Source organism: Molothrus aeneus, chromosome 1, assembly GCF_037042795.1.
Source record: "Molothrus aeneus isolate 106 chromosome 1, BPBGC_Maene_1.0, whole genome shotgun sequence".
Taxonomy (NCBI): Eukaryota; Metazoa; Chordata; class Aves; order Passeriformes; family Icteridae; genus Molothrus; species Molothrus aeneus.
Window position 1 is genome coordinate 126,345,435 of NC_089646.1, and position 72,089 is coordinate 126,417,523.

The 72,089-nt window shown below is 38.1% G+C and overlaps 1 protein-coding gene across 1 annotated transcript; it reads right to left on the reverse strand.

Annotated features, from left to right (window-relative positions):
• Positions 1–5,800: 5,800 nt before the first annotated feature.
• On the reverse strand, positions 5,801–41,602 carry EMC2 (ER membrane protein complex subunit 2). Its single transcript, XM_066564395.1, has 11 exons — positions 41,515–41,602; positions 35,394–35,507; positions 34,685–34,749; positions 30,431–30,516; positions 27,598–27,655; positions 16,910–16,995; positions 16,679–16,738; positions 14,137–14,218; positions 12,899–13,009; positions 11,916–12,020; positions 5,801–6,208 (listed from the first exon to the last, which is right to left on the reverse strand). Exons 1-11 carry the CDS (start codon positions 41,600–41,602, stop codon positions 6,122–6,124), a joined length of 942 nt encoding a protein of 313 aa, XP_066420492.1. The 3' UTR covers positions 5,801–6,121.
• Positions 41,603–72,089: the final 30,487 nt, after the last annotated feature.

Here is a 72,089-nt window from a genome sequence, read left to right on the forward strand (position 1 = left end):
TTGATTTGCTCTCAAATAACCACATCTACATCTCCACTGAGAAGATGGTTTGTATGTAGAAAAGCCTTGATTTTCTTTTAAACTACTCTGATAGTTGTAGCTGTTTCTTTCCTATGGCTATCAGGCTCAGAATTACCTGCATATGGGAGCTTCCCAAGAGGAGCAAATTATCTGAAATAGCAAAGGCTCCTTGCTAAGTCTGGGTGGTGCCTACACTTAACTAAATCAAATTTTACTTAAAAGCTTATTAGAGCTTTTGGCTCTATATAGACATCACATTTCTGGGAAGTTTTGATCAAAAAGCTTGGCATGACTACAATTACAATATTGTTACAAGGCACTAAATGGTATTGATATGCTTAAAACAGAAATTCTGTGTTCATTTTATACACAATTTATCCCAATTGCATAAATACCAAGGGTATTTATAGATTTATCAGAGTTTTCATCCTCTCCTTGAATCTTTCAAATATTCAAGCTTAGAATAAAGCCTAATAATGGCCAAGCAGCCCATAGAATAATCATGTAATTAAAAAAAGGAGTAACAACACTGATTTCAGAATTGAACAGACAACAGATATTGACTTTTAATAGATTTATAATAAATTTTTATGGTTTTCATTCTTGATTCTAACTTAAACAGAATAAACTGCAACAGCTGTCCAGGGAAAAGATACAGTTCTACTGGGTAGTTTTTATACTGCTGCCCACCTCGTGATCTATCCACATTTATATCGTTTTCCATGTTTAAATTGAAACAAACATTCTCAGATGGGCACTGACAGCTATGAGTGTCATATCTGTATTTAATGGAATAAAAAAGACAAACCAACTTGTCAGACACACCATGGTGTCAAGCTCAATTACCTAAATAAACAGAGGCAATGGTTAATTTTACTTGCTGCTCACTATTTTTGAAACTGCTTCACTGTTGATTTTTGCAGTCTCTTCCTGGGAGGATTACATCTGCCTGGTTTAAAGTTTCACTTCCAAACATCATGTCCAAAACCTAAAAGCTTGCTACAAAAAAAAAAAAAAGTATAAATTTGGGAAAAGAGCCTTCCTTCTCTGGGGAAAATTAGCCTGCATCCTAAGAGGAATGTTATTTAAGCAAGCCCCATCTATGAGACAAGAAGTGCAAACAGGTTGTGGCCTGCCATGATGGAAGCCCACCAGAAACTTTCCATGTGAGCAGTCACTGTAAATGTGTCTTTCTCCACAGCCTTGAGGTAGATGCCTACATGCCACCCAAATGTCATGAGGAATCATAACATCAAGTTCACATTGAAAGCAGTTAAAATACACAAGGATGATGAGAGAAACATTTTTGCACCACAATTTTTTTTATTTATTTTAAACACAACCTAGCACCTATCATTATTTTGGCAATGCAAAAGTGCAGCAGATGTTGTCACCTTCTACAGGGTAGAGAGCTAGTGGACCTCTGCTCACTCACTCAAGCTGACAAGGCAGCTCGTTCTCCCACCAGCCATCCCTTTGACTTGGATAAAGAAAGAGCCTCCCAGCTAGAACTATTTTTCTGAAGTGAAAAATATGCTGTTTCACACACACACACACACACAAAAAGGCCCAGTGACTGAGACCCAAACTGCAATTGCCATGTCACCGTAACAATCGCCCCACTTCCAGGTCATTCAGCACAGATCACATCCAACCTCAGGCACTCTGTCAAGCACCCACAAAGGGTTTGAGCAGACTCAGTCCAAAGCAAAAGCTTACACACTGGCCTTTAGGGGCACACTCAGTGCACTGAAGCCAATAGTGTGCAAAACCTCCACAGAGCCAGGATCACTCCAGCAACTGATCCATCTGTACACTCACCTCTACACCAGTCCCAAATCAAAACCAGATCTTCTGCAAGATTTTCCAGCTGTGGAGATGCCAAGGGGAGAAAAGTAAAGCAGAGGACAGAACAGTCCTTTGTAGAAGCAAGATCCTGTGGGGAGACTCGGGGACTCATGGCAAATGCAGCCCTAGTGGCAGCTGGGCAGAGCTCAGGTGCTGCGCTGGGTCTGTGAGCACATGGCCCTGGGCTGTGCCAGGCCAGGCTCATTTAGTCCTTTTCACCATGACTGCTCAGCTCTGGGATGCTGAGTGCGGATGAATGGCATGTTCTCAGCAACATGCCACTGGAAACTACGATGGCATTGGGCTGAACAGGCCTGTGTGCTTCTCCAGCCTTTCTTCCTTCCTGATAAGCATTGAAAGGATTGCACTGCTTAGTACAGGGGACTTCCTCATCACAAAGCAAAATAAATTCACCTAGGAAATGCACTGATAAAGCTTTCTCATTTCACATCCAGCAGCTGAAAAACAACTTTACCAGGTGATGCTGGTGGGGTTGATTTCTTTTTGTCTTCGGGGTTTTTTCCTGGGTTTTTTGTGTGGTGGGTTTGTTCTGTTTGTTTGGTTTGGCTTTTTGGTTTTTCTTTTTTGGCTGGTTGGGTTTTTGTTGTTTTGGTGGGGGGTTGGTGTTTTTTTCTCTTTTTTTCTCTTTTTTTGGGGGCAGGGGTTGGGTTTTGTTGATGGGGATTTATTTTCAGTTTACTTTTAAGAGGCAGACCCATTTATTCCTGGTAACTACTCTCTGGGTAGACTCAAGTAGTCTGTTGTACTACTGCAGACAGTAGTACAGCAGACTACTTGCTGTAGTTAAGCCATAGTCCTGACATTCTATTCATACACTGAACAAGTACTAAGCAATATTTTGAGAAATACTAAGCCACATTAATTTTATAGACAAAACCACAGTCAAAAACTGTACTAATGCTCCTCTACTCTGACACCAACCTGAAGGAGGGTGGGTGTACTCCTTTCCTGCACAGAGGTATGTGCACATCACATAGCACTGTTTCACTGGAATCTCTATGGTTTAGATTACAATAGAGTTTTGAGTTTAGAGCTGAATATATGGAAGCTCTTAAATTACAAGAATTATTATTGCAAACCTGACTGCAGCTACAGTTGGTGTTCTTGGAAGATGAGAGTGCAAGTAACAAGAAGCTAACAAATTCATGCCAGTAAGTCAAGTTTAATTTGCTTTCTTTTTCCCCTCCCTTCTAAAGCTGGCTGAAATACAAGTTCCACTGTAAATGCAGTGACTAGCAAACATAGATGCCATTACAAATACAGCACTGCCAAGAGGAAGTGCTCCGTTGACTAATAACAGTTTCCAATAGCAACTGCAAGACATTCTGGGCACTGAACTGAAGAGATTTAGGGATATATTCTAGACAAGATGTGCTTTTTGCAACTACATAATATGAATTGTATAACATTTGGACAAAAGGTTTTGAAGACGTTATCAATAACTTGTTATCACAAAGGCAGAACTGGAGGTTTTGGTGGCTCTTCAATGACTTTTACCTCATCAGGTAACACTGAGCTCTCCCTCTGAAGCCTTTTACCAAAGTATGGTTGAGAAAATAAAGACACAGCCATTGTTACTCAGCCTGGCATTGCAAAGGTCCCAAGCTTTTGCTGTCAACTGAAACAATATGAAAACATGGCCTTTTATTTTGGAAAGAGGCTGAATGCTTGATAATATTTTTGTGTAGCATTTGTCACTGTCAGAGTACAATACAGAACTTAATGAAGTTCATTTGTTAATTAAGTAACCCATTCTCTGAAAACCTATTCTTTAATGCAACACAGCATCCGTAACATTACAAAATCATTTACTAGAACTGGAAAATTACTTTTTCAAAGATCATGTTATATGACAGCTTCTCCTCTCAGCAAGCCCTTTCTTGCTGAGAGTGCAGGGCATTTCAAGCAGTTACTTCCCCTGCAGAGGATTTTTAATCTTTATTTTTAAATTTCAATATGAAAAATACTCTCAATTTCCATTGCTGAAATTCAGTAGTTTTGTCGGAGACTGCCCATGCATGTTCATTGGAGTCATTTATTTAACCTTTGAAGTAAACACAAATTTGCCTGAAATATTTACAAGGTTGACTTGTAAGCTCTACTATGTGGAAATCTTGCCAAAATACAAGCACAAATCAGAGTGCTAAATAGTTATTTCAAAGAGATGCTAAACAGTAATGAAAATGAGAAGGTGCTAAGCAGCCAAATGACATGAAAATTGTCATCAAATAACTGAAAACAAGAAACAGAACGAATTTCCTTACAGAGAAACTGATATACTAAATACCCAAGTCTGACATTGCTATATTAAAAGCTGCCTCTGAACAAAGCTTTCTATATAGCATATTTCAGCAGGAGGTGCCTGCTGCACAAAAAACTGCACTGCTGGTTTTTAATAGCTTGGAGGTAAAATGTTATACACTAAGTAATTTTTAATCTTCAGTACAACTTCCCACCATTTTAAATTTTAAAATGCAACCAAGTTACACAAGGTGTAGGCACAACAGAAAAAAAATATTAATGAGGGCTTAAAACTCTAGATGGCACACTCATACAACCAAAGACTACAACAGAAATACACAGGACCAAGTATGATATATTTTCACTATGATGTTTTCCACCCAAAGCATATATAATCTAGCCACATATACTGTTCCAAGGCCAGTTTGTGAATTATTATTATAAAAGGATGTGCACTATTTCCCCAAGTTGGAATTGGATGATTTAATATAACACTATGTAGTATCTGCAGTTTTGTATTTCAACAGCAGTGAATTAAGCTATTTTATGATTCCACATACAATTAATTCTCAAGGCATGGCATCCATTCTGTCACACTCCAACCTACTTCATGGATAAGAGTCAGATCCTACATGCTTCTTGAAGTCTCATGCAAAAAACATCTCAGTTATACACATTTACAAGCTTTGAAGGAATTTTTTGTTGCTGGTTTGTTTTTAAGAAGGAACTCAGCTGTGTTTTATTACATCAAGCCCAGGATCACAGGGTTTAATACACAGACTTTAACTTATCCATCTATATAGATTAGGCAGTATAAAATCTGAAAGTCTAATCATCTCGGATGGTTGTAGCAGCCATGAAAACAACATTGCAACACTGGTACTAGAATTTGCCAAGGGTATGCTGATGCTGTTATGCAATCCTACTGAAGCTGCAGTAAATGAAATGATGGCTGTGCAACTGAATTGCCACAGTGCACATGTGAAAAACATCCAGAACGATCAGAGGTGCAAAATGCTTGAATGAGGGTGTTTGACTCATTGTCTGAGTAAATAAAGAAGTGCCTGAAGACAAACAGAACAGAGTTTTACAGTGTGCTAGATGCTTCATGCTGATGGTGTAACAAACACTATCTCTCAGTAAGTGCAAGGCAGCTGAACAAGCTCTCATGTCACCCCTTCAGCACAGTACCCCCTGCTCCATGTGGAAAAGCCACAGCAGGGGTGCCCATACCAGGGACACAGAACATAGAGACCAGCACAGAGCCCCACATGAAATTCACCATGTGGAACACATGTACAAGAAAGGACACAGAGAAGGAAGAAAAAAAAAAGGGAATATGCATACACCAATCAGAGAATTACGTGGACATGGAAGCATTTGCCCAAAAAGGCACAGAGAAGAATGTCTTTGCCCTTAAGCCAGTACAACAGCACTTCTGAAGCAAAGTCCACGAGTAAGTTTTCTCCATTTCTACAGTACTAGATATGAACTCATTAAGAAAACTCTTAACAAACTTTCTTCTCTAATAATGTGTACTCATAATCACTCCTTGATGTATTTTTTCAGAAAGTGTACCCTGGTAGCATGTTTTTACTCTTAAATGTGCAAATAAGAAAAATATTTAGCATATGTTATTAATCTACATATATAAATTTAAGTCACTGTATTTTCTTAATCATTTAACAATTTATTTCTACAAATTATGGCTTAGAAGCAGGTACTGTACATACAAAAATCTGAGGATACTGATGTGCAGCACGTCATTTCTTCGTGTTGTTTATGTGGATAAGTTATTCATTTCAGTGGGTATTCATCACATTTCTTATAGCAGCAATAAATAGGCATTTTACTTTTCATAAAATGTTATTTTATATAGCACGTAATCAATACAAAATTAACTTTTAACAGCACTAGAGTAACATAACCCACAGGTCATTACAGGTTGAGTGTGGTATTGGAAAATTTCATATTAGATCTCTGTGCCAAGCTAAGACTGAGTGATTTGCAGGGTCTCCAACATATCTTCCACTGCCTTCAAAGAGTATTTAGTTTCCTTCTTACTGCGACCTGCAAACTAAACAGAAAAGAAAGGATTGTTATTTGTCATATATCTGAAATTCTATGTCTAAATCCTGTGAAAATAACAGCTCTACACACCAAATACCAATAATTAACTCTATTTACTAAAAACTTAAAAGCACAAAACTAAACCTCAGAATTTTTACCAGAATACAAGCTATATTACCTTCTTCCATGAAGTAAAGAAAAAATACTTTCTGTTAAAGTAAGACAGAAAAAAATCTACTTATCAAAATTTACTATAAAATAATCCAGACAACATATAATTATATTTTATGGTTCAGAGTAACCATGCTGGATGACATTGTACTTGACTGTAGCCTACAATCAAAACACCAATTTCAGAGAACATTTGAAATTAAGTCTGTCTTGATAAGGAAGAAAGACACAGCTTAACAAATACTACTACTGGCTTTAAGAAGGAAAGGGTAGAAGGACAGGGAATGCTGACCACCCCATGTTGAATTCAAAAGGGTTTTTTTAATGATACTGACAATTGCCATCACTCATTAGCCATATCTAACAAAGGAGATTCACTGACCAGGTTGGTCATTAGTCAAATGAAACTCCTAACCATTTTTAATACACCTGCACTAAAAAGTTTTGCATTTCAGGTTGGGAGAGGTAGTAAAGAAATTACAGAAACAGTAACTAAAACTTGCTTTTAGTAAAACAACCAATCCTCTACTTAAATGTTAACATCTAAACACTCAATAAATTTTCAATTTGAAGTTTTTTATTTCAAATACCACTGGTGTCTTGCATAGCTAGTCCTTGATTTATAATGTGTCCCTTCTCTCTTATAATTAACTTAATTTAGCAAACTCTTCATGACCTGTTAAGAAAGATTAAGTCATCAAACTCAGGTAATATCACACCAGTAACAAGCTGCAGGACCTGTTAACCTGCTTTTGACCCCTAGGCTACAATCTAGCATTGCAATTCCCAATCAGCATTGAGTTTTTTTAAAAAACAGTTTTGGCACAGTAAATAATAAGCTATCTCAAATGAAAGTTAGGGGAAATTTTGTTAATGTAACAACACTTTCCAGCTTAGAGATGTACTGAAAACACTGCATTTTCATGGTTTATATTTCCAGGCCATTAACTGGTGTACCAGGTTTTGATTCTAGTAGTATACACAAACCCATTCTTCAGGGTGGGCAGTTTCCAAAGTGACATGCAATAGTCAACTTCAGAGGAAAATCCAAGATTTCTTAAGATACTCCAAGGTGAAAGCAGCGACTTATGCTTTTATCTGATTGAATAAAATATCCTCTCTTTGTCCACATTAAACAGACACTTGGAAATTCCAAATCCTTTCACAACAATAAGTAAGTTTAAAAAAAAAGTCAAAAGTTTAAAGTGAAAAATTGTTTCAAACTCAAAGCATTCAGAAATTTCAATAAAAAGCACAGAAGCCTAAATATACTAGGGCCAAAAAGCACTTGGCAAGACATGCAGAAAGCATGCAGAGAAAAGCTTCAAAATAAAGAAATATTTTACTTATTCTTGACATGGACACTGGAAGCAAAATTGACATATGACATTGGTTTAAAAAAATGCTACTTGGTAATTTCAAGAGCAGTTGCCTTCATGATACTGACATGTAGTTTAAACTGAACAAATAAAACCAAACTCTATGGCATAACAACCAGAAGCACACTTGGAAATGTAATCACTTCGAATTTGCCCTGACGAACAATTATTTTGTCTATTCAGCCATTACACAGCAATTTGACTGATTGAGCTGGAATCCATTTCTTAAATCATGACTTAATTTTCTGTTTCCCAAATGGTTAGTAACAAAATCACCTCTCTCCAGCCATAAATAACATGTACATTGCTAACACAGAAAAGTTTAGCAATGTACCCAAGAAGCATGTATCTGGAAAATTACTGTGAGTAGGATCACATTAAAGATTTTAGTGAGCATTAATCAAACTTGCCTGCCTCTGCTGAAATGCTTCTACCAGAGGACATGCTAAACCAATTACCTAATTGAAGAGCACCAGGTAGCCTTATTTTGTTTTGGTGTTAAAGTAACTGTGACTCATGTCCTCAGTTAGAACAGACAGAAGTTCTTCTCAGGGTCTGCACATATGGAATGACCCTGTTTCCCAGTTGTAAGGCAAAAGTAAGCTTATAATAATAATAATAAACTTAAAACAAATTCTTTGAATAAAGAGTAGTTCACTAGCTTAATAGAAATAAAAGATTAAAATTAAATTTTATTTGGGTCTTTTTTCCACCCAAGTCAATTAAATTTAAGAAGCCTGGAGCATAATGACTTTTTTTTTTCAGAGGATGTGTTAGCAGCCAGGAATTCCAACTCCATACAGCAGCCCTAGGTACAAAACCTTTCTGTCTTCCTGAAGAAGTTTACATTTCTCCTAGATTAGACACAGATGAGAAGTACTAATCAGCATGGATGGTTACATATTTAACATCAAATTAAGTATATTAACTAGCTGGAGTGTCAAGTATCTGTGCATTTCAGACAATTTTTTAACTATTCTTTATCGCTGTGTTTTCCTGTAAAGACAGTGCTGCACAGTCTAACCAACATTGGGGAAGTAAGTTTTTCTTTCTATACTCAAACACTGCTTTCTTTAAATGGCAACAAACTAAGAGGTTCCTCTGATTTCCTAGAGGAATGCACAGGAAAAGCAAAAATCAAGTCCTAAAGCATACTGCTTGAATGACAGAATAAATTGAAAGAAGGGGACTAGTAAAAATATTTCAAGTAAATTGCATACAAAATAAATTTTTAAATAATTAAATAATTAAAAAGCAACTATAGCCAGTCATTTGAAAAAAATAAAGGCAGTTCTCCAAAATTACTGAGCAAACTTCTGGTAACTCAAGTTCAAATCCAAACTGGAAAGACGGAAAGATCTCATTGCAAGACAGTTGCTCAAAACTAACTTTTTGCATTAATAATTGGAATTTAAAGTCACAAATTCAAATAATTTGTATACATATCCAAATCATGGTTCTAAATTCATCCTGCTCTCTAGAACATGGCCACCAGAAAAATGTCATTTAGCAGTATGAGAATGTCCCACCAATAAAACAAGTCAATGTTAAGGCTTTTACTGCACTTCACAGGTGGATAATGCATGGAAAGTGGGGGGATTTATAGAGATCATATAAATATCCAGCTTAAAACCTGTCTAAGGCAGGAACACTGTAAGAGTTTCCCTTGGCACTAAGTGACCAAGGTTTCATCCTCAGGTCCAAATGGTGACAATTTCCAACTGCTCAGCTCACCAAGGGAGCAACAAATCAGCACTGACTCATACGGTGACTGCCGCCTACTGCATCACCTAACACCGCTGGCTGTAGCTGCTCGATGCTCTGAGTCTCTGGCACAGAGACTGGAGCATCCAAAGGCTTCTGCAGCACTGTAACAACCCAGGGGGGTTGGCCTGGAATGTCCTGCCCAGCTGTGCTCACTGGAGCTTCTTGTGGTGCTTCTGGGAAGGCGAATGGGGCTATTCACCCCATTTATTTGCCAAATCCTGGCTTGAGCTTCAGCATTTTCATTTTCTCGAGAGCTGAATTTCCCCTAAGATTCTCATCACACACAGTGTTCTTCACCTTATATCCCAAACAGCTAACAAGAGCAGAAAAGGAGGCATATATAGTCCTAAACCCCCCGCACTTAAACATGCCCCCAGCACCACACCTCTCCCAAAAAATTCGTGTTTTATTAGAGACATTATGATGTTAACAGAAAGCCATGAGGACAGAAAAGAAGGAAAAAAAACCCAAAAACCAAACAGGTGTGTTTATCTAGATGGGAATCAGTTAACTAGAAACTGTCACAATTCAACATCCATTATATTTAGAACCAGGAGATGCCTATTTCCAGGTCTTCTAGGCCATTCCATGGCCCTCACTAGTTTCAAATTTCCACCCTGATGCACCCTGAAAGGGACTGTTTCCCAGAAGTGCTAACAAGTCTCTACCAGTACTTTGAACTCCAGTCACAATATTTACTTAAAACATATGCAAACCCACTCTAATCTAAGCAGTTGATTTTACTAAGATGTAAAACATGGAATACTGCTTTTCACTAAAAATTCACACAACTTTTAAAACCTGTTTTGTTCTGTCAATTATGAATCCATGGTGTATTCCATTCTTGAACGGTTTTTTCTAAGTGGTTGGTTGTTTTGGTTGATTTGTGTTAGGGTTTGGTGAGTTTTTTTGTTTCTTTGGATTGCTTTGTTGTTGTTGTTTTTGTGGGGTATTTTGTTGTTGTTTTTTGGGGGTTTTGGGGTTTTTTTTGGTTTTAGTCCTGCAATACTTGAATTTTCCATCTGCACTGTGCTTACAGGAATGTCAGGCATACCTCAAGTCAAAAGAAGACTTGGTTATTTATGAAACATCAGACAAGGTAGTTAATTCATACACACCTTACCATCATGAGCAGGTAAATGGTTTATTACTGAAAAGCAGAGCAATTTAAAGAGCAGAAGAGAAATAAACTTTAGGCACATATTAAAACATGCTTCTCTATGTCCCCAGGGATACAATGCTCTTCACTGTGCAGTCAGAAGCTACAGGGCCAAGCAGGAGAAATGGAAAATATCTCTAACTTGGAATATATCAAAATCAGCCACAAGAAGCTGCACACTTGGCAAGGAACTGAAATACAGTTAAATATTAAGAAAACTGCACTGTCTGTAAAAGGAAAATCTAATTTAATTCCCTAATAGGTGCTGCTTTTAAAAAGGCCATTTGGTCGTATTAACTGTGAAACAGTAGCAAGAAGAAAAAAATTAAATATTGTGTTCCAATACCGAAATATTGCAGGGATTAAGAAGAGCTACTACATGTATACAGTCTTTGCATTTAATATCAATACATTTGCTCAACAAAAAAGTTCTGGGAAGAATTGGACTGTATGATGTTGATGTCCAGGATTACTTATATATAAACTTTGATTGGCAGATCGTTAAGAATAGCTGTAAGGGAGTCAAAAACACATAATATATCTGGGATACACAGCAGAGTCTATGAGCTAAAACATGCTTTCACTCACGGTTATAGAAAGAAATAGAGGCTTATAATACAACAGGAAATATAAAAATTTACACATTACAACTTTTTGAAAAGTTGGAAAGACTCCCAATGACTTCAGCAAGCTTTGATTATGGCCTACAAAAATCTACGTTTTCACAACTCAATGAGCATTTCTCTACAAAACTACACAAAACCAACTTCAGTCACAAATATTAAGGCAATTAAATATGATTTTGAAAGGTTAGAGTAAACTCAAGGAAAACAAAAATCCTAGAATTTTCATTTGTTTTCTAGTAAAGCAGAAGTAGATAACAAAGTCACTCTAACAATTAAGACATACCAAGTTTTACCAAAATAGCTGTAGAACCAAGTCTTGAAGGTCAATATTACAGTAATGTACATTCAGTTAATGCTAGTAGGAAATATATGTTTAAAGTTATCAAGTAAATGATAGCAATTAGTAACTGTAAAATTATTAATTAAGGTTTCCGGGAAAACTTTTATTAATTAAGGTTTCCAGAAAATCAAACAGAAGTAGAATGTAAAAAAAATCCAAGCAGATTATGCTGATTTACATGCCATATTTAACCTCTTGAAAAGCAGCTGATAAAAGTGCAGAAAAGAACTATAGAGCAAGTTAAGAGTATCATAAAGCAATGAAGTACTAACCTGGTATGCTCTGTTTATTTGGTTTGCTGCCCAGCTGGCATATTTCATATTATCTTTTTTCATTTTTGCACTTGCTTTTGGATTGGAAGCAATATGACTGGCAGACTAGGAATACAACAAAATAAAAGCAAAACCCAGTGTAATTATAAAATTTATGTGCATGAAATAAGCTGAGAACACTGAGCATCCTTACAGTCCAAGCCCCATGCACAGTGATAATGGAAAAAGACAAAAAAATATTTAAAAGTTACCAGCAAGCAGCATCCAGATAGGAATTTGCTAGACTTTTTAAACTATTGTTTGCTCTATTTAAAGCTACATTAGACTTCAGTTCAGTTCTGTACTGAGTTAAGAACCAAACCTGGACATGATCAGCTAATCCAATTTGCTTCTCCTAAAGTGAAAGTTATGAATTAGTTTTCCACATCCAATTTTTTACCAGAGACAATATAAAATACATTACTTGTATGTCCAAGCTGCCATTAAAAACATGACATTTTCCCTGTAGCATCAGAAAACACATTTGAAAAGCAGATAGGACTCTAGATAAAATATGCTCACCCTCACCTGAAAGAATAAAAAGTATTACTTAGGAACCAAACAAAGTTTTTTACTTATATAAATAAATCCACTGTGCAAGGAATCACTGCTACTGTGCTGGTGTTTTTCAGCAATTCATCATCTTCTAGAGAGGATGTACAACTTTAAATCCTTTTTCAAGTTACCTTCCCATGCCAATAACAATAATTCTTTTGAAAATACAGGCAAGACTTAAAGGTGAAGAGCACTTCAGTAAGGAGTAATTACTAGCACAAAATTATCCATACTCTAATGGTATGAAAAATACCCCGTATTTTAAAACAGTGCTAATAATCTGAGCTATTAAGTTAAAAATCAGGGGGAAAACAGCAAATGGCAAAGGATAATATGCATGCATAAACATATTCAGAATGATAACATGGAAAATACATAATTATGCTTACCATGTAAAGTCCAAATAGAGCTCTCATATTTCTGTTGTTAAGCTTCAGTGCTTGTGCAAAATACTTTCTTGACAGCTCAAGGTTTTCAAGCCCCCCCTGAGTGTATTTAACCTGTAAAAATGGTAAATGCCTGAAACTTGCATGCCATTCATACCTCAGGCAATCACTTTGGAGCAATGATATTACAAAAATTCACTCCAAGTTTGTTTCACATGACATTTCAAATCAGGTGAGTCCTATCAAAGGCCAAATACTGGCCTGGGAAAAATCCAAGCTCTTCACAATGTATACAGTTAAAAATATTTAACTATATGAGAAAAAAACGCAGCATTAATTTCATTAATGCATTGCTACAAGATTTTTCACCTATAAATACCTGAAAGCTTGGGACTGTCTCTTATGAAAAGTAGCACAAACTTTAAATCCTAATTCTGACTACTAGAAATCCATACTGACACTATTCTCCCACAGCATGCATGGAAACAGTTCACAAAACAACACAATGCCTTTCATTATGTATTCAAAATAGCACACAAAGTTTAGAGGATTACTCCATTGTTTTTCTATTCATTTTTCCAGATATTAGATCAACAAAAAGAGGGATAAATACTAGAAGATATGCTTCGAAGTCTTTCTATGAGAAAGCTACTTAGGCTTTCAAGTTTTAATGTCAATCGAATTTTACTCATGTTAACTAAACAAATTAAACCTATTCTAAGCAGTTAACAGTATAGTTTAGGGGAAAAAATAATCTGGAAAGAAAAGGCAAATTCAAATGGTTAAAACCTTGAGCTAAAACTTCTAACTTTACCTCTAGCTTTTACCTCTCTTCCACTAGAGCTCCTTCAGGCAGAATTTAGTATGTGGATTCCAAGATCTGAGTCCACAGCAACAGGCAATGTATCATAACCTCCTAGGCAGCATTGTTGTAGAAAAGTTTAGCTTCTCAAGCACTTTTTTGAAAAGTGCATAAAAACTTCAATAAGAAGAGTTCATTTAAAATTAGCTTTTATCTTGAATAATTCTTCCCCTGTTATATTTAGCTTAGTCACACTGTGACTGAGTCACTGAGTATGAAAACACAGTTTTCAGAACATGTTCAGTTCTACGAGACATTAGCATTCTCTGTGAAATCTTAAAATCTCCTAGGGAAAAATTAAAGAAACCATTTTCACCACTTCTCTAACATAAAACCAGAAATTGTAATCAGAAGTAATTGATTTTTCTGAAATACCTACTTCAGCATATTGTTGACAATATAAGTGGTTGTGTGGATTAGTCATCATAAGCTCCTCTAAGCAGAAGGCTGCCTTTGCATAGCTGTGGAATACAAAAAACAGTGATAAAATGAGACACGAGTACACAGCTCTCTGCTTCAGTTTTTTTACAGCACAATACAAGTCTTACTTTTCCCCCCATAAAATCACATGATTCACAATTAATTAAAATGCTTCATTTAAAAATAAAGTTTAGAACCAAGTTGGTTTTTTTTATATCATAGACAGGGGGAAAATACAAAATACAAAATACAATGGTCTAGGTATAACTGGAACAGCTCATGAAAAACATTTAATATATAAATCTCTTATTAATAAGTGCTGTTTCTTATCAGCATTAGTGATGAGTAGAAACAGGTATTAGGTATTTTAAGACACTGAACTGAAACTACAAAATAATTCATTTTTTTCCTAAGAAAACTCAACTACCGGAGGATTCATAAATGCAGCTACTGATCACAGCATTTACACTGTCAATTAACTTTACCTGCCAACAGTAAACCATAGAATTGAGACAAAAAAAAACACACTAAGAACAGTTCTAAAATTCAAACACTCCAAATCTATGTATGAAAATAGCATTGAACCTCTCCAGATGGGCAAATCCTTATAATTTGAGAAGGCTAGTCCTTGAGTTTCTTAGTGAAAATTTTCAGAAATAATTAGGAAGTCAAACTCAAAATGCAGGTTTATTGTGAAGAATCTTAATTTTGTAATCTTTCAAATAGAACTGTCTGCAGAATTTGCATCATTTAGTGGTATGTGATAGCACTATTGCTCAGTTTATGCCATAGGATTCCAAAATTCAGAGATACAAGGTTTATAATGACAGTGTGGGTAGATATTTAATATTGCAGTAAAAGCAATTTAGCAATTATGAGACCATATTAAGCCATATTATCTGTAAAATCTTGTATCCTAAAAGAAATATGTTGTGGTTTTCTCCAGTGCATGTTATGATTGTCATGTACCTGTATAATTTATTAATCTGGAGATACAAGGGCAGCCACCTCATTCTCCAAAAGCAGGAGCCAGAGTCCTCACTGCAGAACAGGGTAGAACTGAGGACTGTGTAAACCTTGTACATCTACGTGTATTTATGAACAAAAATGAGAGCATGGTGATTTCACAAGCTCTGTGACTTGTGACCCTGATAAAACATATAAAATGAGGAACTGCCTTCTTTTTTAAAACTTAACTTTTAGTTGCTTTTAGCCAAGAGCCTGATTTTTCCCTATTAACAAAATAATAATAATGATGCTTATGGAAGTATAGTGAGGACAATGAATTCTTTCCATGAACTGAAGTTGTACATATTGCTTTTTATTGGAATTACAGACCAAAACAAATACAAGCAAAAGCAATTTCTTCCTTGGGTTTTATTGCACAATTTCATAATAAAGATTATAGCAAAAAAACCCAACCCAATAATGGAATACGTATGTTTGAACCACTCTATCATTCACTTTCGTACTGACAGATTTGACAAGCTTAAATATCTTTCCAGCCAATTTTTTTTTTAATAGCTATTTTCTTGGAAAAGTGGCTGGTAGATTTCCCCAAACAAATGGAAGTGTGGGTATCAAAATTCTAGTTTATTCCTGAAGTCATCATTTAAAAGAGTTTAATAACTATTTTCTTTGAGAATGGGGTGCAAGGAGAGGTGATTGAGGAACAATTTTTCCCTCAGGGTGAGAATGGCTATTTCTTCCTTGACAATTTGATTCTTTTACTACCCTCTTAAAAGGAAAGAAGGAAACAATTGTGATATAATTCAGGCTGGCCTGAAGAACCAAAGAAAAAGGAGAAAAAAAAAAGATATGCCTTTTGGTGGAGGTTTGAATTAATGCTGTGATATTAGAAAACTTGCACTAAGGCTTTGGAGCTAATCCTCTCACACTGGGATTTCCTCCTGTCACTACAGCAATAAAAAAAGCTAACAAAAACATTAAATATCCAATAAGCAAGTTACTACAACATTCAGCATTCTTGATCGCACTGGGTTTTGTACCCAGGCGACCAGATGCCTCCAACTCTGGATCCATGTTTTGCTTTGTTGGCTTTTTTTAAGAGGTTACTAAAAGTTCTGGGAGAGGTAGGCTAAAAGAAAATTGGAATATCGGTTGCTGGGATCAATTGATTTTAGAAGTAGGGAATTTAACATCTAACAAGTAAAATACATAACATGAACAAAAAATGATGGGATGTATCTGCTTTTCACTGCTGCACTCAAACCACTTCTTTTAAATATCAGATTTTTAAGAACTACTGAAACATAACAGGTAATTAAGTAAACTCCTTTTGTTTGACAAACAAATGCCTTTTAAAAGTACTTGGTAGCCAAATAAGCTTGGTAATTATTTCCAGTTGAGGCCTAGTATATTGGAAATGAGACAACATACTTTGTAACATTAGTCCTTAAAGAAAAATCACTGTGGTTTTTGACTTACACAGACTGGGTTTCAAATTAACATTTTTTATGCAGACTTAGCAAACAACTTACTCATGTTCATTGATGTAAAGTTCTGCAAGTTCATGCCAAGCTTCTTGGTCACCAACAAATCTGTATAGAGGATACAAGAGAGGGAAAAAGGAAAAAAAGAAAGAATGTGCAAGGGATTCTGTAAATGACTAGCACTGAAGCAAAAGCGTAAATTAAATGCAAATTCCACTTTAATTAAAAAGATTTATCAGAATAGCAAAACACAATCGTATTCTTGTAAGAGACACTCACTGTTCCAGATACTCATTCAGCTCTCGGATGGCCTCGAGATTTTTCCCCTGGGCTTTTCGAATGGCAATCTTACGCTTTCTTGCTGCCTATGGGTTGACATTAATAAAGGATTAGCCCTCATAATTCCCTGGGTTTTTGTAAGGAAAGCAATTTGACTGTGCAAATTATTATCTCAATACCAGTGGAATTCCACTGCAGAGACACTGCTAGGTTGAGGTTTATAAACATACCCTATCACATCCCACTGAGAGACTGAAAACCTCTTCTTACAATCACATTATGTATGCTTTTCTTTGGAGGCACAAACTGTACGCATTATTTCATTCAAATAAATGACTGTCCAGATTCTGATAATTACAAAACAGCAGGGGATGCTAATCTTCAGCCATTCCAACTACCCCCACCTTGTCATTCACAAGATCTATGACTGTAGAGAAGAAACGGTGACTGAGTCCTAGAGAATGCCACAGATGCATCTTGGTTGTCCCTGTGTAAGTGTGGCTTTCAGCCACTACAAAATATTCTTGTTGAAGTGCTGAATGGCACCTTTAACTAATGCTAAATACACACCAGTTCCCTAAACAAGTCTCTCATCATTCTTGGAGCACAAAGTAGGCTCTGAAATTTAAAGGGAATACAAAACCTCTATTTCAACGCCAAAAACTGAGCAGTACTTTCATATGTGGATAGAAAATGTAATTCAACTTAAATAACATAAAAATGAGTTAAAAGAATTTTAATATATTTAAATTTTGAAGTCCATAAAAGTTGTCAGAGACCAGAAGGAGGAAAGATATAGAGGATTGTAATAGCTGATTATTCTGTACTTTAATCCAATATTCCAGCTTCTGAATGATGCTGGTTACAGTTTTCAGGACTCACAAGAATCTTATTGAGTCCAGCTCTTAAGAGAATGGTCCTTACAGAGATTGAACCTGTGACCTTGATGCTACCAGGACCATGCTCAAACCAACTGAATATCAACATACACCTGAGGTGTGATTCAAAACAAAGGAGTCTTCCCAGCTGGGAGCAAACAGTACACCTCAGCCAGTCTGAAAGTCATCAGATCAGAAATCTGACCAAATGGAAGGAAAACACAATTCCAGCAGAACATAACTCAAAAAAAGGAATGCCATCAGCCTCCTTCCTTGCCTCTAATTCCCGTGCTCTTGGGTGACCACAACTACTGTGGTCAGACATGAGACAACACAGTCTGGTGTCCGTGATGTCAACATGCACACACACCCTCTTGTTTGTCATTTCTCCATGAGATAATATTAATGACAAAAAATATAAAGCACACTTCTCTAATAATTGAATCCCACTGTTTATCCCCTTCATAGCTCTCATTCTATTTCATATCTTCTAAAGAGTTTATATAGTTGGGTATCATCTCTCAGAAGCCTTGATAGGACAACTCTTCAACAAAACATTGAACAATTTTAATATTTGAATTTCAGATAGCTCTGAACTAACCTTCTTCATGATGTACCCTAAGTTCACAGTCACATATACCCTACATGAGTTCTTGTATATTTACAGCATTTTAAACATAACTACTCTCCTAAATAATTTTTTATCCTTTAATCCATTATGAGCAAATCAATTACTTCCAAGAGTGGTAAATTAGTTCAAGCACCAAAACAGAAAAGCTAAAAATCCTTTTGACATTTAATTAATTTCCTTTTAATTCATTCCCTTTATCTCCTTCACAAATAAGTATTCAATGGAAATTCAGAGAAAACAACTCAAGTGAGGAAAAAAATATCTCACCCTTCTGACTAAATGTAAGACACAGACAGAGAGAAGACTAATCAGAGGCCAAATTAGAACACAACAAGTGTGGTTTCCACTGCTCCTTTGTCAAACTGCAACCTGTGAAGTTACATACATCATTCTACTTTTACTGGGAGACATCTGGCTAAAAGCCAAAACAGGAAATTTTACCTGCTGACACATTTATTACTGTAACAATAACACACTCTCTATTTCATTTTTGCTTTTCTAAAAATAAAGATAACAGCGTAATTAAACTTATTTTCTTTAAATTCAAAAAGAATAATCCCACATGTTTATCACGCTGCTATAACAAGCAAAACAAAATAACACCACAAAATAACAACCAAAAAAACCTCAACCAAACCATTGTTTGCTGTCACATTTTATGGAGTTCTCAAAGCAATTGTAAAGCAGGTCACCCCCTTCTATGGTGAGAACACCAGGGCAGTGTTAACCCACTACCCAAAGCTGACATTATACACAGCCCACTGAGCCTGAAACATGAAAAGAGGAAAAGTGGGGATAACAATGTACACAGCCAAAGGAATGCATCAAGTAATTACAGCCTAGGAAGACAGAAGGGTTTTAGCAGGTAACAGACTATTGACTTTATAAATGTAGCTTTTTAAATGTAGCTCTTGGATTAACAACACAGTTATTTTCAAAATTTAAAGAAATCAAGGGCCTGATTAAAGTAAACCCTTGAGAACTAAAATAATCTATTAAATACATAAAATCAATCAATGCATATGAAAACTTAATTTGCAATGGCAAACAGGAACAGTCTACATAAGTCACTCTCTGTTTCTAATGCAACTTCTTCAACTGCATCCAAGTCAGTCCTCCAAGAGAGTCTGGAAACAGATTTTTTTCCATAGCTGCTTTACTTCTTAACCACTGCACTCACAAGTAACATAAATCACAGGAGCCTCAAGACATTAATTTATGAAAAGCTATAACTATTTCTAGTCACAAATACAAGCTGATGTTTACCTATAGCAATCATGCAAGCTAATGCAATCAAATCACAAGAACAAAAGCATTAGACACAATTAACATATTCTGGCGGTAGCACTTAGGAATTAAATGAGTTACATTCACCTGACAGAATCTCCCTGCTGCACCAAATTCTAAGAAATTTATTCAAAATTACACTCTTACAACTTTTTTGTCGACCTTCGTCATCACCAAAAATATAGCAACATCTGGGCTTGAAATCTGCACTCTCTTCACCCTCAAAATGCTGGGAGATAAGTTTATTTACACAGAACTCCAAGTTTACAAAAGAGAGGCTCAGCCACTCAAAACAGTGCTAACATCCTGAGGAAGAACAAAATATTGTCTAGTAGCACAGAATTTCTGAAAGTCTTTTTAAAAGCACTGGAAAGAATTCAGTGAGGATGCAGAGGTTTTTTTAATGCAGATTCCAACTTTTTCCATTACATGACTAAAGTCATAAAGCCAAGAGATATGCAAAGAGGTTTTCAGGGATTCACAGGATTGATATGACAGGTGAAAAAATGAAGACATGAAAACAAACTACTGTTGCTTTTAATGGTATTCACAAACGACTTTTTTGTCTGAGCTCCTATTCCTAGTTTCTTTCAAACATGAAGTCTATCAGTTTTTAAATAAAAATAAAATTCAATAATTCCAGAAGTCAGTACATTTAGAAAAATATATACAAAAAGGCCTGCATTACCAACAAAACATGGACCACAGTTTGTGTGCTGTAAACTTCTAATTCTTGTTCTCATTTATATTGCTCCTGAGCTCACTGTGTGAGTCAGCTTAAGTGCTGCTCTGTGAGCTGGAGCTCACACAGTTTCCTGAGAATCCTGAGGACAACTGCATAACTAATGGCAATTTACACTCATAGCATCAATTTTTATTAATTCCCATAAAAATTAAACAAAATGCTTTACTGCACAGAACCACTGCCAACACTAATAACCACTTCAGCATACAATAACAGTTATTTGTTAAGTAAAGCCAGACTCACACCATTTCTTCAGAAGCTTTACCTAGCATTTATACCATATTTCCTATTTATTACCTGCCTTACAACCAGCTGATAAAAGAAAACCAGGCAATTTCATATTCCACTATGTTAAAGGCCCTCTTTACCAAAAGCCTCACATCTCAAAACACAAACTTATTTTTAGGGGACTTCTTGGAAATACTAAAAAACTGCAAAATGGAGAGTACAAATTTGTTCAATTATTAATTTCAAGTCCACCAAGAATATTCTTGAGAAATTATTTTTTAAATACAGGGACCTGAAATTATTTTGAAGTCTAAGAAGCCTACTAAAATAGTCACAAACAATTACATTGATAAAAATTTAAATAATAGCATTCAAGGGGTCCATATCAGTTTTTCACATCACAACAGTAAGACCTCCTAGAACAAACCTCAACTAAATTAACTCAATCTTCTTTCTCCTTCCACCCTAAGTAAAAAGGAAAAGGCAAAACCTCCAGTGCTGTAACAAGATCTGCAGAATTTGACCACGCAGATACTATGACACAGACTTCCCCCTCAATTTTCCAGAGTTTAAAGCAATATACTAGAATGGTTATTGGCTAATTCTGTAAATCCATAATTCTTTATGGAAAGATACATGCATCTTAAAGAAATACTTAAAGAATCAATATCATATGGAGTAAGCTGCTTCAGTATGTACAAATTTATTTAAGGAGTGAACCTTTCTAAGGTATTTCTTTTAAAGACTAGTAATCCCCAATCTGGCATAAGAACTAATCCTCCATTTGTCATGATTCTTTTTAATTAGCATTAAGTAGACTCGAAGTGAGGACTTGAACACTTATGAACTTCTGCATTTCATTAGTAAAACATACCAAGAGAGACTCTATCATTGTTCTAAATTTCATGGCTCTAAAGAAAGTATTAGTAGGAGAATTGTCAGCGATTGAGACCCCTAGGAAAGAATTTCTTATCTGTATAACTACTACATGATTTAACACACGATACTTTTCACCTTAAAAAGAATTTTTTCTTTTCTTTTATAATTTTAGAAAAATGTGTATTTGGTCTAAGAATTTGATCCACTGAAACATTTTGCTTCAAATTGTAATATGCAAATCAAAACAGATGTGTAAACAGCTTCAACTGAGATACAGGGAAAAATTACAAAGATGTCAAAAAAGCACATTATCAAAACCAGCACATAATCAAAAACAACCACAATAACAAATTTATTCCTACCAGAATCCAGACTTTTTTCAAAGTTAGTCATGCAAGACAGTTAAATCTTGCAAGCCTTTGCAGGCACAGAGCTACTGGGTTGAAGCTGCCCTTTTAGGGCAGCTTTTGCCCTTTTGCCCTCAAAGCAAAACATAACTTTTTGTATCCAATAAACAACCTATAAAGTCTAACACCAGCATAGAGCAAATTGGTAGGAGCTGTACAGGCTGAAAAGCTAAAACCTGGAATTGGCAAACATGAAAATTGTTACATACCAACAAAAAGTAAGAACAGTTCACACAGAGAAAAGTAAGGCTTCCCTTATCCAGTGGAGTACTTCAAGGAGTCCTTAAGTATAGATGAATAAAGATCCATGTAAAAGTCATCTTTGACTTAAAATATAATTTCAACAAGATGTCTCACCTCAAAGCTGAAAGCTCTGAAGGAAACTAGAGTTACCACAGCCTAACAAGGGAAGGTCTTCACATGGATAAATAAAAAAAAGATATAAAAGATATAAAAGAGAGAAAAGAGTTCTCTGCACTGAGAATCCCAGAATCACCTGTATTAAAAATTACTGCTCAGCACTCTTGATAACAGATCTAACAAGGGAATTAATAGTGATGTAAAGTTAAATGTTGATAAGGATTTATTTAAGTGTAAAGAACAAAAGACAACTGCAAAGAATAGCATTCACAATAATTAATCATAATGAATACTTTTACCAGCACAATAAAACGACCCGTGAAATTTAATCTACATAAATGGCTGCATATCGGGTCAAACAATACTAATTTAATGTACACAAAAAACCTGAGTTTGACTGGTTAGGAGGGAAATACTGGACTTTCAATAAACAGTTATATAAAACATCAATTCAGTGTTCAGAAACCATCTTAAAAAAATCAAAAAACCCTGCCCCAAAACCCCAAACTGAAAATTCTGTGATATTGGAGTGATCAGAAAAGAATACAGAAGAGACACATCCGTGGCATCACTTTGTTATTTGTAAGTCCATAATGCTCCTGCATTTTTAATACTGACTGCCATTCAGTCGTCTCATTTCTCACCCAAATATAGGAAAAACCACAGAAATGACACAGAGAACAGTAGCAGAGTTTTGAGGCACAGAATGGCAACAAGAACAGCTGCACATTAGGACTTCTTAGCTTAGAGGGAAGAAAAGTGCAAAAAATCCCTAAAGTCATGAGTATTAATAAAGTGAAAACAACTGCTGACAGTAACAGGCAAATTCAGAGGCATTAAATAAAATTGTTAGATTGAAGGTGTGGGAATGGAATAAAAACCACAAATGGGAGATTTACACAATCCATTAAAAAATTACATTTAATTTCTCAATTATGTTGTAGATGTAGGCATGGCAAATTTAAGCAAGTTTAAAAATACATCCAAGCAGAATTTTCATGAGAAGCTATTAAAAACAGAGTTAACACTTCTGGCACAGGAAAACTGCAACATGAAGATGAATAGAAACTGGCAGAACAGACCCCAGCATACTGTCATTGCCCTGCTCTTACACACTTCTGGTATCTGCAACAAGTCAAAGCCAGACCCAGGACAAGTAAAATGGACTTTTGCCACAACTGCAGTACAGCTGCTCTTCTGTTCTCAAATACTTAATTTCAAGAGACAAAATCTCCATCAACATTTAAAAGTGCTATACAAAACATGGGACAAATGGTGGAATGCATTCTGCTCTCTCACTTCACCGATCATGACTGAACATGGGGCAAAAAAAGATTTACCCTGCAATGGTAAATGATGCTCTGTCAAAAGCAAAAACTCCATTTTTTTAGGACCACATAGTGCATTCCCAACTTCCCCATGAGCCCTCAGTGAGAACTAACTGAAGTAGCAGCAGCCATTCTTCACAACTCTCACCAACTCCATCCTGTGTTAGTCAGTGCCAAGCTATCTTTCAACTCCATTTAAAACCATCACTGTACACACCTATGTTCAGGTCTAGTTCTGTCTTTCCTGGCAATGTGGCCAATATATTTAAGGAAACACACGTCACCTTGGAAAATTCAGCACGTTAGTAGATGTTTCATTTGGTGAGCAGTTTTCCCTTTTGCAACTCAGAGCAAAGAGATAAATGTAGATAAATGTACAAAGCTGCAAGATCTTCCCAGGAGGTCCCTGTTAAAAATTAATTCACAGCTACTGCAGCAGTTTTAAGGAATATCACAGTTCAGGTGATAAACAGGTACCCAGTGCTCAAATTCAGTGCTCATTATTCTCATCTTATTTAGTGGAGGCAAGGAGGTAAAGAAAGGTTACCTATACAGTCTAGATGGCAGTAATGCACAGTCACAGAAAGAGGTGCACTCAGATATTCATGGTATATAACTGCTTTCTATTTACATGACACTAAGTACTAAGATACTGCTCTGAATCCTTCCAGTATTCTGGATTTCCAGAGGTATTCAACCACCTCCTCGGCCTCTCTGCCTCTTCTGAAATATGTCCAGCTCATCTACAAAAAGAATCTCAAAATAATAAGAGAAAGGGTAACTGCATATGACCATAAGCATACACTTGTTCCTGCCCCCTCCTATAAACAATAGAGTTGATGAGAACACTGCCTCACTACAAAAATTTTAAATTCCTCATTCACACAATTATATTACTAAACCCATGATGGTAATGAGACTATCCACTATGTTCTATGCTAAGGAAGCAGACAGAGCGCCTTGCATGAAAAGCTTGGTTGAAAAAGTGGCAAGAAAACCAGCTGAAGAATTATCCTAATAAAGACTCCAGATTCTGTGGATTAGAATTAAGGCAGAACTTTGTGCCTTATCTCATTTTCCCCTGGTGTTGACCAAGTGCTCTGTAATCTTCTTGATGGTTGAGCTGAATAATCAAGAGAAACTGCAGGTGCACTAGGACGACAGGAGCAGGTTAGACACCAATCTAAGTCTTGAATACATGAAATCAATTTCCTTTCTCATCAACAAGGTTCTCTGCTCTGCTGAACAGACTACCTCAAAAAGAGCCCAACTGATTAAAAATATTTAGCTGTCTAACTAAAATGTTTTCCTCCAAAGCAGAGCAAGATAAGGATTTCTCAATTAAATACATAAAGAGCAAAAACAAACAAAAAACCCCTTTCTACCAACATTACTAAAAAAACCAATAACTCTCTTTTATTTTGTTCTGAGAAATAGAATAAGCATTTTATCTGAAGATCTACAAACAAATCAGTCAATGTTCTGCATCACTATAAACATTTTCAATTGGACACTACATGAAATTTTAATTAATAAAAGAGCCCTATGATAGAAAATAATATGCAGCCTTAATAAGAGGAATCTGTCAGCTTGACCTCTAACATGCCATCATTTCAACCAAAACAGACAAGAATGGAAAAGATTCTAATTCTCACCCTATTGAAATGTATGCAAGCTATGCATTTCACAAGAGTCACATTTCATTCATTAAAGTCTTTAGAAAAAAGACTATGACTCAACATCTACATGCTTTGAAAAATGAAACAAAATCTCTGAGGTGACATCAACACTGTTCCACTGTCAAATGAGTCATCTTTTTCAGAAAGTAAGTGCAGGGTGAGAGAAAACTTAGAGATGATCCGATTTTAAAAAATAAAGACTATTTTGAATTCTATCCTAAGAAATTAAGTAATTCCTGTTAATGTAATTTCAGCAACAAAACTTCACATGAAAGTGTAAATGTCCATTACATAATTTGAGTTCAAACTTTACTTTTTATAATGGAAAATTCTGCTATGTGTCTAAAAGAAGTAATTTTTTGGAAAAATCTTTTTCCATGCTACCTTTTGATCAGTCAATGCAAGGTATGATTTTTACATGATTTGTGTGAACAAATGTCTATGTTTCACTTAAAGCACTTGCCAAAACATTTAATGCATATAAGCAACTCCATGTGTCAGCAGACCAGAAGAAATTTCTATAAAGTTAGGTGAATGCCAAGACAAACTCAGCAACAGTTGCTTTTCTAAAATCTTGAAATATTTATTTTCCTACAGCAGCCACATGTGTGCATGGAAATAATTAACAGGTAAATGACACAAAGAAATCTACACATGACAACTTATGAAAACTTTTTACTTAACTTTCACTCTTGACATGCAAGCGTCTCCCAACCAATTCTAGTTATATAGCAAGGAACTTTCCTTTGCATTTAACATTCTCCAATTCTATTATTAGAATTAAGAACTTCAACCACACAACTGTTCTAGTATTTACAACATCTGCTTCTAAATATTACAAGTTTATGGATCTTTATGATTTGGTTATGGAGAAAATTCAAATAAAGGAACAATCATGCATTTTACTTATTTAAATATAATTTTGTTTTGTAATGCCATCCAACAAAGCCCTCAGATGACATTAACTATGTTGAGATGAACAAAAAGTAAAACTGCCAAAAATGTATACTTCAAAGATCTGTGGTCCATAAAAGTCACTGTAATATGATGCTCCATTTTCCACTGGTGTCAGCAAAAGATCATAAAACATGTACCAAGGTGACCCATTCTGTGATTTCAGTGCAAATGGGTTCCATATTGGTCCAACATGACTCCGAAGATTTCGTGTCAAACTCTCTGGGCCATGCAGCGATAAAATCCACCATTTACAATGGACACCTATGCATCTTGTGCTCAAAACTTATTAAGCTCTACTATTTCAGGGAGAGTGAAAAAGAACAGTGAAGAACTGAAATAGTTCCTTTTACCCTTGCATAAAATCTGTGAGTTCTAGCACTGCTAACAGACAGACTTCAACCTATCACTGTTGTCCAAGTGCTTAAAATGTTTCTGTGGATTTTCCCCTCCTGAATAGCAGACCACATAAAATAAGCTGACCAAGGAAAGGTAGAGGTTCAACCAACACCTAGGAAGATTAACATGAGATTGCCAAAACATCTGAAATAGCCCAAGTATTACATTTACCCAGAAGTTTACCCAACAGACAGCTCCTCAAAACCAAGTAACACACCCTCAATGATTAATAATATGTTTTTTATTTTCCAATAAATATCTATGTTATAAAAAATCTGAAACTCCATAGTTTCTTCATATTTCAAGTTTTATCCTTGAGAGAAAAAACATCAATGAAAATATATTGCTAAGAGTTTCTCTAGACTTCTATTTTGGCAGCGAAAAGCTCACAGTGGCTTTTACAAACAGTATTCAAAAAATGCTTAGAAGAACAGTACAGCCTGTCTCACATTTTGTTTTACACAATTGGCATGCTTTATGCATTTTGATTCAAGAGCTAGTAAAATGTCCCAGACATTAATCAAAATACCTGCTATTCAAGCACTACCTGAGTGTATTAATAGTTAATCCCTAAGTAAGACTACGCACAGAAGCATAGAAGACGTGACAGACTATATATTAGTCTTTTAAATACTCTATATTTTGGGAAATGAAAGAGTTGAAAGGCCCAGCTCTAAACACCACTAAGACTTCTGGAAAGATCACCAGTTATAATCTGTCTCCTAAAATCAGTGTTTAAGAAGGTATTAGGTCACATCTTCCCATCATGAAATGGTAACATTGGTTATTTTAACAGCAAACTAAAGGAAACAAATACAGCAATACAGATACATTTTCCCACGCTGAAACAGAAAATATAGTCACAATTTCAAACAACACATCAGTGCAGTTTAGAATTATCTTTTAAACTTACTGTATTAGTTGAATCTTCCTGTAAAATTCTGTCATATAACTGGATAGCATCATCATACCTGTACAAAGAAATCATTCACATTTATTTATGCTAATACAGAACTTCTGGCGTTTTGACTCTCCCTGCAATAGCTAATAACCCTCCTGCATTTTTTGTACTGAAGTATAATACACATATACTAAGCAAACTATATTTATAGAAAATTATTTTGAGAGTGCTTAGTATGAACAGCAGTATTTTTTGTCACCAATTAAGAAAAACACATGGAAATTGCTTCATGAAATACTGTTTCAGCAGCAACTTGGGATATTTTACACCCAGCATCTCACTCTCCTCCTGCCTGTTCTCTTGATGTCTACTGAATAGGTTCAACCATCACATCCCTACTCCTCCTTTCCCATCTCCCAAGAAACAGAAACTCCAAAACTTGAAAAGCCATCCAAAATAATGACATTCCACTTCATTGTTGTAACTTAAAACTTCATGTAAAGTTCCTTCTGTTGTGACTTTAAAAAGTATAAGTAGCTGCATACAGGAAACTGGAAAAATTCCTATAGGAGTCTACCACAGATTATAACATAAATCTTAACAGAAAATATTTTCCACCATTTCCCACTTTTATTATTTGCTATCTGAAGCAAATTAATTCTGCTATCTGAAGTGTGCTTGAAACAGGTTACTTCGGTGCTATGAGCACGTCAAACCTTCAAACCTTCTGGGAAACAGCTCTGTGTGTTCAGTCAGCTGTGTACACAGTCCCAATAAATGAAATAATTCAATTCAAACCACATTTCACTACATAGCTGTTGTGCTATTGCCACAGAACTAGGGCATACATTGTGTCTTCATGTGTAGTTTGACAAGCAGTTTGTCAGAGATACTACTGACTGACTTCTGATACATTTCTTAGACATCACCTTAGACACTCACTTACTCATACCTGCCCTGTTCCCTAAGCACTGCTGATGCTACCAGAGCTCAGCTGTCCACTCCAGCTACCCTAAGGTATAGGAACTACTGTGAAAGGAAGCACAAAAGCAGAAACAAGCAGAAGGTGACTGCTACAGACTTGAGCAGACGTGCTGTAAAATGCTGTATTTGCATTCTCTGTTAGTTGCTGTTTTGTCAAATGCATTTAGAAGACTGAATCTGATGGCCATAATCCCAGCTTTACATGGTGAAGTTCCAGAATGTTATTCTTTTTATTAGCAAGTGTCTACAGGATGTCTCAGTCTATGGGGATGGTCTTCGCTGTTTCCTTTTCCTGTCGGGAAAAGCAGGATCCTCCCTAGATCCTAGAAGTCACTTAGAACTTACTAAATTCACTTCAGTTGAAGTGAAACATGATGCCTGCAGCCTAAATCGTTCTTTTTTAGTCGGGGCAGACAGACACACTCCTCTGGGGCAAGGCATAGAGCACCTGCAAATGGGTTCCTGTTCAAAACAACCCCAAGCCGAAACCTCTTTCTGCTCTGACTTCTAGAGAAAACCCATGGACATGAAACTTCGGGTTTTGTTACTTTCTCTGTTCCTTGATACTCTGATCTCAATAGTGCTTCACTGGTGAAACCACACATGATGTTTGTGCAGCACTTATCTCCCACAAAGATCAGGTCCCATGCAGTAACATCTTTAATGCAGACACATAAGCCTGAACAGAATTATGATCCATTGTACTTCTGAATAGGTATCAGGAAGGGGGAAAAACTGCTGTAATTCTCTGTCTTCCTACCCTATATAAAATGAAGACAAGAGAGCTAAGTTTAATGGAAATTCTTCAAAAATATGCACCTTATATAAAGTGAGTGTGAAACAGAGCATCTGGCTTCCCTGAGACAGCTCCTGTGAATGGAGTCCATTTATTCACTCTCGTTGATCCAAGCAATGGACATTTATCAGTGTTTCATATCAAATACCATTTTCAAAGCTAATTTTGCAGGAATGTAATGGATGAAGAACATATGCTAAGTAAATATCTTTAAAAAAAGCATTTAGGCAGTGCTTCTAATTCCTTTTTATCAAGATGGCCCAAAGGCTCCAAACTCACCAACTCTGTGCAAAACGTGGCATGGAACAGATTTCTTATCATTCAAATGCACTGGAAGTCATTCTTAGCACCCAAGACAAGTGCTATGGAACAGAATGTTGACAACAAAGATGTATCCAAGGAGAAATGTGTACAATAAAGTTAATCCTCAAGTCCTGAGTCATTCATTTGGAAAGCTGCAAAGTTTTGATCTGTTCATTATTTTAGTAATTTCTGTCGAACTTAGTATGTTATAACCCTTCTAAATGATATTTCAAAAACGTCAGTCTGAATTTTATGTTCAGCCATTCTACTCTGTTTGTTGTTTGATTTGTTTCTGTAAAAAACTCTATAGATTTAAGACTTTTTAAGTTCATTTACCCACATTTAGGAAACAAGGGTAAAGAGCTACACCCTGCAGTAATCAGGAGTAGAGAAGAAACAGCTGAAGCAAAAAAACAGTGGGCCTGATTTTCATATGCTGCTCTAGCTCTCTCGAGATGAAATCTAGGCTTCACAGAATTCGCAAAAAAACTGTCCAGTGTTCTACTGTATAATGGTTTATGCTGTGAAGTAAGAGATCCTTCTAATCTATGATCTCTGATGGGAAGACTGCAAAAATAAAATGCTGCACAGTACCTGCAAAAATGCAATAAAAATCTTGATATGATTATGGACACTGTTATTTCCTATAAAGAAACTGCCCAGCATTATTTTCCCATTCTGCAATGGCTGAATGGTTTTTTTTAACATTTTTTTAACATTTTGTTCAGAGAGAAAGTACATTTTTTAAAATTCAGGTTTTACCTTTCCATGGCTTCAAATCTCATTCCAGTTAATCGTTTAACTCTGTGGCTTCCAGGAAACTGCCGCCTCAGTTCCTGAAGACAAAACTACACAAAGAACCAGAAATACTACTGTGAATATAATTATCTTCACAGAAGCTAGAAGAAGAAAAAAAAAACAGAAAAAAAGGCCTTCGCTCATAATTCAACTACCTGCCATGCCAGTTCTGAGTAAAAGTAGATACCAATTTTTGAAACAAGCAATAAAATGCATTGACAAACAGAAGGCTGAAAACTGAAATTCTGTATGTTAGATGACTGATTTTAAGAAGTATTTTCCATACAGGGCATTAGATGCTCAGGCCCCCTTTGAAATAGTTATTTGCCCAGAAAATTACACTCACCTACTAAAACAGCTCTGACACTATTAAAACTTGAATTCTATTTAGTTGCCCCACAGTAACACAAGACAGTAACAAAAACAAAGACAGTGAGAGCTTAAGTGATACTTCTTTAATAAATGGATATTTCACAATAGAACAAACTATACTAACACAATGCTCTGTGTTTATTTTTAAAATAAAACTTTGAAATCCAAAGAAAATGTTTGCCACTGGCTTGGGTACAGACTGCTGGCAGACAAGGCATAATTTTTAACTCCTGAAATCAATGAGACACCTGGCCTGGATAAAAAGAATTCATCCCAGGCAGATTTTTCTGGATTAGCAGAGGACATTTGGTAGAGGGACTGAGTCACAACTTCCCTACAGCAAGCTAACTCATAACCATATCATGGATGTGGCTAAATAGCATTGTGAAGTTCCTAGCTGACTCATGACAGTGGGAGGCAGGACAGTCCACAGGCTTTCAAAACAGACCAGAAGTGTTCATCACGTTAAAAGCTTCACACTGAATCCTCTTCCAGGCATTTATTTATGCAACATAACTTAGAAACTTGTTTTTCAGACATAAGGTTCTAGCAGAGGCCTATCTACATAATCTGCTCCATCTCATCAAATCCACTGGTCAAAGGACAAAGTACAAATCAGTAGCAATCAGTAGGATCCCTCTTTGTTTTTGTAGATAAACAGGTTGCTAAAACACATACAAGAGGAATATTCTCATCTCTCCCAGATGCTAACAAATAGGAGAGAGAAAAGCAACAAGTGACAAAAGTTATGATGCTTAGCCTCAAGCAAGAACAGACTACTTTCATCACAATCAACTTAATTTGCAAAGGACCAAGATTCTTACAATGCAATTTCACATAGAAAGGCTCGGGTTTAGCACAGAAATTGCTTACTGGCACTTTGAGTGATGTCTAGGTGAACTGCTGTTGCTCTAGTCATAATGTGTAGTCATCTATGTGTACTTAGCAGCATGTTACATGGTGACAGAACTATTCTCTCACCATTCTTAGGAGACAGAAAAATTTAAATAAAACTCCAGCTTTTAAAACCCTGACAACCCTGTAGACTTTAAAAAGAACTTTTGCATACAATAAATCCATCCTGTGGTCTAGTGATCAGTGAACCCTGAAGGATAGTGATTTTTATAAACACATGTACTATTTTTCTCAAAAAAAAGTACAAATAAAAAAAAAATATGACATTTACCATACTAAAGTCCACAATCTGTAGAGGGACTTTTACATCTAAAAAAATCCTCACTGATAATATGAAAGTAGTGCTCAAGTGCAGAAGTAATGCAAGATGAGAATTGTTCACGTTAGATCTCACTACACAACCATTACTCAACCGAATGCAGCAGTCCAGGGGCCAAAATAAACTGTAGATTAAACTATCAGACACAATAAAATGACAGGAAAAGTTGTAGGAAAGTCATGAACAACTCACTGTAACACGGATAAAACCAAAAGCACATGAATAAACTACACCAGCTATATCTTCAAAACGTTCTGGACTCAGCAGCACTGAATGTCCTCTTTTTAAACTGGGACTTGTAATGACCATAATAATTTATTTTATTGAGGACTGGTTTTGCACCATGTCAGTAATCTACTTGTGATATTCTCTCAGAATTCTCTCAGTTACAATGGCAAACACAATTTGCATGTGAAATTTCAACTTGCACTTCATTTGCTTTCTGACTTTTTAAACATCAGACAAAGGCAGAGAAATACAAACCTGGACTTCAGCAGGTAAAACACTGGTAATGCAAGTGCTGCCAACAATAGGTGATTGCACTAAACCACCTGTGTGAACCAACTTGCTGGCCACAGCAGCAGCATGCATTACACATGGGTTTTTGGTGGAGGACAGAAAGGACAAAGTAATAATTAAGGAAAGAAGAACAAAAGACAAAAGTCAGAGAAATTACTCTGAAAACTACCTCAGCTTCTCATTTGGAGTAGACAATACCTATCCCCCCCAGCTGTCAAACTCTCACTGCTAAAAAAACAGAAGAGCCAAAGCTGTTTGTCTACTTTGGAGCTACAGCTCTAGTAAAATGCCACAGATGATGTTAACTTGTTCGAATTAACTACTTATTTATTGTAAATCAATAAACTTAAAAAAAATCCTCTAAGTTTCCACCTATGCTTTTAATCTCATTTCCAAACTGCATACAAAATGCTGCATTCTCTCATCTCAAGCAATATTCCTTAAAGGGCAGACACTGAAATTTAAACTCCCTGCAAGGGTTAGTAAAAACAAAGAACGTTTCACAACCGATTTTTCAACACTGCCTCCGTCAACAATTTTGTGAAAGTCTTCTTTAAAAGACCCTGAAAATAAAGACCAAATCTGTTTTACATATAAATCAGGACACAGAAATGTATTTATTTAAACAGTAAGTCTATTTGTTTTTGTTTGAACAAACAGCTATACTACAACAGTATTTTCTTCTGAGGGACAAAAGAGAGGGAAGTTCAGTGGGTTCACAAGTTCAAAGTCTTTTACTACATTTTCCAGCATATTCCATTTTAATATATATATATATGGTCAGATAACCCTCTCTAGTTCTGCCTATCTTCACCCCCCTTGAATTAAGTTTTACCCAAATGACATCACACAAACCTCCAAGATTTTAAGAGGTATTTTGTCATCTGATGGAGAACAAGGCACTGGAGGAGTAGTTGCAGTGAAAGACCTGGAGCACTGAAAATGGCTTTTTACTTAGAATAAGTTCAAGCTTGATGGCTTTTAGGGCTCAAGGTAAGCCTCTGTTTTCTTCTGACTGTTTTGTGAAAGAGCAGTGAAAAGATTATTAACATTTTCCTGTAACACAAACTTTTGCCTCTTCCTGATTTTGCCTTTCAAGGATCAGCTAAGCTGACTGGGTTGTTTTGTTTGTTTCAATGGCTTTTTTGTTTTTAATTTAACAAACAGGTTATAGTTCAAACAAAATAAGTTAATTCTATCTCAATTCTTATTTATATAATTCAAATAAATTTGCATACAAATTGACTCAAATATCCATTATCAATATTTTTACCAACAACTACCAAACAACTTGGATTGCAATGGACTTTTGGAGGCCACCTGCTCCCAATCCCCACTCAAAACAGAGCCAGTTTACAAGGGAGTGCAGAGCCATATCCTAATCTATTTTTAAGCATTTTCAAAGGAGATTCCACAGCTTCAATGTGCCATTTGTCATAAAGAATTCACTAAATTTTTCATAATATGTAAGTGGAATTGCCTTTGTTACAGCTTATATCTCACACCTGTCTTTTGTTGCACACCTATGAAAATATGTGCCCACTTTCTTTATACCTTCCTTCCCATCAGTATTCAGAAATCTCTTCTTGGCTTTCCTAAAATTTAATAAGGCTGGGATCTCCCAGCCTTTCCTTACACACTATGCAGCGCAGCTCCTTATTAATCTTGAAGACCTGCTCCAATATGTGACTTTCTTTCAGGGTAGCCAACATGACATATAATATATGTAAGATGGGTCATTTTACCTCAAAACATTCAGAAAACCAATATATTTTGAGAGGTTTTCAATAAACAAACACTCTCTGTACAATATGGCAACTTCAATATTATTCTTGACCTTTAGCCCATACCAGAATAGCTGTAAATATTTTCATGGCTATTGGAAGAGATGTGATCTGTCTAAACAAAAGTTATGCTTCAGAGGAGGTAGGGGGTGGCAGTTTCTTCATAGCTGTGCATTTCTTGATAGATATTCTTTCTACCAGTACAAGCTATGGAGTTCAGAGTATGCTGTAACTTCCAGAAAACTATCTGGAAGAGACACCCAGGATGAATACATACAGTGTGAAAGAAAAGTCAGCTTGAAAACTTACCAATGCCAAATCATCTCGACTGCAGTCCAGGGCAGCAATCATCACCTGCTCATAAATTATCCAAACTGGACACAAAGAGACAATAAATGCAGATAATTGGTTTGGGGTTTGTTTAAGGTAATAGGAAGCACCTATCATGTAAACAGGATTAATTAATTCTGTCTGTACATTTTTCCTCTTCTACTCCCACAAATCATGGCTGAAACACGAACAAATTAAGAAACTGCTGGAATTAATCAACAACTTATTTAAGCAATTTAGCGCTTTTAGTGCCAAAGTACTTTCTGACATCTTGAAAGGCAAAACAGCTCTAATTCTCTATTTTTCAACATCATAACTGCCATGTTCTAGACAGATCCCTGTGAGGACTTGCTTCAATTTCTGTCACAGTGTTGAAGAACAGAAAATCACGCGAATAGTATCTTAGTAATAGTTTCAAATTAAGTTTTCACATTGCAGCCTAAATACTAATATTGCAAGCTAACAGTTCTATCACGTAATTTTTAGGGCTGTTTTCACTGCAGCCCACATTTGGGAAAGAAATAAGCTCTTGGAATTCTGGAAGCCTATTAGACTAAGAAAGCAATATATACTTCATCAACATCAGCACATACTGGAAGACCATATAAAGGCTTTAACTAAAATACAGACTGAAAAAAGAAAGTCAAATCAGACAAGGAAACTTTTAAAATAGTAATTGTTTACTTACTGTCATCTCCAAGTTTAGATGCGTATTCATTAATTAACTCTTCTCCAACATCCACTATCTGTTCACTGTTTCGGTAGTTTTCTTCCCTCCATTTCCTCATTTTATCACGCATATCTGTGGGCAAAGGGGCAAAAATAACTTGAGATTTTCAGATAGTAATGGCATTTGAATGTGCATATGATCGATAAGACACACATCTGAAGAATGGGATTAAAGAGCAACAGAGCTATGAAAGTGACTTCTACTAAAATTAAAAAATTACTAGAGAACAGATCTCTGAAACCTTATTACCCAAACTGTGCTCATGCTCTAACATTATCAATTCAAATTCTAAGTTAGCAGTCTCTCAGAAGGGACAGTAACACATGAAGTAAAAAAAATGTATACCCAGTTATCCAATAAATAAAAAAGTTTATCCGTTTTTAGGTAAGATAGGCTACAAGAGACTTCTGATTAGTTTCACACATCTACAGACAACACTAAAATTGCATTTCTGCTACAGGTGGATAAATTTTCACTTGAAATTCTAGAAAAAAACATTAGAACTTTCCCTCTGAAAGGAATCTACACATTCCTAGAGAAAGGAGCGTCAATAAAAGTACACATGGATGTGAAGGGTTTCTACACCAGGGAAGTGTCCAAAGTAATGAAAAATATCACTGCCTTACCTAGGCAAGGTAGAAATGACAGTTTATTTTATTATTAAGATTTTTGTTCCAAGAGTACATTTAAGATCTCCAAGAGAGCAGACAGATTCATTAAGTCAGGTAGAGAACACTACCTTGCCTGAGCTTTATTTATCCTCTAGACCAGGAAATTGCTAAGAATGTGATTTTATATGCACATACATTTATATAAGTATAGCTGTTCTATACACAAGAAGAAATTTTGAGAAAACTTAAGGAAAATAGTTTTCATTACTAGATAGTGGTTTTACTAATAAGAGGGTACCAGGATAACTGTTGCTAGTATTTTTCTAAAACTTTACAACATCTGGAAAAGCAAATACAGCAATAGATCTAAACACTGTCAGTTTTTCTTGCACTTCAAAACACAGAGTTAATGTAAATGACAGTTAAAAATTAAGCACTAAAAGTTGTTCCATCTACCTGAAGTGATCTCAGATCGCTCATAAGACTGTTATTGTGCTACATTTTATGTTTTGAAATTCAACCAAAACCACCACAGGGTTACATTTCATATGCATGGGCAAAGTTGAATGGTTCTAGACATATGATGGTCCCTGGAAATTCAACGTTAGACGGCAAGAATGTGAGTGAACACAAACATTCAAGAAAGCTGACAAGCTAAACGCCTAAAAATAAATAAGCTGTCTGATTTCCACCCACTCATTTACTTGGAAATTATCAATGCCTTCATTCCAGTGTGATTCCAAATGGAATAGTGTCAGAATTATGTATTAACAGAAGGTACACCTACCATTCATCACACAAGTCCAACATTTACAGCAATGGAAAAAAAACTTCTAGGACAAAGAATAGAACATCAGCTGATGAATGAAACATTTATTGATTTTAAAAATACTGAATTTTATGTAAAAGGTAGAAGAAAGAAAACGCTAAGAAGTGCAGTAAAATTATACAAGTCTTTTTACAATGTTGTCAAACAATGAATTTTTTACTAAGAAATCTATCAAAAGAGCCAGACAATAATAACTTGAGTCTCGGAAACATAATACAAGGCTCAGGAGACACAATTACAGATTTTAGAAGAAAAAAACAAGTAAGGTAAAGAAACGTCCATGTTTTAATTACAACTTCTCCTCTCACCAATAGGCTGGTGCTGAGCAATTGATAGATTTGTTTTAGATTTGGGGTTTTCTAAATTGGCACCCATGGCACATGTAAATCAAAATGTTACAAGGTCTAGGGAAGGGATGCACTCGGGACAATGTTGTCTTTTGCCCAAAACCACGCAAGCCAAGGGACATAACCTGTGTTTCACTTTTGTGTCCAGTAAGGTGTCAGCTCATATGGCCTGAGCAACCAGATATGAAATAATCCTCCTATAAGTACCTACACTTTCACTGATGAATGGGATCATAGTTTTCAAGTCCTTGATATCTAAAAGCACCGGATGAAATGAAGGAAATCATCACTTTGGGGCAGACAGAAACTGCCAGCTCCAGAATGTCACCTTGGTACATTGCTGCTACCACAGCAGTCACTCAGGGAGCCCAGAGCCATTATATTTCTAGAGCTCATTTGTGTATTGACATCTCTGTTACACACACCAAATCTTCACCCACAGCCCACCTCTGTGCACTCTCATCTGGCAGGTGCAGGCAGAGGCACAGGCATCACGCTGGGTGCTGCAGATGCTGCCTCTAATCCTGGCAACTCTGCTTTCAAAAGGGCTTCAACTAAAAAAAAAACAAAAACAGCATCTCACCTTTGCCTGCTGTAATCCCAAAAATCCATATATAAAACCCAGAGTAAACTGATCTGATCTTTTGATTACAACTGAAAATTAGGAATAGCTAAAAGAAAGCAAAGACAGCACAGAACACAACAAAACCACATCAGAAATAGTTAATTGCACATAGATTATTACAGAGATGAAATGCTAGGCTGTTCCCTATTTCCTAGAGACTTGCCATACAAACTCAGTATGAATTCATTTTCCAAGTCACAGAAAGAAAGTTTGCCACCTAACATTAAAAATAGAAGTGCTCAGTTTTTAAATTCATTTGGAATTTTCTCTTTTTGCATATAACGTGTTCCCAGATACACATATTTGCAAGAAATACACACACTGGTAAACTTCATCTTATAAAGCATTTTATGATATTTTCAAAAATGACGAAGAGTTCCTTGAAAAAAGTCTCAAATTAACATGGTAATGAAAACTTTTAAAGTGCCACTATTGAAGGAATGCAATTTTTAATACAGAAAACATCAGTACTAATTTAATGCTACAGAGAACTTAGGCAAGGGGCATTCAGAGCTAATAAAAATCTAAAAAAAATACTTCTTCACTTTTTCAATTTATATCAAAAGAAAGCTAGTTTAAAGAATATGCCATTCCTTTCTCTTTCTCATTTTGATAACCACTTAAGAGAGTTATTGACTGAAACAAGAATTGCTGCGACAGCACTCAAAGATCCCCAAAAAGCTCAGAAGTGACAGCTGAAAGGCACTGCTTCCCTTTAGCAGCGTGTGATGTGTTTAACAACACATTTATGCTGCTGTGCAAGGTTAAGAAAAGAAAATCTGGCTCATTCTGTCCAATTCTGACAATATGTCAGATGCATTTTCTGTGAAAGTCAATTGTTATTTTAATAGTTCTTGAACTGCTGCCTGTTTGCAGATTGTGCTAATTTTACACTTGTGTGCTCCAAAACCTGCTGCTAAAATGAAGTTACACAGGTGTTTGCTTTTTTAAATATTTCCATTCATGGGACAAATTAATCTTTAATGTATCACTGAAAATATGGTAAATATTTATTCTACAAAGTTCTACATAGCTTAAGAAAGTCCTAGTAAGAGGCTGCACATCACCAGGTACCAAGTGATGTGCAAACCTACTACATCACACTCCATGGCTACACCCAGTTTTTGGTTTCCTGCCACTCCACATAGTTTCTAATTCTTTTATTTATGAAGGAAGCAGGAAATATGCCATTTTCTCTAGAATAGTTAAAACCAGTATTAAAAAAAGAAAGGAGCAACATACCATCTTTCTCTCAAGTAAGTCAGCTTTACTGTAAAATATATGTTACACAACAACATATAAGCTTCTCTTGCAATACCACAGCACTCTGTGGTATTGGATCATCTAAGTCCATTGATCAAGACCATAAAGTTAAAGAAGATGTTTTCCTGCTACACAGATTTCCAAACACACTTTAAAAGCTTGAGATACAGCAACAAAATAAAGAAATAAAAAATAAAAACCACAGCTCCCACACTGGAAAACACAGTTATTTTCAGTTATCTTTCCTAACCACCTGTGCCATGCAGGTACCTAAAAAAATTTAACTCCTACCTCTGTCTCAAAAAACCTGAGTGAAAAGCAAAGCAAGGTACAAACTATTTCATTTGTTACATGTTTTTCTTTCCTAACCTTGAATCGCAGATTCATCTTTAAGCAATATATAAGTATAAAATGTCTTGTTTAGAAAAGCCTGGGTATATAAAGGACCTATGACCCATACACCTAGTTTCACATAAATTAGGCATTTTAAAGAGATTGAAAATGAGCTACATAGAATTCCTAGAACTGTGTTCAATTCTTTGCTAGGAACTAGGTCACAACACTGCTGGATCACCTCACCTATGAAAAGCTACCTTGCACCAGGATCTGTTTAAGCTCACACAGAGAAAAGAGAAAAGCTATCTTTTTTAACAAGAGTCCTTGCATGGTCTGTTGCAGGCCTCCTTCTTCACTTTACTTTTCATATCTTGCAGTAGAGAAAAAAAAAAAAAACTGAATTTTTCAAATGCATGCGTCCAAAGTGGAGACAGTCCCCTGTACCAACACACACCAGCCTTTCATCTGGATGAATACTTAAAGAGACTGAGAAGTTGATATGATAAAACTCATAAGCTGGTCTGCTGAAATTTCTCATTCAACCCCATCCATATACAAAACTCTACACCTAGCACAATGCCACAACTGTCAATCAGAATTCTTGGAAACAAAATGTGAAGGTTATTTCTAAGAGTAGGAAGCTCAGCTCAGTATGAATTAGCCAAGGCCAGCAGCACGCTTGAATACCCTACACCTGGCCTCCATGTTAGAGTATAAGCATACACTCTGCAATACTCTGGGCCAAAACAATCTAGGGCTAAATGTACAGAGAAATGTCCACAGGTGTGTTACCCACCCTATGAAAAACCTCATTGCTCTTTTCTGTCATCAATACCCAAGAACCACTGGAAAAAACAAACACAAAAAACCCCCACAAAAAACCCCCAAACAACTAAGTCCCTGCATTTTGTAACAACATCTGCTCAAGAATAATAAAAACTGGAAAATTTTTCAACACAAGGTGGTTTAGGGCAACTTCTGTGAAAATCTAACAGTAATACCAGTAATGATCTATGTGATCTCCACCCAAGCTGAGCTTCACAAGTACTATACCTTCATTCAAGAGACATAAAAGAATGGTTAATCAAGGTTTTCCAATTTTCATCCTGTTAGCTACAAAATCAAATTAAGCATTAATTCATGATTGGGGAATTATTCTACTATTCAATTATTTCTTCACAGATTGGCAGTACATAAATGAAAACCCAAGATCACACAACTTCTCTTTGCATTATCTTCTCTACGCTATAATGTTTGCAGTGCATAGTACATAGCAAAAGGTTCCCCCTTTATGGCCAAAACTGTTACTATAAACCATTCATTTATTCTTGATAGGAGACTGAGGATTCTTGATAGGGCTTGAGTGTTGTCTTGAGCTCACATGTTAATACCGGTTATGGAAAAATAACCACTGAGAATGTCAAATAAAGCTCAGACAGTACTGCTATATGAAAAATAAATCACCATTTTGATCGAACAGACATGAAAGCTGTAAACACCCAGAGAGTGGGATTCTCAAAAACTTGTGTCACTTCAGACCTTCTGGAAGTTGCCCCATAAATGCTTATGAACGAGCTTTACGAGAGTATCAGGAAATTTTTAGTTCACCAAAAGATGAACTATGACGCGAACTGCTGACCCTGCCAAGAGACCGTTTTTGCTGGCAAGCGCTGTACCGAGGGGGAGAAGGCCGGCAAGCGGCGACGCAGCGGCCCCACCGCGCCCGGGAGACGCGGGGCCGGTCCCCGCGGAGCGGAGGCGAGGGGAGGCTGGCCCGCCGCGCACGGGGCAGCGCGGGACACTCCAGGCCAGGTGCGCGGCACCGTCCGGGACCTGCGAGCACCGAAGGGCCGAGCATAGGTCGCCGCTTTTGCCCACAGCCCGAGGAGCCGGGCGGCCGCCAGAACCGCCGCCCCTCGCTGCTGTTCCCCAGGCCTGGGTACGACCGCCCGGCGCAGGCCCGAGCCCGCCGCGCTCCGGGAGCGCCGTCCTCTCCCCACGGCCGGGGGCCGGTCGGGCCGGGCACAGCCCCTGCCCCGGGCGGGGACCGCCGGCTGCGCGGCGTTACCTTCCCAAGTCACGTCGTACATCTCCGACACCTTCGCCATCTTGGCGGCCGCGCCGTGACGCAGCGCGGTGACGGCCTCGGCCGTCATTGGCGGGAGGGCGGGAGCGGGGCCGGCCCGGCGGAGCAGAGCCCGGCAATGGTGCGCGGCCTCCTGACGCCCAGAGCGCCCGCGCAGCACGGCCGGGGCCGCACGGGGCTCCTTCCATCCCCTCCGTCACCGTCGCGGCGACCAGAGAGAGCCTCGTCCCACTGGAGCGGACCCCTCAAAGGGCCGGAGCTTCGGCCAGCGCCCGTCTCGCCGGGCCTTTCTTTGGGCTCTGTTAGTCCGTGCTCCTGTCGGGAGCGCGGTGACAGGGCCACGCGTGACCCCCAGTCCGCGGCGCGCCGTTCCTGTCCCGCCCGCGGGCACCGGGGTTAAAACCTCAGAGGCCAAACTGCAGGTGGCACTAAGGGCTGCAGGTTAATTTCCTGTGTTACAGTCCTTATAAACTGTCCGGGACCAGTTCGCTCGGGATGAGGTTGTACACTTTAAACGCCGGGCGCAGAGGTGCCCGGTGTGGTTTGGGTTCATCATGAGAACTGCCAGTGTTTGTCCTGCCCCCGGTGTCCTGGTGACGGGCATGACCCGTCAAGGGTGACCCATCGGTTTCCCTGTGCGTGGTTTGACACCGGCCCATCGCCAGGCACCCACGGGAGTCGCTCTTTCACCCTCCCCGGCCACAGCTGGGCAGCGGAGAGGGAAAAAAAATTAACACCAGTTTCATGAGTGAGATAAGGACAGAGAGAAACACTTCAAGGGGAACACAGGCTCAATTTAAGGTTGCAAAGTGAAATTTATTACTAGCAGAATCAGAGGAGGATAACGAGACGTAAAATAAACCCTTAAAATAACTTTTTCCCCTCAGCCCCTCCCTCGTTCCCGCCGACAGTCCAGGGAGACAGGGCGTGGGGGTTTGGTCAATTCATCACCGAGATTTTCATCACCGAGATTTTCATCTGCTGCCCCAGGAAAGGAGTCCTCCTGTGAGGCCATGGGCTCCCTCCCACGGGGCACAGTTCTCCGTGAACTTCTCCGGCGTGGGTCCACTCCCACCACAGCTGCTGCAAATGTCTGTTCCATAGGCAGACAATCCTCCCAAAGCTGCTGTGGTGTGGGTCACTTCCATGGGTTGCAGTCCTCCAAGGACAGGCTGCTCCAGCCTGGGAGCAAGGGCTCTCTCCCTCCACCGGGTCTCCCATGGGATCACAGCCTCCTGCAGGCAGCCACCCGGTCCGGCATGGGCACCTCCCCCACGGGCTGCGGGTGGATCTCTGCATCCCCCGTGGATCCTCACGGGCTGTATGTGGATCTCTGCATCCCCCGTGGATCCCCATGGGCTGCGGGTGGATCTCTGCATCCCCCGTGGATCCTCACGGGCTGTGGGTGGATCTCGGCATTCTCCGTGGATTCCCACGGGCTGCGGGTGGATCTCTGCATCCCCCGTGGATCCTCACGGGCTGTATGTGGATCTCTGCATCCCCCGTGGATCCCCATGGGCTGCGGGTGGATCTCTGCATCCCCCATGGATCCCCAGGGGCTGTGGGTGGATCTCTGCATCCCCCATGGATCCCCACAGGCTGCGGGTGGGTCTCTGCATCCCCCGTGGATCCCCACAGACTGCGGGGGCACAGCTGCTCACCATGGTCTGCACCACAGCCTGCAGAGGAGTCTCGGCTCCAGTGCCTGTAGCACCTCCTGCCCCTCCTTCTCCACTGACCTTGGTGTCACCATGTTGTTTTCCTTCACATGTTCTCACCTCCTCTTCTTCTCTGACTAGGAGAAAAAGCTGACTTTGTTGTGATTTCCTTCTTAAATATGTCATCACAGAGCTGTTACCAGCCTCTCTCATTGGTCCAGCAGCTTCCCACAGGAGCCACCTCTGTGGCCCCCCTGCTACCAAAAACCAGGCTGTGCAAAACCAGTACACTAGTGTGCCCCAGACACCCCATGGTCAGTAAACCACCACAGGGATAATTTCTCACCATGGGTCATAGAACTCTGCTATCTACAGACAGGAGTGGGGCCAGCTGTGCCCACCTCTGTGTCCTCTCCACTATTTACCTTCTGGCATCACAGCTTCTGCTGTGGTGATAAAGTGGCCCTTAGTAAATAAGGCTCCTGATTTCAATACTGTATCATTGGTAAGAAATAGATGTATCTCTGCTGAAGATACTGTGGGGGAAAAAAAAGGTAATGGATTTTTAACTTCATGTATACTAAAGAAACTGGGTTTTAGCAAATATCACCAGAAACTTAATTGTCTGACATTTAATTCTGACAAGGCCTTTCATGGGAAATCTCTCAGTTAAAATCAAAATCAATCCCCTAGCTCCATCAACAAATGAACCTTAGTATCAAGAATGCTTTCTGCATTTGTTCCTCTTCTGACTAGAATAAACTAGTAATTCTTAATACTATCTACAGTGTAATTGCCTATCACAACTTGGACAGCTAAAAGGCCTCATCTAGAATTCAAATGGTGGTCTAGAAACAGGGGGGGTGCCTGATTTTTCTTCCCTCTAAAGTGATTTTTGATCCTCTAATTGACTACATTGTTTAGATCTGAAATTAGATGGAAGTTATACAGCACAGCTGTACTTCCATCTAATTTTAAAATGCCAGTGTCTGTATTATCTGAACACTTTACAAAAATATTTATATATTTGTTCTCATAGTATATGAGTAGGGAACTGATATTCTTGTTCCACATGTAAAGGAGTGAATACAGAATGATTATGATCCAGATGCAAAAATAATTTAGCACACACCTGCTCTGCATGTTATGGGTAACACTGAAGTAGCTGAGGTAAAAAGAAAAATTAACTTGGAGAGTTCAGTGCTGCTGGAATGCCTAATGTGGGACAGACAGAACTTTTAGGCATATAAATCCATTATTTTTATCCTTTTAAAAGCTCCATCAGCTATCATCTAACACTGAAGGAGCTGAAATTTCAGAAATGTGTGTTTGAAGCGTTTGGGAGGGGTTTGGACTTTTGGTTCCGTGCTTGTGCTCTGTGCTTGTGCACCTGCCCACGACTTTGTCTTGGCAAGAGGCAGGCAATGGTACGCCACAGGCACTCAGTCCAGTTACTGTTCTCAGTGACCTCTCTCCTAGCTAGATTTAGACAATTCCCCAGTTATGCAGTCCTTCACCTGAACTGTAAGAGGAGACCAGGCCCTGAAGTTATGCACTGTAAGTGTTGCCTGCTGCCTTTCTTGGACGTGGTCTCGAACGACTTGCCTAAAATCACATATGCTGTGTTCTGCCAAGCTCAAAGCTGACCCTTCCACTGCATACCTCTGCTCTTACTGTGGAACAGAAAGCCATCCACACTCACCAAGAGACAGGAATTACTGTTACAATATCACATTGTGCCAGATACTGTTATAGTTGGCAACAGAAATGGTTTTGGTATTAAGCTTTTTCTTCTTGGAAACTAAAACAGAGGTTTTTTCAAAGCTGTTTTCTGATGCCAAGGAGCTTCATCGCTTAATTCAAAGTTTAAAGTGTTTTGTTAATAGAGCTTAAAATGTTCTAAAAAGGGAACAGTGTGTGAAATCTCTTTTCTGGATCTGTAATTTTCTGCTCTTCTGTTATTTTCTGCCACTTCTACAGGAACCAAGTAGGAAGGTAGGGATCCTAATTTCACATAATAAGTTGTAAATGCACAGTTATTTGAGGGCATTATTTTAAAGCACAGAAAACTTGCCACCTACATTTCGTAGGTACCACAGCTAGTTCTTCATTTAACCAACTGAAAATGAAAAAAAAGTAATTTTTGGTTGTTTTTTTTTTTTCTCAGTGCACTATTAAAAAACCTTTCTCTTTATTGTGAAACCAGTCTGTCAGTTCAATAATAATCCAGTTAGAATTGCTGTTCAGACAAGTGATACTTGCTAAGGAAGAAACACAGAATACTTTAATTTGCAGCTCACAAATGGAAGCAAAGCATGGAAGTCTGCATCCTGTGCATGAGATATGGGGCATATAGAGACATTTGGGCTCACCATCTAATAAATAGCATCTAGGACCCATTTTAGTTCAGTAATGTTGGGGGATTCGTTTAGTAATGTAACAATGGTGGCATGCTCCAAGAAAGTAGGACACAGGAGAAAATAACTCCAGGACAGCCATGACACAAGGAAGAATGTACACATGTAGGATCCATGTACATTGTGAATGAATAAAGTGAGAATTTATCCTCTGTGTGAATCAATGATTCATTTGCTTGTTCAGATGTAAGATAGGGACAGTCTTCATTTTATGTGAGGAGCTTTTAAAGATATTACTGTCTTGTTTAGTGATGCTAAAGATCACTCCCAGAAATTAAATAAGTGGATGAAAAATATGGGGAATTAAAAAATGTGAATAATGTAATTAAAGGGCTTCATGCTTTAATGTGGGTGACTTTGAGTCTGATCCTAGTCAGCATTCATTTCTTAATGTTAGAGCTTCAGATATTTTCTTACTTCAAATTTAAAACTTAAAGTGAAAAAAATAGGTAAAAAATTAAATTAATGCATTTGCTTTAAAAGAATTACTATGATGGTTAATATATTCAGAACATGTTAACATACTTTTAGGTTTTATCACAGCATCACCACAGTAAAAAGTGGCAAGTAAAATTTTTTCAGTCATCCTGAAAAATCTGAGGCTTTTTCATATCATTTTGACCAACATAAAATATTATATATTGAAACATACATAGCAAAGTGGCATCATTTAGAATTTTAAATCCAGCATTAGTATTTACAGTCAATTTAAAACTAATTCCCTGTTTTGGATTCCTAAGCTAAAGAACAAGAGGAGAGCATAGCCAGAGGAATTTTTTTAACCTTAGGCTATAAATCTTCCTGGCTATTGACAATCACAAATGGAGAACATGTCAGAATCACATCATTCAGTGTGCCATGAGAAAAGGCAAAGAGGACACAATTTTGGAAAGCTAGGGAAAAGAAATATAAATCAACTTGATGAATTGACAATGTTAGTGATCCTTAAGCAAGTCAAACAACACTTCCTCTATGGCTTGATACTCTAAACCTTACCCTGAAAGCCTTCCAAGACTGATTCTAAAAGGGTAGCGAGCAAACACTGCAGATCCAGATTTCTGATTCTAAAGAGTAAGGTAGGGTAAGTTCGTGTTTATTAGATGAGTGTACAAAAGCTTAAAATTGCTCTCCTAAAGACACCTCTCTGCATACTTAATTAGGAATTTTTGCAGAGTCTTAACTGTGCCTGTGGGCATTAAAGTGAAAGAATTCTCGAATGGTAGGTAATATGTTGCCGAGGCTTAGATTTGGTGCTGGAAGCTGTTTTTCCTTACATCTAATGTGTGCCAATTTGTAGTTAGGAGTGTTAAAAACGCCAATCACTTGTTTATAAAATTTTAAAAGTTTAATAGTAATAAAATGGTTATAAAAATAGTAATACAATTAGAGTAATAATAATTTGGACAATTTGAATTAGGACAATATGAGACAACAATACAAAGAGTTACGGATGTCCGGGTACCTTTTTCTGGGCAGCACGAGCCCGATAAAGACACCCGTTAACAAAGGATTAACCCTTAAAAGCAATAGCCTGTTGCATAGTCATACACTTCATACATGATGCATAAATTCCATTCAAATACAGGATTCTGTCTGGTCATTGTCCACTTCTTCCTCCGAATCCTAACAGTGCCTTCGAGGCGGGAAGAAGTTCGTTTCTTCTGATAAGAGGGCCATAAATTCTTTTTCTCTGAAAGATTTAGGTGTCCTGTGGCTGCTATCTCGCTGCGAGTCCTTTCTTTAAAAAAAGTATCCTACATAGCATCGTTTCTATTTTAACAACTTTTATAACCTAAAACTATATTTAACACAGTACTTAAGAGAATTAATACAGCATTACTTTCTAAAACAACACATATAATATTCATTTTAATATTTGCGAAAAGCCAATCATAAAATACATGCATTTTTCACAGGAGACGCCTTTGCTGGGGTCAGGCGGGAGCTTAGGAGGGGACATCAGGCCAGGGCAGCCCCCTTTCCCTGCCGGTGGACGCCAGGACTGGGGCCAGCCCCAGCCGGAGGGGGCCGGAGCGAGGCCTGGCACGGAGCGGGGCCTGGCACGGAGCGGGGCCTGGCACGGAGCGAGGCCTGGCACGGAGCGGGGCCTGGCACGGAGCGCTCCCCGCAGCCGTACCGGGCGCGGGACACAGCGCTCCCGGCACGCTGCAGGCCCCGCTGCCGCCGCCCTCCGCCGAGTTCTCTCCCACCGCCGGGCCGGGCCGGGCCGGGCCCCGCGCTCCTTATAGGGCTCGCAGTCCGTGCTTGCCCGCGGCAGTGCCCCTCTGAGAGAGGGCAGAGCAGAAGAAATGTCATGCCTGTGTGGCGGCGGGGACGAGGGCTTCTCTCCTGCACAAGAAAAGAGGACGAGCAGCGCAGGGACCTGAGAACGCCTCGCCCCCGGGTCAGCAGCCGTGCCAGCTCCCGAGGCGCCAGCAGGGAAGGGACAGAGCAGGGGCTCGGATCTGGGGGTCTGCAGCTCAGCACGTCCCGTGGATTTCCTTCAGGGATGGTGGGGACACAGCAGGCAGCTTTCAAGGAGGGTCTGATGTTCCGTCCTGCGTTCACCTCTACAGCTCCCGACCCAGTCACTCATCTCCTCATAGCTGCAGTAGTGTGTCATATACATTTGGGATCTTTTTTGACTGACTTGAAATAAATTGTACTGAAGTTAAGAGAATTACAGTACCCTCACTGGACTGAAGTCTGCTCTTTGAATGTTTCTTTAACGCCCTCCTGACATCCTGACCATTTAAAAATTTTCTCATTTCTGAACCCTGTATCTGTCTCACGAAGAATTCTCCTGTGCTTTTCCCCATCCTTATTTATTAACTTTGTTCCCTTTCTCGAGTTCTCTCCTTGTGTTAGCTACATCTCATTATTTTTGTGGTGTTTCTGAGATGATTTTGTCTGGACAACCACTGGATTTGGAGGGGAAATGATGTCTTTGTAGGGTAGCATGTTTTATTCATGGATAAAGTGATTTGTGTTTTTATCCCTAAAAAGAAAGAGGACTCAGCTATTCTACTTGCCAAGGCAAAATGATGGTGACAGTTTGTCACTGTTAGATAATCCATTCTTGCTTCAGCAGAGGCAGAAATTACTTCCATGCTGTTCCTTGAGCAAGGCATCACCTCATACTGAGAAAAATAACCAGATTCTGGATACATGTTTCTCATCTCAGTATTAGAGATGAGAAAATTAAAATACGGAGAGCTCATGTAATTTATCTGAACTCCTAAAGCAAAACAAAGGACTTACTCCCAATTTATGCATAATCTAACTGTCCAAATTAAAAGTCCTTATTCCTGGCTTTGGCCATATTGCTATTTAGTATTCACACACATTTCTTTGACACGCTACTCGCTGCCAGGTCCTGCTGCAGTTTGGGTAAGTTTGTGAGGTGTCAAATTTCAACACGGATTTTTCTAGGTATTCCAGCACTTCTCCTGCCTTGACTTCTTAGAAACTTAGTGGCAATATATATCTCATTATTTGTCATTTAATCCCTCATTTTCCTTACAAACTGTTGGAGGCTGTTTGGCCAACCTTTACGAGCTTCCACACTGCCAGCTAGCTGCTGTTTAACCAATCCAACCAGTTGCTCTCATACTCAAGTCACAGGTTAGAAAAGTAGAGTCTGTGTCCAAAGAGTGAGGCATGTTTGGGGGAGCTGCAGTGAGCACAATCATTGCAGTAATAAAGCACATCAGTATTAATAGCAGCCACCTCAGCTGGTTTTTTACTATACCAGAGCCACGAGCACAACACACATATTGAAGCAGCTCAGCTGGGATTCAAATAAAGTTCATTAAAGGGCCAAGAATGTCTTCATTATTTACCCTGCTACAAAATCCTGAATTTGGACACTTGCTGGTTCTCTCAATGCTAATTTACTCTTTGCTTCATTCAGTTCTTCAGCTTGGGGCTTCTTTGTGGAGGCAGAAACAGCCTAGAAGAGCAGTAGTAGAACGTGGACACTGCAATAGGAGGTATCCCTCAGCAAGTGCAAACCTCTGTGCTCTGAGCTTGCTCCATGAGATGGCCTGGGGAGTTTCTTCACAGATGCTTTTTCTAGTGCAGCCTAAGTTGCACCCTCTGCTAGTAGGAAGGCTCAACTTTGCCCTCTTTGCTTGATCTTGGAAGAAAAATTTTGGAGGTGAGGAAGTTTTCTCATGGATTGATAATGGAAACAGATGATTTTGACTCTTCTGGGGTGTCATTAGCTTTGATTTGAAATACAAACTAGAGTAAATTGTTTACACATCTCCCCCACCTTGCTACATTCTTGGCAGTGTAGCTGCCAAATGACAGAAATTATATTTTAGAACCACAAGCAGAAAATGCTTCATAATAGTCAAAACTGTGATTCTAATTACCGTGACATTGCTGCACACTAGAGCTGTTATATAAGATTTAAAAAGAATATACAATACATCATTACAATCTGCATGAGTGAGTGTTAATGGACTGCAGCTCCAGAAAAAAAAAGTTAATCAAAACAAGGCTGTGATTTTGCCTGCAAATAAAATTACTCCATCCATGGAAACAGTTCCTGTTAAAAGTCAGCAGCAGAAGGTTCCTCTCACTTTGCTTTAAATCCATACAGTCTAGATGTCTATATTCAAGCTATTTATCTCAGGTTCAGTTTGTACTCAGAGGAGAAAATTATGCATTTGTGGGGTACGTCTCATCCTACAGAAGGTGTCCAAGGCATAAGCTGAATCACAAATGCAACTCTTTCTTTCCATTAATTGTGAGGGGAATTGAGAAGAATAACTCATCTTCAGATGTCTTCATTGACAATGTCTGTGTTTAGTTAGATGAAGTAGCTCTAGAGGGGTATATCCTGTCCTTTCTTAAGCCTTGATACAGCCACTGAAAACGAGACAGAAGAAACTGCTTTTAGGAGATCTCTCTCTCTTAGGGAATAGGCTGTTAAAGTTCTCAACACAAAGGTCCTGAGCATCTTCTTTCTTTGCACTGGTGATGTTCTTCTTTTCTCCAGCTATTGTAAAGAAGTGACATTTGCCAGTTTTTATTAAGGGGTGAGTTAAAGAAATTATCATGCCCCTTAGTTTATGTGTATCTTCTGCAGTCACCAGACTTGAAAAAGAGTGTCCTTGAAGAAAGTTTTTCACTGGCATGAAGACCCATCATGCTTTTCCTGTCAGGAACCTCTGAAATATACATGTTCTGAACAAGATGATCAGCTTAAAAGAAAGCTATGGAGCCCTGACTAGTGAAAGAGATCTTTTGTATCAGTCATATCCATGTTCCATTTGCAGAAAAATTACAACCCACCTAATTAAAAAATATGGGGAAGGTAATTAGGTGTTGTAAGAGACTGCTTGGACAAATTATGGTGTCTTTGTCAGTGAAGGGTATTAAGAACAGACAAAATAGGAGTGAGGAGGATGGATCTTGTGTTTCTATGACTGCCTATATTACTTGGCTGAAAAGACAATAACTTGCCTTCTAATATGACAACAGTTGCTTTGCCTTTCACTATTCACCTCTGCATTACCCATCTTGGATATTTCTAGTCTTGATAGAACCATAAAATCAAACTGTAGCTTTATAATACTCAAGACAGGATACAAGAAGAAATGAGGAGATACTGTATGTAGTCAATTGAAAACAAAACACTGAAAGCACATGGGGGCTTGTGGGGTGAGTTGGCTGCTGCTCAATAGGAATACGGCAGTGCTGCTCCAGATGGCTGGAGGATGAACCCTGAGGGTCATTCCATGGGTGCTGAAGAAGCTCAGCAGCTGCAAGGCCATGACTTCCTCTACTTCTTACACACTTGTTCACGGGATAAAAGATGGGAAGGGAAAGTAGAAAGCAAAGGGAAAAGATTGTAGAGTGCATTATTCCTAGGGGGACCATACTTATGCCACATGTAAGATCAGGCAGCAAGGCGGGTGTGAAGAGTTGCCTCCCTTGTCCAGCTGTCATCTTGAGAACACAGGTATCCTCAGTTGTGCTGGTACAACTGTTCTCTGGTTCTCAACCAGCCAATACAGACAGGTGAAAATTAACCCTAAAAAAGCTTTTAAAAAGGAGGATTGTTTCCTCCAGCTCAGGGATGGCACTCCAGTCTCTCAGTTAAGTTGAAGGAGCAATAATCTGTGGCGATGGATAGGAGAAAATGTCTAAGGATTTCCTTACACATGGAATGATGAATCTCTGCTGTAGTGGAACTGCAGCTGGATAGTGTGACTATTCTTCTCGTGAAATTTAATTTTATACACACTTCACTTTTGGAATTATTCTGCATTTTAGTTTTGTTGAACCTCGTTTGTTGTTATTTTAGCATTTGTTTATTTTTGGCAGAGCTGACTGTGGGCTTGTTTAGCTTTCTTTATCACATATTTTGCCAGTTTAATAAAACTCAGTGTTTGTTGAACAGTTTATTGCTGTAAATGCAATTGCAATGAAACAGAAAGCCTCAAGGCATTACTGAAATATTGCAAACCTCCAAGCAATATATACAAGCCTTAGAAAAAGTGTTCCATGATCTCAAAATTGGAGGCAGAAAAAGCTCCAATTAAATCAATACTTAATTCAACAGAAAAATCAATGTTTTATACACTACCAGATTTAGAATTTTCTCAGGGATAACATCTGTCCCACAGATCAGCATCTTCTTCAGTGCAGTATTGCAGCAGTAGGAGCACTTCCAGTTTGTAGAATAGCACAAGTTAGCAGGTGACTTCTTGAAAGGATAACTATGTGTGGCATGAATGTGAGCACATACATACTCTGAGTGCCATATGGGCTATATTTATTTGGTGTATATATGCAGAGGAGAAAGAAGTATATGTGTTACATTTCATATAATAAAACAGGTGGTGTTTCTTTTTGTAAAACACTTTTTGTCCTCCTGCTTTTCTGTGAAGGCAGAAAAAGTAAGCAGGAAAAAAATGTGAAGAATTTCAATAACAAAAGGTGCTATAAAAATGCTATTGACCGTAAAGTGGTCAAAATAATTGTAATTATTTTATACTAAAGTTCCAGTGTGACTTCCCTAATTTCCCTAGTCTCTTGAACTGGGACTTCCATTGCTTTTGGGAGTCCTTTCCAGATTTTCAGATCAGCTAATGAGTTCATCAGTATTCCGGTATTATTGTGATAATAAACAAAATTACCTCCAGTTTCTCATATGTTGTAAATAGGTAAAGCAGATCATCATCATCATATGTATACTATTTATAATATTGGCATTTGAGTGACTCTGGAAACCATGCCTTCTTGCCTCCAGCTTTCCTAGTGAATTATCCACCACCACTCTGCAACTGCTACAAGATGTAATAGTGTGCACTGGGTGGATGCACTTTGTGCATATTTGGCTTCTTAAGTCCTGGCAGTAGAACCTAGATGGAATTCCTCAAAATAACAGGAGGCACCTGCACCCTATTGAGAATGTTATTAGTGGGAGAGAAAAAAGATCTCAGCTTGTCCAAGGGTCTGTGTGTCTTATCTGCTCCAAACACAGATGTTACATATTTTGCCAATGCCTCCCAGGCTGATGCTCATAAGCTTTCTGCCTGGTCCTCAGGGCTCTTAAGGAACCTCTTATGGCTCACTTACACACTGACTTCCTTGGTGAAAGGACAAATACTGAGTATATTTGTGCCATCTATTGCCTTACTACAGTTTGTAAGTCCCATTCTCTGTAAGCCAGACTCTAGTACTTACCACACAGAGGTTGAAAACTTTTAAAGCATCACAAATCTGTACTAAAACATGCAAGGGATTTTCAAGAACACATGATAGTCTTGACTGGATGTTAGATCATGATCTTTTATTGGCATAAGCTCTCTAATTTGTGTGCTTCAATAACAAAGTGATGGGTGGACTTTTACAGTTGACTAAGGGATAGGAGATCATCTTGGACAATGGATTTTCCAAATGTCTCCCATTTTGTCACTGTGCTGCAAATCTTCTGGCCTGAACACCTTGGAAAATTCACCAAAGTCATACAGCTCTCTGATCATCTGTCTGCCCAACAAACATTTAGTCCACATTCTAAGTGGTATGATGGTTGCTTCATGCTACATGACTAGGCTTTTTTTATTATTATTTACAGCATTTCTGAGAATATTTTCTTTAAGTCTATACAAGCATTTCATATACAGGAACATTGTCATGGCACTCCAAAATTGATGAATGGGTTGGGGACATTTTGTGGTACCACAGGGATCCTGTGGCCTGCTGGCCTACTCTTCTGAGGCTTGAAACTCACACTGTAGTCCTCTTTCAGTTCTATCCTTCTGCCATCTGCCGTTGCACATTTATTCATCTTTAACAAAAACTCCTCTGTAGGGCAGACCTGCCTTCTCTTAGCCTGGATCTGAAGTTCCACTTTTTCCTCTTCCAACTTTCTTAGTATCACTGTGCCTTTTTTTCTTTCTTAGGGTCTCCTAAATATCCTGATGATTTCCACTCAAGATGTCACCATTCACTATCCCCACTATATTTCTTCTCTACTTCTTGATACAGAATCTCCTTTTTCTTCCACTTTTTCTTTCATTTGATCATGTGATGGCTTACACAGTCACAGATCAATCTTTTGGATCTTCTCATAAGCTCATATCTGCAAACCTGATTTTTCCTCTCCTCTTCCACTGCATGCTTCTCTTGACTTCATTATGGACTCCAGACATATTTCTGGATATTCTCTTCCTCAGGGCCTATCAGGTGACTGAATATGGCACAAACTTCTTGAATGCTCAGTGGTTACGTTCAACCCACAACTGTATTGTGCAGATAATCCTTTTTCTCTGCAATTTTCTAGCTCTCTTTCACTTCTCTAGCACCTACTGTCTTTGTCTTAAAAGTAAAAAACCCACCACAGCAACCACAAAACCCAGACCTACTGCAGCCTTTCCCTCTTTCTGTTGTCTGCCTGCTGTTGTCCTTAATTAAAGGACTCAGATATTTGAGTTGAAAAAATTTGAAGTTTCCTTGCTTCAAAATAAATGTTTCACTATGTAAATAAAATATTTGGCAATGCAAATCTAAAAGTTGCAGAGCTTTGCTTCCACAAAAACATTAACAGTGATAATCATACTGTTTGAGGATGAAACTGGACAACTGGTAACCTGAATTTCATGCCTGTTCTATGATGAGACCCTGTTATTAAAAGGAAAAGACTTTCATCGATCTATGTCCCCTGAAGTTTCCAACAGAGAGTTTTCCTGCATTAAATCCTGAGGGCAGTTAATGAATCCCCTATGCCCCTATGGAGGGGATCCTATAAGGATCCCAAATGTGGCCTGACTAGCTTCTTCATTGCTTACTATGTGTGAACAGCCAGGAATCAAATCAAGAAAGCAGAATCAAATCTGCCTTCTTTATTCTTTACACTATGCTTTAAGTAGCCCCACTTTATACCAGCCAAGTTTCAATAATAGTAAATTGTATGAGGTGCTGATATAATGCATTTTAGTGTATACTTCTTTGGAAGCTACTTTTAAAAGGATGTATATTATGACATTTTCTGTAGAGGCTAGTAAGCATGAGAAAGTTTTTCCTAACTTCTGTAACAAGCTACTTTCTATGCTGAAATATATCTGCAAGCACTTCTTTGGTCTTTTTTCTCATCTCACTACTTTTTGGTAAAAGCCAGTAGCACACTGTTGAAGTGAATATTATGCCTTTCCAAAACCACATAAGCATACAGCCAACTTCCTTGGAAATTCAAGGGCATAGTCTAACCAGATATTTTCACATACCCACTACTTTTGTTTTGTGTCGTAAGTAATAAAAATTAATTGCATTAATATCATTGTGAGAAGATCAAGCAAATATATGACCAAGACCCGACTAGGTTTTAATGGGATTGTGCTGGAAGTATGAGTTTAAAATGCATTATTTTTCCTTTAAAGCCAAGGATTATTTATATTATCTATTTTTAATTGAGTATTTCCTCAGCATTTCTTTTTTTATTACTCATTTGCAATTCTGTGGAACTCCTATTTTGGGAAAAGGCAGCAGTAAATATAAAAATGCATAATGTGCCCTTCAAGGTCAGTAAGCAGAACACCGGTGTAGGATCTGTAAAAATTAACACCTTTGAAGGCCACAAAAAGATATGTGTATGGTAATTTTTTTAAATTTCTGCTACAGTCATTTCTAGGTCTTAAATTTTAATCTCTTCAGATGATTGTGAGTGGCTATGCATACAGACTTATCAGGGAATCCAAAACCTTCTCTAAAGTAGTCAACTGTCTGTTGTCTTAACAGTAACTTTTCTAAAACGGACCTAAGAATAAGGGAAGTTATAATCTCAAGATGCACTCCAGACCTCCCTCAAGCACAGCTTGACATCAGCAGCCCTTTCTTGTAGTAACTTGCTTATCTTAGAGCTTCTGAAAGCAAGTCACAGAGGGAAGCTTTGACTAGGAAGGAGGACAGCTTATGTGCTGAAATTGCTTTCTGTGGAAACCCAAAGAAACTGTGCATATGGCTTTAGACTAGTTCTTCAGACAAGAGGGAAAAATTGTGAATATATAAATTTTAACAGCCTCTCTCTTGTGTAAGAAATCACACTGTGTCATTTACACTGACAACATCTCTTGAAGAACTAGCATCACAGAAATGGAAGTGAGAGCTGATGGCTAGATCACCTATAGTAACAACCATCTGGATGTTATGGGGTAAGTCTCCGTGATGCTCCTACAGTGGGGCTGCTTCAAGTGAATGAATCCCAGGACCCAAATGCCAGAGTGAGAGATTTTTGGTGAAAGACCCCTTGTAGAGAGATTTAAGAGGGTTATTGAAAATTCATGTACTTCTCTAGTAGCACAAAAAAAGCCCATGGCTGTAGGTGATGCTATTCAGACTGTCATATGCTGAAATTCTTAGTGGGTGAAAGAGCTGCATGACCCCTGGGTCAGGTCTCAGAGGCTGTGGTCTGATGGGGTCAGATGTGGTGGCCACATCCAAAGAGCAATGGTCTCTGGCCTATGCCTCCTCCTGAACTACATCCAGGAATTACTTAGGAAATTGCTACCTAGCCTTGGCACAAGCATCACAGGGACTCTCCTGGCAATTTAATGCTGGAGGCAGTTAATTTCCTGGGAAACATTTGACTTACTAACCTAGATGCAGTCACTGAATATCCTTTAGAAGAGTCAATAACACTGCCAGCAAATGTGCATTGAAGGATTTGGCAGAGATAAAAGGAATGGAACTCAGATACTGACCTGTGAATGGCAGAGGATTTATGGCATCCTTGCTTTTAGATTATAATGTGGATTTTCACTGCATTGTTGTTTTTTTGAGTATTCATTATTTTTTTCTGCCTGCACAAGTCTATTATAAACCTAAAGGAAAACTTTTCACTTTCATTAAATGTTTTTTCACTACATGACTGATCCTACAAGTACTATTTACAGAGTATGCTCATGCTTAATGGGAAGAAAAGTAGGAAAATGTGTCCTTCAATGTTTAGGGGAGCGAATTTGCTATGTGTGCACTCTCAGTTTTCCTAGACTCATCAAGGAGAGCTTTGATTGCAAAAGACAAGCAGAATCTGGACCAGTGCATGTGCAACAAATTATTTAGTCAGCAGCACTTATCTTGTCAAATAGATGTCTGCTAAAAATAATAGTTGTTACTGTTTTCCCCTCAACTACACAGTAGTTCTACAGTGATGCATTAGTAGAGCAGTCAAAAGTTTTGGCCACAACATTCTTCTCAAAGGTATCACTACTTGAAACCCCAGGGACATTAAGTGGAAAGGAACAAGAACTTACTCCCCTACATGAACTACAAGCTATTTCTGAACTAAAAATCTGCAAATGTTGACAAAAAAGTAGCTACTGTGAATCTCACCATACATTAAGTGTTGTCACTGGATCACTTTGACACAAGGAGTTCAGGATATTGCTCAAAATATATTTTACTTCTGAAAATCAGAGTGAAATAGTCCTAATTAAAGGGAATTTATCGTTAGATTTAGTATCATCTTTCATTTTACTGAGTATTTACCTAATTTTACATTTACTGGCAATTTAGATAAAATGTTTTGTGATCTCATGACAAACTGGTAAGTAAGATCTCACAAAGTAGTTGATGTTCACCGGTGTATTGAATAGATTCTAAGGTAATGTATGGGATTTATTTGGTCCTGCAATTACTGGACTTGATGCTACTCAATCCAATTTAAGTTGTATTTCTATAAATTGCTAGAGTTTGCAACACACTACAGTATATTTTTCCTGTAAATCAGAAGCAAGAGTCAATATGCTAATACTGCCCAAGTGTTGTATTAATTCATGTGGGTCTATACAGTGTGCACATTTTATGTCTCAGACAATTTGCATTCAATACTTTTGTTAGGAAGAGAGAACATGGTCTTTTACCAACACAAACAGTTTCCTAGGTGATCCTGTGGGTCACACCGTGTTCTGCTGTGATTCTTATGCGTAGAGCACAGTTTATATACTAATAAAATGATTGAAAGTTATATTTAGGCATTTGCAGGAAGTTCAAGTGAAGTGGTCAAACCTACATTAAAGGTGGGCAATGTTTAGATAGAATATGTGTGATAATGTCTCAATTCTTCCTGCTACTAAGCAATACAATTGACATTTTCATAATTGCAAAAATTAAGGAACATCTGACTTCCTTAGAAATTACAGCTTACAGTACTACAGGTGATTTGTAACTCTTGGTTTGTAATTTGTGTGGATTTCCTACTTGTAGTTTTACGTATCGTTAATGCTATGAGTTCTTAGCAAACATAACTGAAATTTATAATCTAGGTCAAACCTAATATGCATAGATATTCTACCAGTGCCTTCTTACTGTTCTCATTTTCCATCTTTATTCAATAACACAAATGCCTTTTGTTTCTGCAGGATAGGATCTGCTCCAAATCCTGATGTCCCATGGATGCCAAAAGAAGTTGTACCTCAATGTCTGTAATAATTCTAAGCAAAGTTCTTAGGATTTGTGCCATACATACTTTCATTTTACTTTCCTCTCTTCAGACTATTAAAATGTCCTCTTTTTTTTCCTTCCCTGGTTGAGAGGCATCACATTTTACTTTTCTGCAGGTGAAAAAATACTGTGTTGAAGTAATTTTAAGCAGAGAAAAAGAACCCTTTTGTTCTGTTAGGAAGTTCTAACTGAACCTCTTTAGTCATAGCTATGAGAAAACTTGGCTGAAGTTTGAAAACTGAGATGCCACTGCTAAATTGACTAGACGGCTATAATGGTTACATTTGACTGCAAAAACACTTCTGAAAATACTCACTAGACATCTGTCAAGAAGCAGCTCCTCACTCATAATCTCACATAGGAAATGGGAAGGACATACATTATTTATCTGCTGAGTTTGATAAAGCCAAGTGAGTTTGAAAAAGTGATTGTATAAAGAATCAAGTGCCTTATTGCTATGTTCAGAACAAAGTTCTCCCCAAAACTGTTGCCTTATCCTGAGGGTGGGAGGGGAAACTCCGGTATGAGCTAAGTGCAGTTAGTCAGATGTGAGACTACTCAGTGTGCATTTAAAAGGTCAGTATGCAGAAGAAGCAGTCTGGTTAGAATATCACCTTGGCCTCATTCTGCCTGTGCACTCTGGGAAAGCAGTGTATGCAGAACACAGGGAAATAAACACATCCCACAAATTCCACACTGCAGAGGGCAGGGAATGGGCATGTCTTGTCTGCAGGTGCAGTTGCTCCATATTTGCAATGCACTTTTGCAATATTTCATTCATAGGGAACAAATTTACTTGATTTTGTGTGTGTGACATTTTTTCATTTCATTTTGAACTCTAAAGGCCACTAATTTACCACAGAAATTCAGTATCCAATTACTCGGTGCATGTAATAGTTTCAGTTCCCAAAATTAGCTAGCCAGTGATGCTACCAGTAGCCAGCCAAAGAAGACAGTGTCTCAGGTACAGTACAGCTGGAAGACTTTACCCAGAGCTTTGAAAATCTTGAAGAGCTGTACCAATCTATTTTATAATGAAGAGTTTGTAAAAAATCTTTGGCCCATGAAATGCAAAGTTTTCATATGTTATTTTCACTGCTATTTTATGTTATTTTCATTGGAAATTACTATGAACTTGTGACTGCCCTGTGCTTGATGTACCTGTGCTTACTAAACACAGCAGCCTATCAAAGGAAAAAAGAGCACTGTAGTCGGGGCAACATTCACCATCTTCTAGATGGAGGCAAAGCTCAATCACTGGGGAAACCACAAAGGTAAATCCTCCATGCGTTCCACAGCTGTGGTTCTGCAGGAAATGAGTACATCTTGTGGGTACTATGAGTTATAAAGATAAACTTGGACAACCACAAAAAAGCATTAATAATGAAAGGCAGCCTGACTCCTGTTTCGTTTTCCCTTTTGAAGGTACACAGCTCACTGTCTGTGTCAGTGTTATGTAACCACAAATTGCCTTCTCATCTTCTGCGAGTTGCATTGCTGTCAAACAACAGTGATGGCCCAGCCACACTGTCTAAAGATGTCAGGGGAAGAGAAAAACCAGACTACTACAAATGACACAGTGAATACTCCTTTCCTGTTACAAATTCCACATTAAATCTAAGTAATTATTTGGCTGCGGTGATACTTAGTCCACAGGACAATGCGTTTACAGGCATTTAGGAACAGCAGTTTACAATAATGCTTGCATATGGGTTTGATATCTTGTGTTGTTAAAACAAATCAGCAAGTCTAGACTGTAATTTGCTGAAGCAATTTATGGTTATTTCATGGTGTTTTTTCTTTCAAGTAGAGGTGAATACATTTGACTGTCTTAAGAGGAAGGATGGTAGTGCACATTCTTTTGATTTTAACTGTAAGACTTATCTGAAACAGAAGTATTAACATCCTGATTTTCATACCAAATCAAAAACTGATTTAAACTATTAGTGCTTTATTCTCCTACGATATTCAAATATTTTGGGAACTACTGATTAATTATGAAAAAATACTACTGCAGCCATTTCTTCACAAATTAGTAAATTGAGACTGTCAATACAGCAAGTAAGTAGCAGAGCAGGGAGGAAGGACCCATGTGGGAAACCCTCAGCTGCCTTCAATTCTTACTGAAGTCATCAAAGTGTAACATCTGCCAGTAGTTGAGGGTTCCCTTTACCTTTTCACTCCTAGGCTGCTGCTCAATTACCAAGGCAAAATAAATGCTTTTTGTTTTTCTGGAAACATTGCAACATTGCTTTATGCCAGACTTGACAGTAATTTTCTTCTAGGTGAGCAAGTACTTACAGGTAATTTTCTCACACTGTTTTCCAACTTTATTACAAATCTTACACAGCTTCAAAATCCGTATAATACAAGACACTGTGCTCATCCTCCTTAGATGTAATTGCATTTCTGAAAAATGTAACACAATATACAGATAAATTAAAAAAAAACCAAAGCCAACCACCACCACCACAAAAAAAACAAAAAAAAAAACCCAAAAAAAACCCAAAAAAAAAACCCCAAAAAACCCACCACCAAAAACCCAGAAAAGCCCAAAAATCCCCAACCCCCCAGGCTCTCGAGAGCTAAGAAATACTTTCCCAGTGGTAGATTGATTTCCTCATGCCTTTGAGCCAGGGAAATGAGTCCCACACGGCTAGTGCCAGGCTCTCTGCTGTGGTACACCCAGATTCCAAGTTTCCAGACAAAACTGTTCCCAGATAAAAGACTCAGAGGGGCTCTAGAATTTGCAGTGGACCTTACAGAGCTGTCTCCCATCTGTCTGTCTTCCAAAAAGAGAGCCTCCTCAAACACTGTGGACTACAGCTTCAGGGCTCTCACCAGCCAATGAGCACACTTAGCCCTGACAGAACAGAAAATGGATTTCTGTGGACTAGTCATTAGATGACTATAAAACAGAGAAAAATGTAGGTCATATCTTTGTTATAAAGTTTTGTAAAAACCCCAGGAATTTAGCCAACAGAAACTTTATCCTTTGTACAGACTGCTATGCTTTCCAAAGCTAATAAGTTATTATACTGAAGTTCTTTACGGACATGATGGAGTCTTGTACTTTCTTTTTTTCTTTATTTTTTAAATGCTTATGTAGATGTATATGAATTACATTCTAAGACCATAATGTTTAGATAATTGTTTTGGTTTACTGCAATTGTCATACTGACAAACTTTGAAAAAACAAATGCATTTATTGTTCCTAGAAATCATCAGATTATGAATTCACAAGAAAATATGCCTTTTTGTTAAGAAGGTAGAAGGTCCATCAACTTCTCTTAGTACAACATGGCATAACTCCACTGAAGAAAGTGATTTGCTACACTATCCTGTTTTCATTAAAAGTAGAGGTATGTTATGAAAGAAATAACTGTATAAGATACTCATTACTTGTTGACTTTAACCAATACCCAAGATCCTAGCTGTCCCTCTCACCTTTTCCAGTGGCTCGTAATTTCTGTGCCCCAGACATGCATAAATACATGATTTTGTGGTAGAAGATGAAAGAGTTGCTGTTTTACAGAGTGCTACAAGAGAATCTCACAGTGTTTGCAGAGCATAACTAATTGAGCCTTTAAACCTTCCAGGACTTGGGAGAAAGAAGTTGGACTGGACTTTTGTTCCAAATAGACTGCAGTTTGTAACAAGCCACCTCATTCAAACTATTTCTCTTCTGACATTATTGCACTTTGGGCTGTGTTTGGTTTTATTTTGTGTTGCCCATATGGAATGCAGTTTCTCTGTAACTTAATCCTTAAACATCAGTTCTAAGAAAGGATCCTCCTTTGTGTAAGATACGCATGTTTATCAAGGTTATCAAGAAGCAGACTTGAAATTCTACAGGTTGACATTTAGAATTCACTAAATGGGTAAAAAAGCTTGATTGGATGATCTAAATAGAGTGTAGAAAGAGGCATGAAACTCTGTGGTTGTACTGGGGCAACCTACAAGTATTAGCTGAATATCTAACCCCTAATTGTTCAGAAAGATGTGTCAGGTTATTAAAATGACAATCATAAGTGAAAAAAGTTCTGGAGCTCACTGTGGTGTTTGTAGGAGGCCTCTGTCCATGTAAGATGTTTTTGAGATTTCCATGCGCCATTCCAGGATGTGTGTCATGGCCTCTTCTGAGAAGAATGAAGTCACTTGGCCTTTGGCCTCATGACTTCCAGCACACTCCAGGAAAGGAGTTTCTCACCAGCTATTGCCATAGCCTGCAATATCTTCTTTTTCATTTACCCTCCTAGCTATGCCAGGCTATATTAACCCTTCCTAAGCACAGACACTGCCATGCTCCCTGGGATGCCTGTGCTAGAGAAATCTTTGGAAGGGCTTTTTGCAGTGTCAGTGTGAGTATCTGTTGTAACAGGGAACCCCAGCAGGAGTGATTTGAGTCTCTCCACTAAATAGTTCATGCACAAAATCTGATTTACTTGTTTGCCTTTCAACATCTTTTCTCTAACACACAAAGTTTTAAAATAGTATGAAAATCAACAAAATAAAAAGTCCCTGCAGTCAAATCAGATGTAATCCTCTCAAACTCCTTTTCTCCTATGACTTCTGTCAACAGTTTGCTCTTCAGTGCAGGATGACAGTGTTGGAATGTGACTGTGACACCACAACCACTGACAGGCTGATCAGACACAAGCTGTTACTGTCATGGACAGGGTTGATCTGGGCTCAGCAGGGCTGTGCATTTAATCCCCTTGAGCCCTGTGCCAGATGGGAAAGTAAAAGGAGTCTTTCAGATCACCCTAGCGTCCTCCCAGAAAGCGCTCACATTTCTGTGTATTTGACAATCACTGTATCTGGCAGGAAGAAATGTATTTAAGCAAGTATTTCTAACTAGACCCTTGACTCTTACCATTATATTAAAGGGCTAAAGGTATTAGATTTATTAGTGTGTTCAGACAAATATTCTACCCTGCATTTTTTTCCATAATTCTAAACTTTTCTGACAGCATCTTTCATGACTTCCTGTCCAAAGGTTTTTCCAAATTCTTAACATCAAGAAAGTAGGAAATGCCCCAGGTATCATCTTTTGCCATTTTCTCTGCTAAACCATGTAGAACATAAAAGAGAAATTATTTTCTAAGAATTGGAAAAACTAGCTGATACAAAACCAGAAACGCTGACTATGGAGAATCCCCGTGTAACACAGGACTTTTTGTTGTTCCACTTTTTCTTATTAGTGTGCAAAATTACCACTGTACAGCAGCGCATTTGTATTTAGCTTTACATTCTGCTTTAACTGGCACCAACGTAAATGTAGAGCAATCATATTGAATTGAATTTCCTCCTGGTTTTCACCAGTGTGAGAATATGATTGGCCTGTCCTTTTTATCAGTCCCTACCTTTCATCTGGAAGTTCAGCCATTCCTCCAGATGAAATGACAGTTGACTAATGACAGGAAACCAGTGTCAGAAAGCCAGCATATAATGTACCCCATAGCAACAAGTCAAGACTAAGGGATTATGGCAACTGTAGTATTTATCACTGCTTAAAACCCATGTAAAGCTTTTGTCAGGGTAGAAAAAGGTGAAAGAATTCTAGATTTTTCACAGTAGGCCTAACTGAGAAAACAATTCATTACAAGAAGATGTTTTAAAGCACTTTTCTAAGTATATGCTAATTTCATGTGCTGTTGTTGTTCATCCCTGTCCTGAATTTTTGATATAAGGAGTTTTCTGGCCGTGGATCTTGGCTGGGAACAGCCTTCTCTCTCTCTTCTCACAAACCTCATCATAAGACCATCAACTGCAGCATAACTATCTTAGACACTTGTCTTCTTACAACACTTTTTTTCAAAGTAAATGCAACCAGCAATCATAAAGGAACAACGCCCATTTGCAGCTGTAATGGAACATTGCATCCTGGAAACAAGTATTTGGTGGGAAAGGACCAGCCCTTCCTGGGAACTGTGGCCACATTAGGCTGTACTGAGCCATAAACCAGCCTGCCCACTCCAAAGTTCATATTGAGCAGTACTGGAAACTGGTCAGTGAGTTATTCTGAACCTACTGCTGTGGTAGTCACCAGAATATTGCTGGAGAAAAGAAAAGAACGTCTAGCAGAAGAGCTGGAACCCATGATATAAGACATCTTCATTCCTCCTCTATGAATATGCTTTTTCATCTGCTCTTAGACTTGATATGAGCTGCTGGTAAGTCAATGATTGGTGTTTCCATTGAGAGCAGCATGTTCCTTGCACCATGTACCTACGAGTTTCACTAGGAAACCTTCACTTGACCCACTGCTGCCCACATGGTGAGCTGCTCAGGTCCATGGGCAGCTTGTGCACATCTGTCTTAGCATCTGGCTCCAGAAATGGTGATTCCAAAGCTTGCTTTCCCAAATCTTCATTCCTGTCCTCAGTTTCTGCCTTATGGAGCATTTGGGTGAGCTCCAGTACCTTAAGATGTATTGCACAATCTTCCTGCTCCATGGTATGCACACTGCAAAGAGACAACAGGGGAAGAAAAAGGGAAGATGTCTGTGCCATGTTTTACAGACTTTGTCAATAAAAACTATCAACAGATCAGCTCTGGCATTTGTATTTCACTCTGTGGTTATAAAACAAGATATGAATTGGATTCTTTGGCAGGTCCTATATGCCTGACTAGAGAAAAGCAGCCACTGGGCCTCTTGGAGGGAGTTCTGTCTTATTCTGGTACTCACCAAAGTAACTCTGAGTTGAAGAAGGGTGGACCAGCCAGCTGGCTTCTGGCTGGCACCAGGAGAGCAATGAGGGGGAGACGGACAACAAACTGAATGCAGACTACACACAACACACAAAAAGGATGAAGCAGGAGGATGAGAGAGAGCTGTGTGACTGCCTGCTCTCTGGAGGACTTTAAATACTGGTATGATCACCATCAGATTTTTGGTTCATGTTTCCATGACCTCAAGCTAACAAGCAATTTTTAATTTACATAATACAACATTTGCAGAGTATTCAGCAGGACTCATCCTACAATATCTGCCTAAAGATGACATAAGTCTGGCTAATCAGCTCTGCACTGGAGGAGCTAGGCCATACCCAGATGCCAAATAGAAATAAACTCTTCCATGCAGATCAGTTTTGCTCATATACATGTAGGAATAACACAGAAACATAACAAACACCCTTCAAAGAAGCCTCCTGACTCTTTGTCTTGGAAGTAACTCCTGCTCAGTAGCAAAAGCTACATTAGAGTAGATTCCCTTGTTTGCTTCCACTTCTGCTGAGAGGCTGTTTCAGAACTTGACATGGTTAATGATAAATGTCTTCCTTCAGATACGTAGCAAACAAGCTAGGCCATCACAATGTTCATGTTTTGATCAATGTGGCTTCTGGGAAGGCAGGAAGAAGCTGATTTTAGTAGATGACTGAAGAAATAATCCTACCTAGGTTATAATTTTTGAAATAGGAATTGAAGAAATAAACATAATCTGATACCAAAACAAAGAGAAAAGGAGTGTTCAACAATGCCAAAATTATAAAAAGAGGAGGAAAGACTGTCTTTTGGGAAAGACAGTCCTTGATGTGAGCACTTTAGTTGAATTGGTAAACAGAAAAGAGTGCCACTGATCTGGTTTACTCTTACTCTTCACTCTTCAATCCATTAAATGCTTCTGCAGTACTGTTTGTTCCTTTAATTTGGTATTGCCACTTGTATGTTTTGTAAAATACCATATAAATACCAGGGCAGCTGAGATTTTGGCACACATTGTTGACAGCTGTTTTGAAACTACAAATATGATGTATGCTACATCTGGTGAGGTTGGAGTGGAAAAATACAGTGGAAAAGCACAATTCCTCTTTTAGAGCTGTTGGGAAGGGTTTACAATGTCTAAGTCCTTTATTCAGTAAAGCAACTTTTAAATGACCTACCCACAGAGACTGTCTTTTATAATGAGAACCAAAGATTCATTTGAATATTTCTGCAAAGCTGGTATGTTCATTCTAACTAGGAAAATTGACACAGAACATGAAAGACATGAGTTAATGAGCTTTAATGAGTAAGTTATATCAGTGAATCAATAAATGATCTAAGAATATTTTTTTTTTAATTTTCATGACAAGGCTATGACTATGCCAAGCAAGGCATCATGTGTACTCAAGTGTAATGAAGTCTCATACCTATGACTCAGTGGCAGAAGTAGCCGCTGGCCTCCTGGAAGCTGTAATGAATAATCAATCAAGGGATTTGCTGGTATCAGTCTAATGTTTTAGATGCTACCAAGTGTCCTCTTTCAAGAGAAGTGGAGTCAACTAAGTAGCTTCGATATTTTTTCGATTTTCTTTTCCCAACAGTAGCTTTCACTTTATCTAAAATCACTCTGTGGCTGATATTCAAATCCTTTCACTATGTAATTTTTCCAAAACTAAAATGAAGTTGTTTTTTTATTTCCTTAATACAGATTGGTTAGACTGAGTGCAGAGCTCAGTTAAGACCAGCTCCTGATGGAGCTTGCTTGGGGAAAATAAGCATATCAACAGCAACACTAATATTTTATTTCAGAGGGAGAAAGTCTTTCTATCAAGGTTGCACATTTCTGTGTACTGCATTGATTTGGGTAGGATTTCATCCCCATAATCTGAGCACTTACATTTTGTACTATTATGTGCTCTAGGACCTTCGACATGAGTTGAGGTGCTCTCAGGCTGTCCTAAGTTCTACTGAATTTTTTAAAATATAACATGAGTGGAAGCTTATTTTGATGACCCCTTGTTCTTAGTTGGCTGATTCTGGCAGGGATTCCAGCATTTCTGATACAACCCCTCTGGTTTCAAATGAAAATACAGCCTTGAAACTGGAAGTGAAGCATGAGCACGATGTTATGCTTGAACAAGAATATGCTCTGGTGCAGCCACAGAATGCAGCATTCAGTAAGAATCACTGCTTTAATTACAGTCATGAAGATGAGTCTGGATTTTCTGTAAAAACCATCAGCAAAGGTTCTAAGCACATCCCTAGTGCATCCCTAACTGCCTTTATCAATTGTTCTGTTCTTCCTTCCGGACCTAGTGAAGCTTCACTCTCCTGGGCATTGATGCCCCACTGCTGGAGAAGAAAGGGCCATCTCAGTGCCTTGCCAGCTCCTCCAAAGGAATATTTGTGGAACTGGGCACAATTGGGGAAGACTCCATCTGGGCCTTGAGTAATGTGCTGCAGTGAGGTCAAACTGTTGTTGTGTGGCACAATACAGCCTTGCAGAAGGGCACAGCATGGACATGAATCATCCTCAGCTCCCGACTGAGCCCACTTCTGCTCCAGAAACATATCCAGTATTCAAGGCTGGCACTCAGTTAATTGGAAGCACTGTGTCTCCAACAGCCAGAAGGATGAAAACATTTTGGAAAAAAACCAAGGAAATGCCAATAACCAGAGCAATGACCTTCCCAGCCAATCCTGTCACCTCCTTATACATTATAAAATACCCAGGATACTTTCATTTTAGGAGGAACATTCTGGATTAATAAATAGAAGCCAGAAATATTTGGAAAGTACTACTCCCAGGATTAAGTGTTGCAGGTGGAAAGCCTGAATTTACAAAAATGCATCACTCCTTGAATGCTACACATGTAGAAGAACTTGGGCCCCTTTAGTTTTTTAAATATCCGAGTGTACAAAGTGAATTTCTACTTTGCTCTAGAAATAAGCAATATCGATTGTGGTTTTATAATGGCATTAAAAATTGAAGATTCCATGTATCCATAAGAACATATTGGTTTTATGTGACACAAATGTGTGAATTAAGAGGTTTTGACTTGAAAGGGCAGGACATGAAATCTTTCATAAAGGATTATCCTTTTCCCAAAACAAAAATAGCAACAGATCAAGTTCCAAAAAACAGCTTGCCAAGCCCCTTACCTCTCACTCCATTTCTTTAAGGTACACTGCATCTTAATTAATTAGACTTGAATTTCTTGGGATGGATATTATTACCATTTTAGCAATTCTCCAGTCATCCATAAAGCTTCCTATGAAGTCCAGATTCAACTTTACAAGTAAAAGTAAACAAAAGCATATCTAAAAAACTAGAAGAAAACAAGACAGAAAACCTATACCTTTTGGCTGCCATTTCAGGATAGTATAGGCGATGCCATGAGTTCCCTGATTCAATATTTAATTTGTTTTTATTTAACTTATTTTGTAGAATCACAAAATATGCTATGGAGTCTTTGGCTTTGATTTTGCAACAGCAACTGCCTGAGTAGATCCTTATGGAGTCCCCTTCCTGAATGAGAGCTTAGATATTGTAAATCTATCCCAGTCATCCCTAAAGAGAAATTGGACTTTTTCACTGTCTGCACTTAAACCTCAGCACCTCCAGATGTAGCACGCATCCAGCCTTCACTTCAAAACAGCTGTCAAGAGTGTGCACCAGACTTTCAACTGTCATGCCATACACTCAGGATCCCACACAACATACAAATGGCAGAATAGAATTAAATAATGGTACACAATATGAAAAGAAAAACACAAGTTACAAAATGGTAGTGGTCATGCTCATTGGCTTTGCAAAATTCAAAATTTCTCTGCTGGAGTGAATTTAATACCAGATGGTTCTAAAAATCATGAGGTCAAGATGTAGCTGCATTTGTTGAAAGAAGAGAAGTAGCTCTACCTGCTAAAAGTATTTTTAAGAAAGGTGTCCCAAAATTTATCTGGACAAAATGCCCCTTCCATTTAATTTAGCTGCTATTTACTGTGCATATAAAGCTCTTCTGTTCAGGAGTGATGAACTGTAGTGTGTAACTTGCAACCTCCACATTGTGGTATAGAAAAAACCCTCTGAAACTGCCTTTATATAGAATTTGGAATGATTTCATCAATTACTAGCACTCTTCCTCAGTATAAGTAGATTTTGGTTAGTAGTGTATTTGACAAGGCAGATCAAGCTGACAACTTTCATTAGTCAGACATACAACCATTGTAAACATCTTCCAAACCAGAAGGTTTGGCTTAAGAAACAACCCACTGGTGTTGGCAGGTTCAAAGATAGTTTTTTCAACTTATACAACAGTTCATCTGTGCCACTATAAATGACCGAGAAAGTAATACACTGACATACATACTGATGGCCTGCCGCTGAAAGAGGCCAAAGAATAAGGAAAATTTAGATGATCCTGATCAAGCAGTTCTATTTGTTGAATGCTGTGTCACCAGAAGCAAACCTGTTGAACTGAAATTCAAATAAATACTTTTGCATTAGATTTTGAAGTAAATATCATTATAAAAATGGGTATGCAAGAAATAAATTGTGAGAATTATTTAATTGAATATCTATATGGCAAAGCATTTTTTTTTTGTGTAAAGGCACTGTATGTTAGTTTTAAAGTATGAAATGAAGAAGAGCCCTCTTAGAGGACTCTCTAGACACTACTTTTATATAAAATCAAGTCAAGCAAGATGATCTAATAATCCATTGTGACAATAATATTTATAAATCTAGGAAAATTTTAAAATAAACTATAAACTCAAAGATGGTGTGGTATTTCTAAGTCTTCAAGCTTAACATCTCCTCCTGCCCCTATCCCTCTCCTCCCCACCCATGCCCACCCCCACCTTTTGTGCTTATCTCAAAGTAATCAAGGTTTTTATTTCAGATCCTCTTGTATATTTAAGCACACTGGTGGGACTGGTTGTCTACTATGGCAGTGATCTAAGTATTTAAACTTCTCATACACTCATTGCACAATTAAACAGAATAAAGCTTAAAATAAAGTATCAGACAATCCAAGTCCTCAAGTTTAAATTTCAAATGAATACTGTATAGGTTTTTCTCTACCCCTTCATTATAGAACATCTATGTTATCTTAAAAACTTATTCCATGTCCTTATAGCACCTTCCAGTACCTGATGGGAGTGTGGAAGACAGCTCAAGTCCCTAGGGATCTTTTGCAAGGACAGGTAGTGACAAGACAAGGGGGAATGGCTTTAAGCTGAAAGAGAGTAGATTTAGATTATGTAGGAAGGAGAAATTCCTTGCTGTGAGGGTGGTGAGGCACTGGAACAGGTTGGACAGAGAAGTTTTGGTTTTCCCATCCCTGGAATGACTCAAGGTCAGGCTGGATGGGCTCTGAGCTGCCAGGTCAAACTTGTCTCTGCCTAAGGAAAGGGGATGGCACTAGGTGATCTTTAATATCCCTTCCAACCCAAACCATCCTACAATTCTATGATTCTTTGAAATAAAATCACAACTCCTGATGGATATAATGCCCTGCCAGTTTATCTCTAAGTAATGAGATAATTTAATTATTGCAGTATTTTCAATGTGTCCTACTAACAGTAAATTTAGACACTACCACTCATTGTATCATTTTTCCATGTAGCCTATAGTTTTATTCCTGCCAAATAACACTCACCTACTTGATCCAAATGAGGATCTTACATGTCCCAATTAATTACTATTTCTTGGCATCGCTTCAGTAATATTTCAATCTTTCAATATTTCGATTTTTATTAAGCATTACTTGTGTTGGTTAAGGAATTATGAATAAGTCCTAACAAACAGCAACCTTTTTATTATAGGTCACCTAAAACTAACAATGTAGTTGCAGGCTAGGTATGCCTTTTTTTGAAAAATTGTGGGGACTATGTAGAGCTAATACAATGTTTGGGTATTTGTGTTTTTAAACTAATTCAGGAAATATTCTGCAGTAATAAGAAAATATATGTTCAGATGTGTATGTTCAGATGAATACCGGTTTAAGAATCTACATAAAGAGATGGAATAAACTACTTTTCTTTTGCTTTGTCTCCTCTTAAGAGCAACAGGAAACAGTCAAAGACAATTGTATTTATTTGGCTGCTGTATACCAATCTCACAGACCCAAAAAACTATGTTTAAGTGAGCTGCCAAACTTGGTTTGGTGCCAGCCTGAGCACTCCCATTTTATCACCAGCTGACCTGCTGCTGCAATTCTAATAGCCACTTTCTTGCTCTACACTCATATTTCCTTATGAATAAGATTCTGCAGTCATTTCAACATATCCTTCTTTGCCAGGGGTTAAGACATGACTGGAAAAGTCTGTAGCCTACAAAGCTACAGCTAATATTCACCTGAGTGTCTACCTGTGCTTATAATCTCCATAAGGCATTGGAATCACTACATTTTATGGGTATCTGTATCTAAACTTACAACATTCACTGTAGCCTGACACTATCCCAATTGGTTTCCAGCAGAATTCATGCCAGTGGGCACAGTCTGGATCTGATTTGGAGGACGGCGATGGAAATAGGGATCGTTAAAAACACCCCATTATCATATGGTCTGGTAGTTGGCTACAGTGCAGTTCTACAAACATGATTTAGTACAGATGTTTCATTTAAACTCTAGGTTTATAAAGGTACACATTTTTTTGGTTTACTCTGATTATAACCACAGTCTACTCCTCTCCAGTAATCAACTGCTAGAATTTGTCAAATGTTGTCATTTAATATGTGGGTCACTTCCAGTGCTGTGTTTGTTGCATGGAATGCTCCACTTCCATAGAAACAGATGTTTTAACTTAACAGCAA

Excerpts from the sequence above, each read along its gene's own strand:
- EMC2 (XM_066564395.1), bottom strand. The coding sequence starts at position 41,602 with ATGACGGCCGAGGCCGTCACCGCGCTGCGTCACGGCGCGGCCGCCAAG. Across the intron at positions 16,739-16,909 it reads CTGAATGAGTATCTGGAACA|ATTTGTTGGTGACCAAGAAG; the intron begins GTGAGTGTCTCT and ends TCCTCTATACAG. Across the intron at positions 13,010-14,136 it reads ATTGTCAACAATATGCTGAA|GTTAAATACACTCAGGGGGG; the intron begins GTAGGTATTTCA and ends CCATTTTTACAG.